The 72,089-nt window shown below is 40.6% G+C and overlaps 1 protein-coding gene and 1 pseudogene across 2 annotated transcripts; both read right to left on the bottom strand.

Moving 5' to 3' along the window:
* Positions 1–13,213: 13,213 nt before the first annotated feature.
* On the bottom strand, positions 13,214–57,642 carry LOC147860587 (uncharacterized). Of its 2 annotated transcripts, none has more exons than XM_087324475.1 (3): positions 57,044–57,642; positions 14,200–14,932; positions 13,214–13,757 (listed from the first exon to the last, which is right to left on the bottom strand). In XM_087324475.1, the coding sequence occupies exons 1-3, from the start codon at positions 57,577–57,579 to the stop codon at positions 13,581–13,583; spliced, it is 1,446 nt and encodes a 481-aa protein (XP_087180601.1). In that variant the 5' UTR covers positions 57,580–57,642; the 3' UTR covers positions 13,214–13,580. The 2 variants fall into 2 exon arrangements, with proteins under 2 accessions (XP_087180601.1, XP_087180600.1); XM_087324474.1 differs by lacking the exon at positions 57,044–57,642 and adding an exon at positions 15,068–15,520.
* A 7,159-nt stretch (positions 57,643–64,801) lies between these two features.
* Positions 64,802–68,128, bottom strand: LOC147860586 (pentatricopeptide repeat-containing protein At3g09040, mitochondrial-like; annotated as a pseudogene).
* Between the last annotated feature and the right edge of the window lie 3,961 nt (positions 68,129–72,089).

Here is a 72,089-nt window from a genome sequence, read left to right as displayed (position 1 = left end):
CGGCAAGGAGGAAAACGGCATACCGGCAAGGAGGAAAAACGGCATACCGGCAAGGAGGAAAACGGCATACCGGCAAGGAAGAAAACGGCATACCGGCAAGGAAGAGCCGGATAAAGAGACATAAATGTAAAAAAGAAGGAAATATTCACTATTGCGCAGGGCGTGATTCAAACTCTGCACCTCCACGTTGACAAACCTCAACCTTACCATTACATTAATTTATCTTAAGTGTTTTAAATATAGATTTAATATGTATAAGACCTTTATTTATGCATACCTTTATTAAAAGGTAGATCGTGTATTTCTTTAATATATGAAAAAGAAAAAACACGAGACACTAAAAATAACTCATGCACATCTAGCGTGCATGAGCCCTATACTTAGGAAATAAAAACGCATCACATGCACATTTTTAGGGGACATGAACACTTTTTGTAAAAAAAAAAAGCATGAAGCCATGCTTAGCTTTTTTTCCTTATATAAGGAGGAGAGAAATATGTAAAGGGTTGTTGATTTTTTTTTTGGATTAAGAATTAATCAATACAAAAATTATTCGTGGGATTCACGATTTATACATCTACTTCTCTCTTAACACCCTAAGTACCAATTAATATAGTATACTCGTGTGATTCACGAGTTTCTTATCTTTCTCTTTGCTATTTACTCATAATTAATCTCTATCTCACGAACTCCTTTCTCCTAGTCCAAGACCTCTGTGGTTCCCACCCGACTCACGCAACGATCCGGAGCCGAAAGGCACGACAACGTAATGTGGACCATCAAATTGAACTCATCCCCGGTGTTGCTCCTGTGAGCATTCCACCTTACCGACTTAGTCGATTAGAAGAGGATGAGATCGCTAAACATCTTAAGGAATACTTCAGTATGGGCCACATTAGGTATAGTAAATCACCTTGGGGTGCGCCAACTCTATTAGTTAAGAAGAATAAAATGACAATTAAAAAAGCATATCCGTTACCTTGTGCCGATGATTTGATTGATCATTTGCATGGGGCTCGATATTTTACGAAAATTGACTTACGAACAGGTTATCATCAGATTTGCATTGCCGAGGATGATATTCCTAAAACCACTTTTCGTACATGCTATGGCCATTATGAGTTTTTAGTCACGCTTTTCGGGTTGACTAATGCTCCAGCCATATTCCAACAAGTGATGAATGATGTTTTCCAAGATCAACTCGGTGATTTTGTTGTCGTCTTCTTGGATGATATTTTGATATATAGCCGTACCTTACCAGATCATGTTCAACATGTTCGATTTGTTTTGCAAAAGTTGCGTGACAACTCTTTCTATGCAAAACATTCAAAATGTGATTTTTTCCAAAAATCTATTGTGTACCTAGGTCATTTAATTATGGAAAATGGCGTTGAAATTGAACCGTCTCGTATTGAAAAGGTTAAACTTTGGCCCATTCCCCGTCATATTCGTGAACTATCTCTATGGAAATAAATTTGTGGTTACAACAGACCATCAATCATTGAAGTATTTTTGTGACCAGCCAGATCTTGTTGGTTGTAAAGGCCGTTGGGCCGACCTTATGCAAGATGTTGATTTTTCCATAGGGTATCACAAGGGTTCTATGAACATTGTTGCGAATTCTCTTAGTTATTTGTCGCGGATTCAATTTGTTGCGGATTCAATTTGTTGATGAGTTATTTCGCTTTTATGGATTACCGATGGATATTGTTAGTGATTGAGATTCCAAGTTTACTAGTGACTTTTGGACTCAGGTATTTAAGAACCTAGAAAATACGTTGAGCATGAGTTCCGCAAATCATCCTCAATCTGATGGGCAAACTGAACGAGTTAATCAAATTATTGAGGACATGCTTCGAGCTTATGTAGCAAAAACCCCTTCTAAGTGGGAGCAATACCTTCCTATCTTAGAATTTGCCTATAATAGCTCTAAACATACATCCACTGGATATAGTCCTTTTATGTTGATGTATGGTTTTCAGCCATGTGCCCTAGTTGATGTCACGATTCATCGTGATACATTAGATAGTACACACAATTTTTTGCAAGACATGAACCAAATGTTGCATATTGCCAAAGAGAATGTCAAGACGGCTCAATATCGTGCTCGATTTTATGCTAATCAAGATAAACATCCCCGTGCATTTACTAGTGGTCAAAAACTTTTTTTGTGTGTCCCTAATGACTCTACGTCATTGTCTACAGGCAAGTGCGCTAAGTTAGCCCCACAATATTGTAGCCCATTTGAAATCCTTAAGCAGGTTGGGTCATCTGGTTATCACCTTGCCTTACCCCGTAACGTTGGTATTTATCCTGTTTTTCACGTCAGTCGTCTAAAACCATTTTTAGGCTCTGGTGATAACACCTGATAACACCATTACAATCCAAGATCTTGTAATATTAGAGGATTTTTCTTACAAACCTCATGTTCATGAACAAATTCTTGATTCTCGTACTTAATGTTTACATTCTAAAGAGATTAGGCTATTCAAGATCAAATGGATGGATAAACCTATTGATGATGCCACATGGGAACGCGAGCATACTCTTAAGGCACAATTTCCTCACTTTATATTGCAAGAGTGCAATCTTTTGAAGTGGGGGAGTATGTTATGTACACATAACGTTGGTGAGGGTAGGTCACTAATATTTACATTAGTGAAGGGACTAATGATTGGATAGATGGAATGATAGGTGCATGCACTATCATGATTTGGACAACCAATGAATGGAGAGCCTTTAAGAAAGGCACATCTATTCAAGGGGCCTAGGAAAAGGTATAAATATGAGGTTTAGCTACCCTCATAAGGACATTACGTCGGAAGGTTGTTATCTTAGACACTGGTGGTGCGGGCTAGGCTTTCGTCTCGATGATCGTGTTTATCTCTTCCAAGGTATTAGTCATCCTAATATTCAGCGGTATGGGACGTCGATGGTAGGTTGGCTATGTCTAGATCATAGCTCGGGGGTGGTTGGGTGGAACATGTTCTTCTATCCAATCTATTTTCCTTCTTTTACTTTACTTTGGTCTATTCATTAGTAATAGACTCTTAACAGTGTGGACTACTGCGTGTAAGGGGGTCGCGAAATCAGCGAGGTATCGGAGCATACCGCTAGGCCATCGTATTTGACCTAAAAATCAGCTAAGTGCTTTGGCTGTGGCTGGGGCTGGCGCATTCAAGATGGCTTGAACTTTGTCAAGGTCCATGGAAATGCCATCCTGACTGACAATGTGACCGAGTAAAGCACTGTTTGTAACGTGGAAAGCACATTTTGCCGGATTTAGGTTGAGTCGTGCCTACCGACATCTTTCAAGGCACAATCGTAAATGCGCAAGGTCCTCCATTTGCTGCCCATACACCGCGAAATCATGAAGGAAGACTTGCATGAAAGCCGGAATGAAGTCCTCGAAGTCGGAGATGATTCGTTGAAATGTGGCGGGTGTCGTTTTTAATCCAAACATCATGACTACGACTATGAACACACCCCATTCCGTTACGAATGCTGTCTTTTCTTGATCATTCGGGTGCATACGAATTTGATTGTAACCACTGAACCCGTCTAGAAAAACTATAACAGTCATGTTCGGCAACCGTATTGAGGATGCTGTCAGTGAACGATGTCGTGCCTTTCGGCGCCAGATCGTTGCGTGAGTTGGGTGGGAACCACTGAGGTTTTGCACTACGAGAAAGAAGAATTTGAGACAAGTTTGGTTATGAATAGATTATAAGAATATGAATTTCGATTAAAAGAGAGATATTAAAAACTTGTGAATCCCACAAGTATAGATGATCATATTTATTAATATTTAGAATCCTAATGACAATTTATCATAGATTGGAAGAGAGAGATTATATAATACTTCATGAATCCCACGATTATATTTTATTAATTGGTGTTTTAGGAAATAAATCCAATTTCCAAATATTCCACATCCATTACATTGTGCTCCTCATCCTTATATAGTGATAAGAGAGTCTTAACAATGCATGCTTTTTCTATAGATAAACTCTATGCTTTCTCTAACATGCTTTTTCTAAAGCGATCCTACTTTTTCTAACTTGATGCGTTTTTATCGATTATGGTGTTCATGCACGCTACATGTGCATGCGTAGCCTTTTCTTTTATCATGCGTTTTCTTCTAACTGAAGTTTATCCTAGCGTGACCTTACCTTTCTATGTGGGACGTTTACTTTTTTAACACTAATGATATGTTAGTGTAATGGTAAGGCTTTACATTATAAACATGGAGGTGCAAGGTTTGAATCTTGGCCTATGCGTGTAATCTATGTATATTTATACTTTCTTTTATTTACAAATATGTCTCTTCATCCAGTGAGAGACTCTCATCGGCCTTCTTCATCCGGTTCTCACCTGTTCTCCTTATCGGGTCTGGTCCTTACCGGTTCCTCCTTCTGGTTCTCACCGAGTACTCCATGTCCTATCCGGAGAGACCAAAAATGCAATTTTTTACGTAGTGTGCGAATTACAGTACGACACTCGCCCCCTCCGAACCCGCACATCCTCCGGTATGTGCCGAAGCTATCGGTGATTGTTAGTCTTGTCCGTCTGGTCTCCGCCCGGTTGGTTTCGTCGCCGGTCGTTCTTGGTTGCCGGCTCTGTCTTCGGCATACTCTTTCAACTTCAGCCCAATCCTCAATGGAACCATTCGCACCGTCATCGTCTTCGAGTTCGATCCCGATGTCCATCCATTCTTTTCGATTGATTGATCTTACGAACATTAGGACTTTATCCACCCCCACTGATCTTTGTTCCCGCTCTGAGCGTTGAGCAAAATGATACTCAAACTCTAAGAATGCTAGTGTCACAGTTCGGTGAGTCTTTGTCGATGCCACCCACTGGACAAACTCGTGTTGATCTCGTCCCATCGATCTCTCGTAGTCATACTTCTCCAATAGTGCTTTCTCAAAGGACACCCACGTTGTGTTCTGTTGTCGTATCTCGTCCGAGGCCACCACACTAAAGGATATCACTTGCAATCCTTCTGGTATCCGACATCGCATCATCTCCGTCTTATAGTCACGTAGATAGCGTGACACATCATTTCCATTGAATTGCCCGTTTTGTTGCACAAGCCGCTCTACTGCCGACATCGCACGTTGCTCTTGTTGCATCCACTCAATCATCATCATCATTATCCTCATCGCCTCTTGTTGATTCTCCATCTCCTTGCCGCCCGCCTTCACGTCGGGTTCACCACTTGTCTCATGCCTTTTGGCGCCAGATCGTTGCGTGAGTCGGGTGGGAACCACTGAGGTTTTGCACTACGAGAAAGAAGAATTTGAGACAAGTTTGGTTATGAATAGATTATAAGAATATGAATTTCGATTAAAAGAGAGATATTAAAAACTTGTGAATCCCACAAGAATAGATTATCAGATTTACTAATACTTGAACCTTGTAATTCATACTTGAAAACCTCAACCATTAAGATAGCTTATTGTTATATGAAACAATAAAAGCTACTTCTTGTATTACATTGATTATTATAAAAACTCTAGATTATTCTAGAATGTTCTAGAATGTCCTAGAGCATTCTAGGTCTAGAACATTCTAGAACATTCTAGAAATCTCTAAGCTATTCTATAGGAACCTATAAATAAGCGCATACATGTATTCTCAAATCAATTCGAATCAACACCAGTCTTTAGCTCTCATTACATATCTTGTATCCATTCTCTTTCTTTCTCTATCCTTCTTCCATCACTCTATCTTTTATCCTTGGTTCTGACAGTTTGATTCGAATTCTCTCTCTCTCTCTCTCTCTCTCTCTCTCTCTCTCTCTCTCTTATCCTCCTTTGTAACTATCTTGAAACCATGGCTGCCATTAACTCAGAAGAATATCTCACCCTTGTTGCAGAAATGGAGAACCTTAAATCCAAGTTCGCATCTCTTGAAGTAGAGAATCAACGTCTACTTGGGGATCTACAAAAGGTTACTATAGAGAAGCAACAACAACAAGAGGAGTTCACGCGACGAGTGCAACAGTTAGAGTCGACAATCGGCGTGTTACAACAACAAAGGGTTGAAGGTCAGGGACTTATCAAGGAGCCCAAAATTAGCCTCCCAGCTAAATTTGATGGGTCGAGGGCGCATTTCCGAGGTTTTTTGAATCAAGTACGGTTGGTGATTCAAATGCATCCCGCACGTTATCCAACAGATGCATCACGAGTCGGGCTAGTGGGCACTTTATTGACTGGCATAGCGTTGTCGTGGTTTGCTCCATTGCTAGAGACCAATTCTCCTCTACTGAATAATTTCGAGGAATTTATCAAGGAATTTAAGGCTTGTTTCGGAGATACTGATGGGGCGAGAACAGCTATCAACAAGATTCGTACACTTCGTCAAGGTGATCAACCAGCTTCAACATATGTTGTCAATTTCCGTCTCATCGCAAGCGATATTCCTTGGGATGAACAAGCCCTAATGGAGCAATTCCGTTCAGGCCTTCGTAGTGATGTCAAAGACTTACTTCTTACCTTCCCCGAGGATCCAAGGTCACTTACAGAAGCTATTAGTCGAGCAATACGGTGTGATAATCGCCTTTTTGAGCGTCGATGTGAGCGACAACAACAAATAACAAGATCTAGATTCACACCAACTTATGCATCAGTAACGGCGCAATCATCCCCAAGGCAAATGTATAGCCCTGCTCCAACTCCAAGGCAAACACGTAGTCCAGTCCCAATGGATAGTCCTACACCCATGGAGATCGATATGACTCAACGACGAGGACCGTTGTCAAACGAAGAGAAGCAACGTCGTCGAGCGAACCATCTGTGCTTATATTGTGGAGGTCCAGGACATATAGCCATTCATTGCTCCCGTAGGCCGAGACGTCAGGTAAATCAAATTCACTATGACAATAAAAATGAGTCCAACATTTTAGAAGTAGTTAGTGAATCTAATATTATGAATAATCCACCCTTGTCCAATAAATTTGAAGTCCTAAGCCAATTAGAAGAGGAGTCAAACGAATAAGTCCGGCCAAAATAGGAGCCATTTGGTTGGACAACCCTAGATATGTACAACCTAGTGGGGGTTCCATTTCTTCCAAGCATGTTAGTAGAGTCTTCTCAGCCCTAGTACAAGTTAGGACACCCAGTTGTCAACTTCAAGTCCAAGCCCTCTTAGATACTAGAGCCAATTCTTGTTTCATGGATAGAGATTTTGCCCAAAAACACCAAATATCCTTGCACACACTTCCTTGTCCAGTTTCCATAGTAGTGATTGATGGACGCCCCATAGCTTCCGGGAAGATATTTGAAGAGTCTGAGCCAATACACATACTCTTGGGTGATTTAGGATGTGTAGTTTCCTTTAACATAATCCGTAGTCCTGAGCATCCAATTGTCCTCGGTTTGCCATGGTTCGAGCTACATAACCCTAGAATTGATTGGAGGAAGCGAGAAATTAGGTGCCCTTTACCAGAAAATATCATTGTCAAGGATCGAACTCGGGATTATCCTCCCAAAGTATATAGTTCTACCGATGCACCATATCCTTCTCATCAAATTTCAGCCATCACATTGCAACAATTGCACCAAGTGGGAGGCAAGGAGGACCTTTTCTTATTTGCAGTATCAGTGACACCTTCTAGTGTCACTCAAGGGAATTCAGACGTCCAAATTCCCAAAAAATATCAAGACTATGCTGATGTTTTCGACAAAGTCAAAGCTAGTGTTCTTCCAAAGCATCGGTCGTGCGACTGTCCTATTGATCTCCAACCAGAAAAAGAGCCTCCATGGGGTCCGATTTACAATTTATCAACCATTGAGCTTGAGGTTCTTCGAGAATACATCGAGGAAAATCTTGCACATGGGTTTATTCGACATTCAAAGTCTCCAGCTGGTGCTCCTATCTTTTTTGTGAAGAAAAAGGACGGCTCCCTTCGTTTGGTCGTGGACTATCGAGGCTTAAATAAAGTCACCATAAGGAATAGGTATGCTTTACCTTTAATCTCCAATCTCTTAGAACGCATTGGTGGGGCAAAGCATTTTACCAAATTTGATCTAAGGGGTGCATATAATCTTGTTCGAATTCGGCCAGGAGATGAGTGGAAAACAACATTTCGTACTCGGTATGGTCATTTCGAGTATACAGTCATGCCTTTCGGGCTCACAAATGCACCTGCCGTATTCCAACATATGGCAAATGACATCTTCCGGGATTTCTTGGATATTTTTCTAATCATCTACCTAGATGATCTATTGATTTACTCTAAAACACAGGGGGAGCATGATATACATGTGCGGCAAGTACTTGAACGCCTAAGGAAGTATGGTCTTTACGCCAAACTTGAGAAATGCAGTTTTGATTGCAAACAAGTCGAATTTTTGGGATACACTATTTCATCCCAGGGTGTTTTCATGGACCCGGCAAAAGTCCAAACAATATTGGAATGGAAACCCCCATGCTCAGTTCGGGATGTCCAGTGTTTCCTCGGATTTGCGAACTTCTATCGCAAATTCATACATAATTATTCAAGCATTTCATGGATCTTCCTGAGGTGTCACGAAACCCTAGTGCGGCGCATCACCTCCACCGACTACAACAAATCCAGTTCGAGTTATCGTCACATCTTCAGAAAGCGCAAGCACACCATAAGACCAATGCCGATCGACATCGTCTTAAGTCTCTGTTTAAGGTTGGTGACCGTGTATGGTTGCTTCGTCGTCACATCAAGACTACCTGACCGTGTGCTAAGCTTGACTATCAACGCTTAGGTCCTTTTGTCATCACGGCGCAGATTAATGATGCAACATTTCGTCTTAACCTTCCTGCACATATGCGGCTTCACCCTGTCTTTCATAGCTCTCTTTTGGAACCTTGCCACACCTCTTTAATTCCTGATCGTGTCGTGCCACCACCGCCTTCTGTACAACTTGTGGACGGCCCCGAATACGAGGTAGCTGCTATTCTCGATTATAAGATTGTGCGCAATAAGCTTTATTATCTAGTTGATTGGCTTGGTTATCCTCCGAGTGATCGCACTTGGGAACCCATCGATAACGTTTGTAATGCTAAAGCTCTGGTCAACGACTTCCATCGTCACTATCCAAACAAGCCCGGCCCAACAATGTTAACGCCGACTTCCACTCGGCATTCTCGAAGGAGGGATAGTGTCATGAACACATGACACTTATGGCGTCACCCGGACTTGAACCTCGAACCTTGTAATTCATACTTGAAAACCTCAACCATTAAGATAGCTTATTGTTATATGAAACAATAAAAGCTACTTCTTGTATTACATTGATTATTGTAAAAACTCTAGATTATTCTAGAATGTTCTAGAATGTCCTAGAGCATTCTAGGTCTAGAACATTCTAGAACATTCTAGAAATCTCTAAGCTATTCTATAGGAACCTATAAATAAGCGCATACATGTATTCTCAAATCAATTCGAATCAACACCAGTCTTTAGCTCTCATTACATATCTTGTATCCATTCTCTTTCTTTCTCTATCTTATACATCCATTCTTCTCTATCCTTCTTCCATCACTGTATCTTTTATCCTTGGTTCTGACATATGTAAGTATGTACAACAGTGAGTTCACTGAGGCACCGACCTCGTGCTCACGGATCTTCGCCACAGGCGGCGGTTACAACAGAGGCAGCGACCTCTTTCTCTCTCTCTCTCTCTCTGTACAGTTACGCACACTCTCTATACTTACACCAACAAGAATGACAACAACGATCTAAAAGTTTGCCCTAAGTCATATTTATACTAATATGACTTTTCGGCTATTTACAAATGTAGCCGCAATGGACTATCAGAAACATATTTACTAATATGTCTCTTCATCCGGTTCATGCCGGGTCTGTACCATCCGGCTCTTTGTAGCCGGGTACTCTTCATCCGGTTCACACTGGGTCTGCACCATCCGGCTCTCCGTAGCCGGGTACTCCTCTTCCGGTTTCGGCCTCAGCCTATCGGTCCGTAGCCGGGTACTCTTCATCTGGTTCACACCGGGTCTGCACCATCCGACTCTCTGTAGCCGGGACTCCTCTTCCGGTTTCGGCCTCGGCCGAGATTGTTCGTCGGCACTGTTCTTCTCCCTTCCCATCCGGAGGGACCTGTCTCCCAACACGGACCTCCTGGAACGTTGTAAACTCTCCAGGATCGTACCACCGTGCAGCGGGGCCGTCGAGGGAGAGAGTGAATTTGGTGATTTTGAAGGCGTCAACCTCCGTGGCAATGAGTTACTGTGTCGAATGGTTGGCTTGCCATGTGTTCAGAAAGGAACAGATGTGGATGTCGGCGTCCGGGCCATCCGTGTAGTGGCCATAGGGGTGGTATGACATTGTGTCAAGCTTTGAATCTCCCGGTAGGGCCGGGAAAGGGTTGAGCTTTGGTTGTGGTGAGACTTCGGGAGGACTCTGAGGGGTAGCAAGGTCAGGACTGATCTACGACAGTGTGTCCAGGATTACGAGTGGTGAAGATTTTGATCCTAGGACAAGTGTTGTGTAAGCATAGAATCGACCTTGTCCTCGGCGGGCTTTGTGCTGCGGGGAGGTGGCCGAGAGCGAGTAATTCTATTTGGCGCCGTAATGGCGACTGGGATGACCACTGATGTGAGTTCGTTGTGCTGGACAACGTGAACCGGGTGGGCCAAATTGTGTTACCTTCCTACCCAAAGGCGACACCTTCGATTTCTAGCCGAAATAGGACCAAGAGTTGTGGTACGTGGTGGTCAAGGCGATACCAGTAAACGGGATTTCTAATACATTACGTAAGGGAGGTCTCTTCCTTCTAAGTTAGTACGTAGAGAATACCTCACCACATCAATTGCATTAAGGAACAACAATCACATAATCCCAACACAAGAAATAAACCCAATGTCGGGAACCCAACGATCGTTCCTTATGCGCAACGCTCGGCCACAACCGAGCTTAGATTGACACACAGAAAACGGAAAATAGAACACGACACAAAAGAAGAGGAAGATACACAACAATACACAGGAGGTTTACGTGGAAAATCCCAAACTAGGGGGAAAAACCACGGCAGCCCTCAGGCTGCAAACTGTCACTATGTAAGAATGTACAGACAGTGAGTTCACGGAGGCAACGACCTCGTGCTCACGATCTTCGCCACAGGCGGCGGTTACGACAGAGGCAACGACCTCGTTCTCTCTCTCTCTCTCTATACAGTTACGCGCTCTCCCTTCTTCTTGCACCAACAAGAAAATCACAACAACTGTTTTCAAAAAAGTTTGCCCTAAGTCATATTTATACTAATATGACTTTTCGGCTATTTACAAATATAGCCTCGATGGACTATCAGAAACATATTTACGAATATGTCTCTTCATCCGGTTCTCCGTAGCCGGGTACTCCTCATCCGGTCTTCACCGGGTCTGCATCATCTGGCTCTCCATAGCCAGGTACTCCTCATCCGGTTCATACCAGGTCTGCACTATCCGGCTCTCCGTAGCCGGGTACTCCTCATCCGGTCTTCACCGGGTCTGTATCATCCGGCTCTCCGTAGCCAAGTGCTCCTCATCCGGTTCATACCAGGTCTGTATCATCCGGCTCTCCGTAGCCGGGTTTTCCTCATCCGGTTCATACCGGGTCTGTATCATCCGGCTCTCCATAGCCGGGTTCCCCTCATACCGTTTCGGCCTCGGCCGAGTTTGTTCGTCGGCACTGTTCTTCTCCCTTCCCATCCGGAGGGACCTGTCTCCCAACACCCAAAACTATAATATTATGAGTACAGATACACGGCCCACGACCGAAAATAATAGCAAAGTACTAGTGTGTCCTAGACCCTTTCTTAGGTTGTTCACCTACTTTGACCTACTTCCTATTACATTTCTTAGAATTACAGATTTGGCCCATGGACAAAACCACGTATGTTGAAAGCATTCACACCTTCGAAGATGTCATCGATGTTCTCGACCGGGGGCATAGCAATGCCATCGATGCATGTGTCCTTGCTCGTGCATGTGAAGAGGACACAAGATTTGGCCTTCGTGCATTGCACTTCCACCTTGGCCTACAACCAAAACCCACCCAAATACTTAAAACAAAAAAGAACAAACATCGTCAAGGAGCATGCACGTGGCAGAATGAAGTTACCTTTGTCAAATATTCGAGAAGGTTTAAGTATGGCGTTTAGAACATTCTAGAAGGATTGACTATGGCGTCTAAAACATTCTAGGAATATTCTATGGTGCCTAGAACAAACATTGTCAAAGAGCATGGACACCTTGGAATGAAGTTGCCCTCGTAGAGTTCTAGAATATTCTAGAAAGATTAAATATGGCCTCTAGAAACATTGTGCCTAGAACATTCTAGAAGGATGAAATATGGCCTTCAGCCGTTCCAGAAGGATTGAATATGGCATCTAGAACATTCTAGAAGGATTTGGGGAAAAGGAGAGGAACAGAAAGAAGGCATTTTAAGTTTTTTTCACCTCGGTTCAAGGTGGGAAACCTTGGACGGTATAGGTGCTCTGGAATGTGAGAGAATTGGATATGGTAGCGTCCATCTCTGTGGCGATGGTTCTTTCTGAAATGATATACACTTAAGACATAAACAACAACTGTGCTGAGACACAAAATTGAAAACAAGCGACACACACTTCTTTATTTTCCGCATGATCTTTCATGAATTCATTATCCTCACTTCGCATCTTCTCGGCCATTTTTTTTTTTTATCCCTTTAACTCAAAGCTTTACGTATATCTTACAAAAGACCGTTTGAAGAGTCCTTATAAACCGGTTTTCGCTTGGTTCCAAGCTATGGTGATGGTCTATTTGCCATCCATTAGATTAGCCTAGCTCATTCCTTTTCTTTTCATTTTTCTATATTAGAGTCTAAATCTATAACTAGAATTTGTTTGCTTTTCATGAGAGGGGGTCTAACATCATATCCTCTTTTTATTTGATAGTTTGTCAAGAAGGTTTTCCTCGCTTTATTACCTTAGATATAAACCCTCGATCTTTTCATTCCAATGGATACCTCTTACCATCTGAAGTACCTTAAGTGTTTTTTTGCGCTTTCTTTTATATTTTTATTACTCACCTCTTGATCAATTATCTAACTAGCCACTATTGCCATTTTCGTACAATCCATCGTATCACACAATGTACAAACTCTACATACTACATATCATTGTATTTCTTCTAACCATAGAGCTTGCTCATATTTTTCTATTTATGAGAAATTCTCACAGAGAATGAATTGGCAAAGAACTCAAGTGATATTTATTTTAGTCAATTCCATGTAGTCAATACAAATACGACATAAATTATAAAGCACTATATGAGTGGCAATGAGATTCAAATGAAATGAAGAAGAAATTACAAACATAAGAACGAGCATTAGTAACATACGTTTGGCAACATGTTATTCTAGGGTTGTGGCTAGAACAACACAACAAAAGTTGCAACATAGAAATTTGAAGTAGAAAGGTTTCTATTATTTGATTGATGCCACGTCGCAAAGGAAGTTGGTGTCATTAAGGCTGAGAAGTTATGCGAGAATCTACAAAGCATTGTTAGATTCAGAGTGATAATGGTAAGATGCTTGTCCTGCCTCAATTGGTTGTCTAATTTTTCTTGACCGTTGTAACAACGCCACGTATGTTGAAAGCATTCACGCCTTCGAAGATGCCATCAATGTTGTCGACTGCGGGCATATCAATGCCATCGATGCGCGTGTCCTTGCTCGTGTATGTGAAGGGGACACGACATTTGGCAGTAGTGCATTGCACTTCCACCTTGGCCTACGCCCATCAAAACCCACCCAAATGCTTAAAACAAAAATTTAAGAAAAACAAACGTCATTAAGGAGCATGGACTCGAGAGAGTGGAGTTACCCTTGTAGTGTGTTTCTAGAACATTCTATAAGGAATTAAAATGGTCACTAGAATATTCTAGAAATATTGTGTCTAGATCATTCTAGAAATATTGCGCTCAGTTCTCCAAGGTATGGCGTGTCTCTTCTAGAAGGATTGAATTCTAGACGAATTGAAAATGGCATCTAGAACATTCTAGAAGGAGTGAATAATGGTGGTGGTGTTTAGAACATTCTAGATGGATTAAAGTGTTGCGTCTAGAACATTCTAGAGAGATTAAAGTATTGCGTCTAGAACATTCTAGAAGAATTTGGGGGAAAGAAAGGATAGGAACAGAAAGAAGGGCGTTTAGAGATTATTTTTTGTTCACCTCGGTTCGGGGTGGGACGTCCTTGACGGTGTAGGTGGTCTGGAATGTGAGAGAATTGGATATGGTGGTGCCCATCTCTGTGGAGATGGTTCTTTCGGTGCTTATAGTGATGCTGGCATTGGCGGCGACCACCTCCGGGATGCCAGCGGTTAAGCCCACAGTGAAGGAGGTGCTGAAGGTGCTCGATGTGGACCACGTCTGCGAATTGGACACGGATTGAGTGAGAGTAACTTGGACCTGCAAATCTGTGGTGAGATCGGTGTCATTGAACAAGGATCCCGATCCGACAAGAACTGGCGTGATGTCGCTGACCTCCGCCAGATTCAGCAGGTACTTTATGTTGAAGAGCTTGCGGCTGACCGCGGCTTCCTTCACAATGAGGCGAGTAGTCTTATCGTTGATGCTGCTGCCAATGGCACACAGCATGCTCTCCCAGTAATCGGTGTATCTTTTGAGTATGAGATTGTTGGCGAGAGAGCGGAAGGCGAGCAGGGTGCTGCTGAGCTTGAGGATATCGAAATGGCAATTGATGTTATTGAGAGCATTGGACGGCTTGTCCACGTCCGCCCAAATCCAGTTGGGGCTGCGCCTCCAGAACTTCTGGACGTTAATGTTAAGCACCACGACATTGCCGTCGAGAAGAGGGATGACCTCGTGAGTAGCAGCCAAGCGCGGGGTGTCCTTGTTGAACTTGAGCCAATTTGTCTCACGTTCATAGTGGTCCCCCACATACCTTATACACCGGTGTCAATGAATGAATGAATTATGTAGGAATTTAAAGTAGTAAGTGGCGTGTGTGCCTTAAGTTAAAAACCTGGCTAGAAAGGCAGTTTAAACCTGGCTCGAAAGACAACTAAGATAAACTTACATGCCATTGTCGCCCAAGAACATGACGTAGCGCGGAAGGACCACGGCAAAATCGACGGCCGATGTGTCTTTGATCGCGGCATTGAGATCCAAGATGCCGGATGCGGACACATGTAACGAATTGGGGATGGAATTGATGCTGACCCACTTGAGGTACTTGCTATCGAGCATGGATTGGAAGAGAAGGTGTCCGGTGGCATTGCGGAAGATCTTGAAGTAGCACGCGGGGTCGGAAGTGGGGCTCGAGGGTGTGGTCTCGCGATCGGCCAATATGTGGTTGGACGAGTTGCGTTGCCAGAAGCGACCATTGGGAGCGCGGAGCATGACCACGCCCGCCTCGTTCGCATTGTAGAGCACCTCATGGGCGACCATGCGCGACTTCGTCCCGGCCGAGAAGGTGAGGTACGGTACCCCGTTTCGCACTTCAACCACCAAGTAGAAACCCGCCAGCCCATACACCGCCTGGAGTGCTATGAAGCGTGGAAGGCTAGCACCCGACACCAATTTAGGGGAAGTTGGTAATGCGTTAGTCGCCATTGATGGGATTTAGGGTCTAGGGTTTGGGATTTAGGGTTTAGGGTTGTCAATGAATGAAGCTGCTGCTGCTGCTGATGATGATGATGGAAGGGCCATGACATTTATATAGGATCATCGGCCTATTGAAACCCTACATGGAATTCATTGGCTCCCTCTGTCATTTTCTTCGTCGGATAAGAGAGAAAGAGAGAGAGAGAGAGAGACGTGGTCGCTCTCTCTCTTATCCGATAATCACACTCGCACCCCAAGTGTGTTGGTGAAGATATATACCTTTACCATTCCATATGAACAATTAATCCTAATGCACCGAGTCAATATATTTGGTGGTTTCATGAACAACTAGATTCCATGCTAGATAAATAAAAGATGTAATTTGGTATCTCAAATATGTCTATTATAAATGAAGCGAAGAGGGATTGGAATCATATTAAATTGAACAATTGAAAATTGGTATTATTGTTGGCATCGCTTTAAAGGCGAAAAAATACCATGAGAATAAATTAGATGATCAACATAATGTAAATTGAACTAACAACACATGCTACTAAGCTTGCAAGCTTAAGAGTGAAATTAAACTTTTTCTATTGCATCAATATAAATGACACTATGGTCGTACCCAGAGTATAGGTTGCCGACTGCGTAGATAGACCTTCTGGCGAAGGCCTCCATGAACTCATTGATTGTCGGCCCGATTCCTGCATTTTGAATCTTCACTTTGTTGATAGGTTGCTGGTCTTGGATAAAGTGCAATGTGGTGTTCTTCTTCGGCACTGTGAAACACGGTGTGAAAAATCGTATGGAATGGACAAAATCGACAAGGTGCAATGTGCACGTGTGAAAGGGTTGATGGTCACACGAGTATGCTAGCATGTTGTAAATAGGACGGAAATGAGAATCGTAAAAAGAAGGCTACATGTAAGGTTTTTTATAAATATAAAAATAAGACTAAAACCTAGTAATATTTGAGTGCATATAGAGGGTCCACAATAGGAGACAAATTGGCGTACCACTAAAGCTACTAGTGAGTGCTTTAGCTTTTGTATATTTTCTTTTCATATTTAGTATTCCATGAGAAACAGTTGAGAATCAAGCTCAACCTAGCATTTTGTGTGAATACACCCATTGAGAATCTATGAGCACTCAAAGGTCAAAAGTCACACCCACTACTCTCTACACATTAATTATGTGTCATAGAATCATATTGTGAAATGCTCAAGATGTGAAATGCTCTCAAGAATAGCCTCCTTTTCATTATGTCTCAAGTTACATTTTATAGACTCTCTCTTAGCGTGGAGGGTGTTCTCCCGCTCTAATTAGCTCTACTAATTATGGGGCTTGGTGGGGGCCTAGTTTGGGTGTGGTGCATGAGGTTTGGTAGGGGCCTAATTTGGGTGTGGTCTATGTGTGGTGCATGGGGCTTGGTAGGGGCCTAATCTTGGTAGGGTCCACAATAGGAGACAAATTGATGTACCACTAAAGCTACTAGTGAGTGCTTTAGATTTTGTACATTTTCTTTTCATATTTAGTATTCCATGGGAAACTGTTGAGAATCAAGCTCAACCGCATTTTGTGTGAACACAGCCTTTGAGAATCTATGAGCCCTCAAAAGGTCAATAGTCACACCCACTACTCTCTATACATTAATTATGTGTCATAGAATCACATTCTATGACACATAACTAATGAGTTTCGTATTACCCATGAATAATGGTCTTTGTTAATCCCTAGGGCCGAACAATAGCCTAACACAGGGTGTCTACAGGAGACACTTCACCAAAGGGTGTTACGACAGGGCAACTTAGACTAACGATTGATCATACCTTAATCGGCTACTTAAGCAACATGTCATTAATCTTAATACACGCGTAAGATAGAAAGTAATTAGCATCGAACGGTAATCAATACACAGAGATAAGACAATAAGGCTTCATTAATTATCCGTCAAGATTTACAATGTAACTGACCCTTTTTATACGTCACCGGCTCTACATACAAAACGGTGCCAACCGGCACATTGATATGAACTGGTTCGGATCCGATTTTGGTCCGTTTGTTCACTTCTCAAAATAGCAATAGATACTTAATTAAAAATAGCAGCTTCTAGTTAATATTCTACCTTTTTTACATTTTGGTCTCGTCTGTCTTCTATGCCTTGCCGGTCAACTAACACATGGCACGTCCATGGGACAGTACCTTGTACGTCGTATCCCACTATCCGGCCTTCAGTCCTCGTCCAAAATGTCCAGAATGCTTTGATCTAGGGGTTCCAGTGGTTCCTCGAGAATTTGCTTCGTCTACTGCTCTTCCTGTTGCTGTTGCTCCATTGGCTGTTGTTGTTGCTCCGGCTCCTCTGGTCATTGCTCCTCCTGAGTTAAATCCGGCTGCCTTGTCCCAGCCTCGACTCTGACCGACCTTTGCTCTGATGATGGCTCTTCATCACTGAGATTAATTGTCGTCGCGCTCTTCGTTGCTTCTTGCCGTAGCCTCTCTTTTTCGTATCTTTCAAACCGGACTTGGTTATCCAACTGGTCATCGTCTAGCTGGGCCACGAGTTGCCGGACCACCGCTATCTGTTCCTCTGCCAATTCATCTTTTACGGCAGCGAAGTCTTCCTTATCCAGCTTATAGAACTCATCGCCTTCCTTTTTTCCGGTTTTCGGCATCCGCCCTCAGCAACTGTAGCTCGGCTACATGCTTCGCCCATTTTGACCACCATTGTACTGAGATGTCTTCAATCAAGTGCTTCGTTCGATGCCTCCATGCCTAAACAATGAACCGAATCCGCTCTAGCCCCATCTTAGCTTTGTCTTCTGCGGCCTACCATTCGTCTTTTAATTGTTTGATCAGGTTCACCGTGACCACCTCCTGATCTTTGTAGTGCAACAATTGATTTTGATATGTTGTCTACACCCTTTGTAAAGTCATGGTGGCTCGTTCTGTTTGCTCGTAATGTTGCGCTTGGAGGTCCCGTCGTTCGTGCACTGCTTTCGTTGTCGTAGTGTAACTCACACACTACGTGGAAATTGCATTTTGTCCATCCGAATAGAGAATGAAATACCCGGTGAGAACCGGACGAAGAGGAATCGGCAAGGAGGAATCGGCATGGAGGAATCGGCAAGAAAGAGCCGGATGTAGAAGGCCGGTGAGAGTCTCTTACGGGATGAAGAGACACAATTGTAAATAAAAGAAACATTAAAATTTCTATTATGTGCATAGGGTTGGTTATTGGTTGTTGGTTATTTTGGATTAAGTATTGATCAATATAAAAATTATTCGTGGGATTCACAATTTATGCATCTACTTCTCTCTTAACAACCTAAGTACCAATTAATATAGTATACTCGTGTGATTCATGAGTTTCTTATCTTTATCTTTGCTATCTACTTGTAATTAATCTCTATCTCACGATCTCCTTTCTCCTAGTCCAAAACCCCAGCAGTTCCCACCCGACTCACGTAACGATCCGGCGCCGAGAGGCACAACACAAGTGGTGAACCCGACGTGAAGACGGGTGGCAAGGAGATGGACAATCAACAAGCTAACAATATGATGGCGATGTTCGAGCAGATGCTACAAGAACAACATGCGATGTCGGAGATTTCGGCAGCAGTAGAGCGGCTCGTGCAACGCAACGGGCAATTCAACGGTAAGGATCTGTCGCGATATTTGTAGGACTACAAGGTAGAGATGCTCCGGTGCCAGATTTCAGAAGGACTGCAAGTGACATCCTTCAACCGGGTGGCGACCAACGGGCTTCAAGGGAGTATCCATGGGTTACAACAGCAAAATCCGGCATGGGAAGCATTTGAAGAATCGTTAAAGACCACGTTCGCCATCGAGGACTCCTCCAAGGCAACGCCGAGGGGATTCGAAGATTGGGTGGAAACGCCAAGTAAGGGGCTGAAGGTCCTCGAAGTGTTTTCGTCATTCGAAAGTCGGTTCGGGGGGTTGTCCGCGAGAGATCAAACTATTCTTGCACCAGACAAAGTCATAATGTTTTTGCGAGTTGTGGACGTCCGGGACTGCAAAGATCTCGGAGTGCTTCTGGAGGACACGACCACTGAAAGCGGCCTCACCGAAACGTGGGAAAGCGTGCAGGATATCGTCGCGCGATACACGAAGAGGGGGCAGTGGCTTGCTAATGAAGAGAAGAGGGTTTCGGAACCGATTCCGAAACCGAGATCCGGATTGGAGGACCATCAACTGCGGGCTCGAGAGACTACGACCGAGACGGGGATTGACGCAACCATGGTGGAGCAGTTGCTGAAAGATATGGAGAATCTGAAAATCGCGATGGTGAAGAAGTCGGGAGACCGTCCCACAAACTCCAAGTATATGGAACGTCGATGTATATGGTGTGATAGCACCGAACACGATCGGAGGGATTGCGACGAAGGAAATCAGATTCATTCGATGGACTCTCGGAAGCCACTCCGACCGAACTTCCGAAAAGGCAGCATGAAGAAGGTTCTAGAGGAGGAAATAACGGCAAAAGGTAATTATGCGACAACCGCGGGAATAAGTGTGGGTGAGTCGTCGGGAGCAAAGGCGTCTTTTTGGCCGGATATGCTAGAAAACCCCGAGAAAACCGACTCCAATGAGATCCGAAGCACCGCGGAAGGCATCCGTGAAGCTACAGGATGGGAGTGCCCTGTGGATAAGAATAGCGTGTTTGCTTTATGCCAATTGCATGAAGTGTATGTAGATGAGAAGCGACGGCGCACGGATGAGGCGGCCGGTCCATCGAAGACATCGGAAAGCTGGAACTCCGGAGGTAAGGGAAACGAAAAGATGATTCCGGCATTCAAGCTTGCCTCGGACATCGAACAACAAACGGACTTGAAAAAGGTGTTCGAGGAGAGAATCCTCAATAGCCGGGTAGATTTTTCGCTTCGAGAATTACTCGGAATAGCGAAGGAGTTCCACGATCTTCTTGTGGATCTCGTGAAGAGAAAAAGGCAAAGTACGGAGGAGAATGCTCCAAGGGTGAATGCAAATACCGTTCTAATGAATGACACCGAATTCGAAGACGAAATACCGAATTCTCACTAAACACATTCGCATTCACAAGTGGAAGGATCGCGCATAAATGGAAGGATAAGGGAAATTTTAGGGGTTTTTCAATGATTTTACAAAACACATTGATACCAGTATCATACATGTTCAAACATACTATGAAAAAGCTTAAAAATCCACTATTTTCGTGATTTAGAAGTAACTAAAAAAAGACGAATTTCAAAAACATACATTCTCAATTTATATCACAAACTTTACAACCAATGTTATTTTATAAGAAATGATTTTTTAGAAATCATAAGAATTCAAAACACATGATTTTATATTACTCGATTTGTTACAAGCGGAATGTAGTTACACTTAATAGCCAAATATACATTCATGATCACTCCTTTACGGAGAATCACTACTATAACTAATATACAATGACGATTCCTCCTCATCATCCTCGGATGTACCAATCAGTGCATTATCTTCGTCATAAACCAAATGGTTTGACTCTAGATTATATGTAGCAGATCTCGTTTGCCTTTGACTCGAGCCACCTTGTAGACCTGGTAATTTTTCTTTTATTATATCTATTGTTGACTTCCTTAATCGTCCGGCTTTTGTAAGTGTGAAGTCGTACACGATGATATCCACATCAGAGATATCAAGGGTCGAGATGTTACGAATGTTTCGCTTCCTCTTCCTACCTCCCCTTCTTGTTTGGCATTCAATCATCTCCAATGTATACTTACCTATAAAAGCATTTGCACTTCTAGTGTTGTACCAATGAACATTTATAGACTTGATCGTGTTTTCTATTTCATGCATTAGCACTTCTAGAATTTTACCAACCCAAAATTGGTGGCCATGTGAGTTCTCATCAGTCGGCGTTGCAATCAACATCCCCGCGGTGAGCTCTTGCAAATTTCCTTGCCATCTAGCTTCGGCTGCTTTGGTCATCCTTGGTCCCACATAAATGTCTCTTTGTTGTGGATGGACCAAGCTGTCATTAATCGCATTTACTAGTTGCTCCGGACTTCTATTTACGCGATCATGTTGCAGCGACCATGTGAATGGCGTTTCCAAATTCCAATTATCAACAGATACACAATTGTCTATAATTTCTTTTTGATCACTATAAAATACATCCCACCATGACGTGTCTTGTTGTGCGGCATATTTCTTGGCGGCCTCAATATGTTTTCTTTTTTCTTCTAAGGCTTGGAGCCATGACCGTTTTTGTTCTAATACAAAGTCGCTCTGCAACTATCTTTTCTTCTCAATTGGCATTTGCTTAGCTCCATGGACAATTGTACTCGGCATACAAAGTAATAACTGGCAACCACCTTCAGGTTCCCATGTTGTAGAAGATGAATATTGTTTAGCATACAAAAGTGTAGAACCACTTATTCCATTTTTCTTTATCAAAAAAATGTGATTGAAACTTATATTGTTTAACTCAGCAAGCACTTTAACATTCCCACCACCCCCATCTAATATATATCTCTTAAAGTCATATACCTCCTTCAAGTGTAACACTTTTGGGCGTGGTGTATATGCATCACAAATGACATCAAATAGTTTAGGTAAAGTGAAAGCATCATGCCGAGACAACTGTCTGGAGAATGTGCTAAACATCTGATCTATATGGTCATGTGTGTGGCCAACCAAAAGGAAATTGACTTTCACTTTCCTAAACAATTCTAGGTTGACCAACATACTTAGATAGCCAAATACAGTTGAATTTTTGTTCTCTCTAGCAGTATTGTCCAATTGAATGTATAGAACAGGGGGGAAAGGTTGTCCCCAAGACATCAAAACTCGGTGAATCACTGTAACTGTTAGGTTAGGGTCATTGTGAACATTGGGGTAAGTAATGAAGACGTGAGGTCGAACAGACCTATTATAAGCCAAGCATCCCACCAAGTGCATTTGAACAAGGCACTCATCATTGACATCTTTGGGGAGCCTCCGCATATGCAGCAAGCATGTCTTCTTCTTGTCCATGCCATCTATCATTAAGCACATGTATTGTTCGGGCCTCTTCAAACACTTCTCTCTATGATGCATCGCCTTCCTTCGTTCTAAGGATTGTGCCTCACGATGCTCTTGTAGTAACTTCTTACTTGTATCCTTTTCCATTGATGTCTTTGCACCTTTAGCCAAACTTGTAAGATTTGCACAAATGGAGCAATACCCCATACGTACTTTACGAGGAATAATAACATTTGAAAACCGAGCTCTCCATAATCTGGTGAATTGGCTATAGGTGATAGACTTATTACGTGAGCCCAGCATATCAGATCGATAGACATCATAAAATTCCCGACGTGTATAATTATCAGAAAGATGCATCCTACCTGTAGTGGGCATTACTTCACAATTTAACTGAAAGTAAGTTTTCATCCAGCCAATAGCTAGTCTTCCAATTGCACCTTTCATACTTGGAACCTCTTTACAATTGAGCATCTGATCCCCGCTAAGTAGACATTGTTGTACTCTATGTAGCCGCATGTTACTAACACATAACGCAATTTTGAATGCAACTCTACATATCTGTTGCGCATGGAAGATATAATACTCGAATGATACTTTGATCCCCGTACATTTGTCAGATACTAGTTGCATATGTGACCCGAGGTAAGTGTCTTGCTCATCACGGGTCATCGAAAAATAGTATCGCCTTAATTCTCGCAACTTTGATTTTCCAATCATAGACATACAACCACGGGCACAACATATTTTGTTGACATCAAATCCAATCTGTTTATCTGATGTCACCAAGCTAAATCTAGCTAGACGAATTCTTCGTGGGATTCTTCTAATATGCATAGGGCTCCCAGATTTCTCTTCCTGCATAGAGGTTGGTGTAACCTTGTTACAGTCTAATTCTCTGTTATGACCATCGCCAATGTTATTCAATGTTTCCTGGGCACTTCCTTCATTCTCGGTATCTTTATTAATATCGTATTCTTCAATAGAGAACTCTTCACATGTGTCATTATTTACATTCCCTGTAGATGAGCTCAGACAATATTCTTCGATAGAATATGGTGAGTCGGTCGACAGACAATATTCTTCAATCGAATATGGTGACTCTGCTGACAAACAATACTCTTCAGTAGAAAACGATGGGTCTGATGACAAACAATATTCTTCAATCGAGAATGGTGAATCTTCACTCATGGCTTAAGGTCTAGATAGGGCTCTCTAAGTTATGTGCTTAGGGTAAGGAAAAAAACTAATAAGCTCCTCTCTAAACATATACTCCTCTCTAAACATAAACTTCTCTCTAAACAAAAGCCAAATCAATAGAATGTAACACGTTCGCGTTCACAAGTGGAAGGATTGCGCATTCCACTTGTAGAATCTTCTTAAAACGAAGCAAATACACCCTCTCTACAAAAATTGGATGCACTAGTATCACATGTTCCTCAACTTGATGAGAATTTGCAAATATAAAAATACATGATAGATCTACGAGTGGAGATCATTAGAAATCATGCAAGTTTAGACATGTTGATAAGTTAATGTAGGCATAATAAAGTTCAACTATGGCTCAATATGGCACTATTGTGCGACAAGGGAAACACTAACTTAAAGACTTATATTAATTAGGTAGGTTTTACAAAAATATGAGGTGTACTTGTATCCATACTAATAAAATGAGATATAATTTATACTTTGACCCATACGTGCATGTACGTAATTGTGGAAAATGTAGGATAGTGCACATTAGGATAAGTGATTGGAATAACTAACTTATTAAAGTATTCAATACTTGTATTTAAAGTTGATCTAATCTATTCCTCAGTTTGTTCATATGGGATCCAACCATACATTGTGTATATAATTGTGCACAATGTAAGGCAGTGAACTTTAGGATAATGTCGTGGAAATAACAAACCTATTAGGCTTTCATACCTGTATTTAAAATTGATCTACTCTATTGCTTAGGTGATTCACACAAGATCAAACTCCGAACGATAACGCAACTGGAACCATTATCAACACACTACACAATCTAAGCAGCAATGGAATAGAAACATAATAGTTTTAACAATAGAAGACAAAGATCCATAATAACAACATGGACAGTCCTAGCAACAATTATAGGGCCATGTTCTGTTAAGGTTAGCTTGGACCAAAATCAGCCTCCATTTAAGCTAGTTCATGTTTCTCCATAAGTTTGGTAGTCAGCTATGCACGCGGTGAAACCAATATCATAAATCTACTAATCAAGTATATAAAAATAAAATTGAAACATATAGATGATTATAAAGAATAGAATCCACTAGGTAAAACCCAAAATTTGTATTAATAATGTGAAATCTTAACAAATCGTCAGTGTCATATTCTTTATAGAGTCTATTACATAGCAATCAATTCATCAACGTCATTTTCTTCATCATCTTGTGTAGAACTCTCTTCGGCTATACGTGCATTGGTTTCCCCTGTTAGCCGAGCCAACGAAATATCTTCTATAAGCTCATCATCAAGCTCTATTAGCTCCCCCGGTTCGCCGGCTAACGGAGGAATAGGCTCTCGTGAAGCAGGTTGAAACCTTTCTGTATTGGCGAGGTTCTTTGCACCGACCTCCTCATCCTGGTCTGGGCACTCCCACAAAGCCTTAATCCGCATATTAATAAATATAACTTGGTCCTCGTCCTTCTCCAATGCAACTGTATTTCTAAACAGCTTCAATGCACATGCTGACGTAGTTCCTATGATGTAAGTAACAAGAAGATTTAGTTGTCAAACGAAAAAAAAGTGATTGGTTATCTCAAGATCGTTACCCTAGTTCGAGGAATACCTGTGCCAGAAAAGAGATCTAATATCCAGTCTCCTTCGACAGAAAACATCTCGATCAAGCGCATCATAAGTCGTTGAGGTTTTTGGTATGGGTTGACAAGTCCCCGTTCTGTCGTGGTGACATGTCACAATTTCCGAGTCACTGCTGGATATACCAACAGATTTGAACCTCCCACTTCATTAGAATGCTCTTTGATTCTCTGTTTCTTAATGTCATCGAAGTAGCCAACCGTTATGTATTCAATGGCATTAACGAACCGAAAAGTTGGACCTCTATTTACATTGGTCTTGATCCTATAAAAAATAATTCATCGAGTTAAGAATAGATTCAACAACCTTAAGAATTGCAATATAATGAAAGACACCTATAAATAATCCTTACCATGCAAGGTTCTCGATGCCATGGCAACGAGATCTCAAAGCTTGAGCTACCGAGTACCCTTGGTCCATACTATGAAAGACAACTATTCGCCACAAGGATGCGGTCGTTAGCTCAGCGAAATCCTTGACCATCTTCTCCAATTGTTTAAACCTAAACGGTTCATCGTCGTATGATGACCCAGCCATTCGAAATCCGTAAGGAATATCCGCAATCATTAGCGTATATTCCTTCTTTGGCACCTTCTGGATCAAGTCGATGACATCACCGCAAACCACATTGTAGTAAAGATCTCTCGTAATATCTTTTTTGTGGCTAAATTTTTTTAACGAGCCATCTTCCTCCATTTCGTACGCCTTGACTAAGCGACGATCCTTTTCTTTTCTGGCTCGCTCGAGATGTGCAAGGAAGGATGTAGGGAAATCGTGTATATCCTTAACTTCTCCTTGTTTCTTGCCTCGACACGGTTTCTAATAGAAGCAATAGAACATCAGGTATTATTATACAAGCTCTACATATGATGAAAGGGTAATGAAAAAACATGAATACTAACCCAATCCTTGAATGCAATAAAATACTCTGATAACGCCTTATACGAAGACGTTAGAGGATAATCCTCGGTCACTTGTTCCCAAGTTATACATCCAAGTTGTTTCATCATAACTTCTTGGATCTTCATGTACACCTTATGACTGTAAAATTAGAAATCAAGATTAGAACTTTGAATTACACCAGATAGACTACAATTTCAGTATTTGAAAGACTTACTTATTGAACTCGGTGACCATTTCTTCAAGGCTTAAATCTTTCGCCACAACCCTTGACAAAACCGACACAAGAAGCTGCTCGTCCTTAATACCTTGCATCGCTCTCCATAGAGACAGCTTCATGTTGTCTGCCGCTTCTTCAATTGTCAAGTCAAATTTCTTGGCGGCTTGTGACTTTAATTCTAGTTGAGGGTCAACCCTACATTTCTTTTGTCGTTGACCCTTTACCTCCTTATTCTCCCACATTGAGAATATTTGATCTTGGAGGTCCCATACTTCTCCATCTCTAAACGCCAATTGAAACCAAGACTCATACTTTCGAAGACCATCGGACCTAACATTATCATCTACCACAATGCCGACTTCATGCAGACATTGACGTCGAAGGCCTGGATGTAACTTCACACCAAACTTTTGTTTCACATCTAAATACTCGTGGTGGAAGAACCGTATACGCTCAATAGACGACATTTTCTGCCGATAGTCATTATCATTATTATGGTCCCATGCCAACAGCTTAGCCTCTTCGGTTGTGAGCCCAACATAAATTTTGCACTCAGCATACTTGAAGAAGAAAGTGGTTGGATGTTCTCTCACAAGTTGCCGACGTGCCTCTGCTGAATGCGATCCACCAATGACAAAATAATTATATTGATCATGCTTTCTGATATCAAAATCTTCAATGGTTTCACATTCTTCAGGATCCACCATAACAATAAAAGGCACCACAGTGGCATGAGGATTAATTTTCATTTTTTTCTTGAGATTTTGAACATGCATGCGATGAGGCTCTCTAATCTCAAGTGGTCTTCAACCTGTTTTTTCATCAATAGGGGGCCGATGGATGTGTGTTATAGGCAAATTAAATACTTGCCCTTTCCTGACCAGCTTCCGTTGCATTAACTCTCTCCTTATTTTATTCTGCTCGGATGACAAGACACCCGAGGCCAGCTCGGCTCCTGGCGTCCCCTTATTATCCTCTTCTTCATTTTCACTTGTTGAATCCGTATCCGACATTTTCGTTGTCTTCTTCTTGACTGGTCTTGACTGGACTTTGGATAAACACGTTCGCGTTCACAAGTGGAAGGATCGCGCATAAATGGAAGGAGAAGGGAAATTTTAGGGGTTTTTCAATGATTTTACAAAACACATTGATACCAGTATCATACAAGTTCAAACATACTATGAAAAAGCTTAAAAATCCACTATTTTCGTGATTTAGAAGTAACTAAAAAAAGACGAATTTCAAAAACATACATTCTCAATTTATATCACAAACTTTACAACCAATGTTATTTTATAAGAAACGATTTTTGGGAAATCATAAGAATTCAAAACACATGATTTTATATTACTCGATTTGTTACAAGCGGAATGTAGTTACACTTAATAGCCAAATATACATTCATGATCACTCCTTTACGGAGAATCACTACTATAACTAATATACAATGACGATTCCTCCTCATCATCCTCGGATGTACCAATCAGTGCATTATCTTCGTCATAAACCAAATGGTTTGACTCTAGATTATACGTAGCAGATCTCGTTTGCCTTTGACTCGAGCCACCTTGTAGACCTGGTAATTTTTCTTTTATTATATCTATTGTTGACTTCCTTAATCGTCCGGCTTTTGTAAGTGTGAAGTCGTACACGATGATATCCACATCAGAGATATCAAGGGTCGAGGTGTTACGAATGTTTCGCTTCCTCTTCCTACCTCCCCTTCTTGTTTGGCATTCAATCATCTCCAATGTATACTTACCTGTAAAAGCATTTACACTTCTAGTGTTGTACCAATGAACATTTATAGACTTGATCGTGTTTTCTATTTCATGCATTAGCACTTCTAGAATTTTACCAACCCAAAATTGGTGGCCATGTGAGTTCTCATCAGCCGGCGTTGCAATCAACATCCCCGCGGTGAGCTCTTGCAAATTTCCTTGCCATCTAGCTTCGGTTGCTTTGGTCATCCTTGGTCCCACATAAATGTCTCTTTGTTGTGGATGGACCAAGCTGTCATTAATCGCATTTACTAGTTGCTCCGGACTTCTATTTACGCGATCATGTTGCAGCGACCATGTGAATGGCGTTTCCAAATTCCAATTATCAACAGATACACAATTGTCTATAATTTCTTTTTGATCACTATAAAATACATCCCACCATGACGTGTCTTGTTGTGCGGCATATTTCTTGGCGGCCTCAATATGTTTTCTTTTTTCTTCTAAGGCTTGGAGCCATGACCGTTTTTGTTCTAATACCAAGTCGCTCTGCAACTATCTTTTCTTCTCAATTGGCATTTGCTTAGCTCCATGGACAATTGTACTCGGCATACAAAGTAATAACTGGCAACCACCTTCAGGTTCCCATGTTGTAGAAGATGAATATTGTTTAGCATACAAAAGTGTAGAACCACTTATTCCATTTTTCTTTATCAAAAAAATGTGATTGAAACTTATATTGTTTAACTCAGCAAGCACTTTAACATTCCCACCACCCCCATCTAATATATATCTCTTAAAGTCATATACCTCCTTCAAGTGTAACACTTTTGGGCGTGGTGTATATGCATCACAAATGACATCAAATAGTTTAGGTAAAGTGAAAGCATCATGCCGAGACAACTGTCTGGAGAATGTGCTAAACATCTGATCTATATGGTCATGTGTGTGGCCAACCAAAAGGAAATTGACTTTCACTTTCCTAAACAATTCTAGGTTGACCAACATACTTAGATAGCCAAATACAGTTGAATTTTTGTTCTCTCTAGCAGTATTGTCCAATTGAATGTATAGAACAGGGGGGAAAGGTTGTCCCCAAGACATCAAAACTCGGTGAATCACTGTAACTGTTAGGTTAGGGTCATTGTGAACATTGGGGTAAGTAATGAAGACGTGAGGTCGAACATACCTATTATAAGCCAAGCATCCCACCAAGTGCATTTGAACAAGGCACTCATCATTGACATCTTTGGGGAGCCTCCGCATATGCAGCAAGCATGTCTTCTTCTGGTCCATGCCATCTATCATTAAGCACATGTATTGTTCAGGCCTCTTCAAACACTTCTCTCTATGATGCATCGCCTTCCTTCGTTCTAAGGATTGTGCCTCACGATGCTCTTGTAGTAACTTCTTACTCGTATCCTTTTCCATTGATGTCTTTGCACCTTTAGCCAAACTTTTAAGATTTGCACAAATGGAGCAATAACCCATACGTACTTTACGAGGAATAATAACATTTGAAAACCGAGCTCTCCATAATCTTGTGAATTGGCTATAGGTGATAGACTTATTACGTGAGCCCAGCATTTCAGATCGATAGACATCATAAACTTCCCGACGGGTATAATTATCAGAAAGATGCATCCTACCTGTAGTGGGCATTACTTCACAATTTAACTGAAAGTAAGTTTTCATCCAGCCAATAGCTAGTCTTCCAATTGCACCTTTCATACTTGGAACCTCTTTACAATTGAGCATCTGATCCCCGCTAAGTAGACGTTGTTGTACTCTATGTAGCCGCATGTTACTAACACATAACACAATTTTGAATGCAACTCTACATATCTGTTGCGCATGGAAGATATAATACTCGAATGATACTTTGATCCCCGTACATTTGTCAGATACTAGTTGCATATGTGATCCGAGGTAAGTGTCTTGCTCATCACCGGTCATCGAAAAATAGTATCGCCTTAATTCTCGCAACTTTGATTTTCCAATCATAGACATACAACTACGGGCACAACATATTTTGTTGACATCAAATCCAATCTGTTTATCTGATGTCACCAAGCTAAATCTAGCCAGACGAATTCTTCGTGGGATTCTTCTAATATGCATAGGGCTCCCAGATTTCTCTTCCTGGATAGAGGTTGCTGTAACCATGTTACAGTCTAATTCTCTGTTCTGACCATCGCCAATGTTTTTCAATGTTTCCTGGGCACTTCCTTCATTCCCGGTATCTTTATTAATATCGTAATCTTCAATAGAGAACTCTTCACATGTGTCATTATTTGCATTCCCTGTAGATGAGCTCAGACAATATTCTTCGATAGAATATGGTGAGTCGGTCGAAAGACAATATTCTTCAATCGAATATGGTGACTCTGTTGATAAACAATACTCTTCAGTAGAAAACGATGGGTCTGATGACAAACAATATTCTTCAATCGAGAACGGTGAATCTTCACTCATGGCTTAAGGTCTAGATAGGGCTCTCTAAGTTATACTCCTCTCTAACCATATACTCCTCCCTAAACATAAACTTCTCTCTAAACAAAAGCCAAATCAATAGAATGTTAAATTATCAATCATTATATAAACTAGATCTAAATGATGTTAAATCAAGTAAAATATAAAACTAATCATTAACAAGCCTTGAATATGTTGGATTAATGTTAAAATCATTGGCTAATTAATGACACCCATTTTGATATAGAACGTCTCACTCATTGATTCTTTAATGCTCACCATTTTAAATATTAGACTTATCAATCATTGGTTAATTCATGCCCACATCTTTAATACATAACTATTGAGAGTCATAAAAAAATTTGCTTTTAGTAATCAATCATTGGTACATTCATGAACCTCTGTCATTGTCTCCTTCATAACCTTTGAAGTGATTGTAGGTTGTTATGAGTATAAAAGATTGATCAATATGTTAGTTTGACTTTGTAATCATTAATACAATCATAAGTTACTATAGTTAATGTGACTATGGTTACAAACTAACTATCCTCAAAGTTACCAACATTGGTTAAGATGACTATGGTTACTTTAACCATGGGTTCAATCCCTATAAATAGGAAGACCTCATCATATTTCACTCACCAGAGCGTACAGAGTGTACAGAGCACTCAGAGCACACAGAGCACACAGAGCACTCAAGGCACAAAGCACGAAAGCGCGATCTCCGCCTCCACACAACACGATCAACCATGTCTTCCAAGAGAGTCGAGCGCGAGGAGTCCAGGTAGGCCTCTAACACTGTGGACATTTTTGTAAATATGTTTCGTTTCCCAAGAACTCGATACGGCGTATCAAGTTCATGTATACAATACAAATATTTATACACGAACTCGATACGGCGTATCGAGTTCGTGTGTAAATATTTGTATTGTATACATGAACTCGATACGCCGTATCGAGTTCGTGTTTAAAGTATAGGTTTTAAACATGAACTCGATACGGCGTATCCAGTTCGTGTTCATAGTGTAGGTTTTAAACACGAACTCGATACGCCGTATCGAGTTCGTGTTTAAAACTTACCTTTTAAACACGAACTCGATACGGCGTATCGAGTTCGTGTTTAAAGTATAGGTTTTAAACACGAACTCGATACGGCGTATCGAGTTCGTGTTTAAAGTAAAGGTTTTAAACACGAACTCGATACGACGTAACGAGTTCGTGTTTAAAGTATAGGTTTTAAACACGAACTCGATACGCCGTATCGAGTTCGTGTTTAAAGTTTGAATTTTAAACATGAACTCGATACGCCGTATCGAGTTCGTGTTTAAAACCTATACTTTAAACACGAACTCGATACGCCGTATCGAGTTCGTGTTTAAAATTCAAACTTTAAACACGAACTCGATACGCCGTATCGAGTTCGTGTTTAAAGTGTAGCCTTTGAGAGACAAAAATCGTTTACGGGGTAGAAATGTTATCAAATTGTCTGTCAAAATAAGTCTTTTTATGTTGAGTTTACTTACTTCTAAACAAATACATGCTCTAATTATAGGTGTTTTTTGACCTACTTTAGCTTAAAATAGTAGAGAATGATCTACAAATTGCATTCACTATGGCAAATTCTCATCAATATAGGTTTAGAATCTATATAAGTCATACCTACTATTTAAAAGAATATATAACCCGTTTTACTTATTACGATATATATTTTTTAGGTTGAATAGCCCTGACTAGAATAGATTTTTGAATATGTTACTGCTCCTAGAAACTGTTCTTCATTATAATAACAACTTCAATCTACGTAACTATCTAACTTATGTTTTTGCATATACTTTCTTAAATAGGTCGTTTGCGAATCTGTCAGACCGACCCGTGAAGAAAATTAAGCTTCGCATACAAGGTTCTCCAATCGAAGCCCAGACCAAGGTAACTCCGGAGACCATGAAGAGAGGAAAAAAGCTTCTCTTTAACGAAGAGACAAAATCTCAGCCCCATAGTGATGTTAGCCACTACTGGAGGCGAAGACCTTCCTGACCGAGATCTAACGGACAACGAATGGTGTATGCAATATGTCGACTCAAAGAAAAAAGTCGTATTGTATACAACAAAGAAGAAGGGTGAGGGGCAGCTTGGAAAAGAAACCCCATTTATGTATGGCCGTATTCTACGATTTGACTACGAAGATGCAGATTCGGCGAAACTTTTGTTTCACATCTAAATACTCGTGGTGGAAGAACCGGATACGCGTATCGAGTTCCGGTTTAAAGTGTAGGTTTTAAACACGAACTCGATACGCCGTATCGAGTTCGTGTATAAATATTTTTATTGTATACATGAACTCGATACGCCGTATCGAGTTCTTGAGAAACGAAACATATTTACAAAAATGTCGACAGTGTCAGAGGCCTACCTGGAGTCCTCGCGCTCGATTCTCTTTGAAGACATGGTTGATCGTGTTGAAGTGGAGGCGGAGATCGCGCTTTCGTGCTTTGTGCTCTGAGTGCTTTGTGTGCTTTGTGTGCTCTTTGCGTTCTGTGTGCTCTGTACGCTCTGTACGCTCTGGTGAGTGAAATATGATGAGGTCTTCCTATTTATAGGGATTGAACCCATGGTTAAAGTAACCATAGTCACCTTAACCAATGTTGGTAACTTTGAGGATAGTTAGTTGGTAACCATAGTCACATTAACTAGAGTAACTTATGATTGTATTAATGATTACAAAGTCAAACTAACATATTGATCAATCTTTTATAGTCATAACAACCTACAATCACTTCAAAGGTTATGAAGGAGACAATGATAGAGGTTCATGAATGTACCAATGATTGATTACTAAAAGCAACAATTTTTATGACTCTCAAATGTTATGTATTAAAGATGTGGGCATGAATTAACCAATGATTGATAAGTCTAATATTTAAAATGGTGAGCATTAAAGAACCAATGAGTGAGACGTTCTATATCAAAATGGGTGTCATTAATTAGCCAATGATTTTAACATTAATCCAACATATTCAAGGCTTGTTAATGATTAGTTTTATATTTTACTTGATTTAACATCATTTAGATCTAGTTTATATAATGATTGATAATTTAAGTTAAATTACTTTATTAAAAATAATTTTTAGATGTATTGTATTAATAGAATATCACATAATATAGACATTCTATTGATTTGGCTTTTGTTTAGAGAGAAGTTTATGTTTAGGGAGGAGTATATGGTTAGAGAGGAGTATAACTTAGAGAGCCCTATCTAGACCTTAAGCCATGAGTGAAGATTCACCGTTCTCGATTGAAGAATATTGTTTGTCATCAGACCCATCGTTTTTTACTGAAGAGTATTGTTTGTCAACAGAGTCACCATATTCGATTGAACAATATTGTCTTTCGACCGACTCACCATATTCTATCGAAGAATATTGTTTGAGCTCATCTACAGGGAATGTAAATAATGACACATGTGAAGAGTTCTCTATTGAAGAATACGATATTAATAAAGATACCGAGAATGAAGGAAGTGCCCAGGAAACATTGAATAACATTGGCGATGGTCAGAACAGAGAATTAGACTTTAACAAGGTTACAGCAACCTCTATGTAGGAAGAGAAATCTGGGAGCCCTATGCATATTAGAAGAATCCCACGAAGAATTCGTCTGGCTAGATTTAGCTTGGTGACATCAGATAAACAGATTGGATTTGATGTCAACAAAATATGTTGTGCCCGTGGTTGTATGTCTATGATTGGAAAATCAAAGTTGCGAGAATTAAGGCGATACTATTTTTCGATGACCGGTGATGAGCAAGACACTTACCTCGGATCACATATGCAACTAGTATCTGACAAATGTACGGGGATCAAAGTATCATTCGAGTATTATATCTTCCATGCGCAACAGATATGTAGAGTTGCATTCAAAATTGCGTTATGTGTTAGTAACATGCGGCTACATAGAGTACAACAACGTCTACTTAGCGGGGATCAGATGCTCAATTGTAAAGAGGTTCCAAGTATGAAAGGTGCAATTGGAAGACTAGCTATTGGCTGGATGAAAACTTACTTTCAGTTAAATTGTGAAGTAATGCCCACTACAGGTAGGATGCATCTTTCTGATAATTATACCCGTCGGGAAGTTTATGATGTCTATCGATCTGAAATGCTACGCTCACGTAATAAGTCTATCACCTATAGCCAATTCACAAGATTATGGAGAGCTCGGTTTTCAAATGTTATTATTCCTCGTAAAGTACGTATGGGGTATTGCTCCATTTGTGCAAATCTTAAAAGTTTGGCTAAAGGTGCAAAGACATCAATGGAAAAGGATACGAGTAAGAAGTTACTACAAGAGCATCGTGAGGCACAATCCTTAGAACGAAGGAAGGCGATGCATCATAGAGAGAAGTGTTTGAAGAGGCCTGAACAATACATGTGCTTAATGATAGATGGCATGGACCAGAAGAAGACATGCTTGCCGCATATGCGGAGGCTCCCCAAAGATGTCAATGATGAGTGCCTTGTTCAAATGCACTTGGTGGGATGCTTGGCTTATAATAGGTCTGTTCGACCTCACGTCTTCATTACTTACCCCAATGTTCACAATGACCCTAACCTAACAGTTACAGTGATTCACCGAGTTTTGATGTCTTGGGGACAACCTTTCCCCCCTGTTCTATACATTCAATTGGACAATACTGCTAGAGAGAACAAAAATTCAACTGTATTTGGCTATCTAAGTATGTTGGTCAACCTAGAATTGTTTAGGAAAGTGAAAGTCAATTTCCTTTTGGTTGGCCACACACATGACCATATAGATCAGATGTTTAGCACATTCTCCAGACAGTTGTCTCGGCATGATGCTTTCACTTTACCTAAACTATTTGATGTCATTTGTGATGCATATACACCACGCCCAAAAGTGTTACACTTGAAGGAGGTATATGACTTTAAGAGATATATATTAGATGGGGGTGGTGGGAATGTTAAAGTGCTTGCTCAGTTAAACAATATAAGTTTCAATCACATTTTTTTGATAAAGAAAAATGGAATAAGTGGTTCTACACTTTTGTATGCTAAACAATATTCATCTTCTACAACATGGGAACCTGAAGGTGGTTGCCAATTATTACTTTGTATGCCGAGTACAATTGTCCATGGAGCTAAGCAAATGCCAATTGAGAAGAAAGGACAGTTGCAGAGCGACTTGGTATCAGAACAAAAACGGTCATGGCTCCAAGCCTTAGAAGAAAAAAGAAAGCATATTGAGGCCGCCAAGAAATATGCCGCACAACAAGACACGTCATGGTGGGATGTATTTTATAGTGATCAGAAAGAAATTATAGACAATTGTGTATCTGTTGATAATTGGAATTTGGAAACGCCATTCACATGGTCGCTGCAACATGATCGCGTAAATAGAAGTCCGGAGCGACTAGTAAATGCGATTAATGACAGCTTGGTCCATCCACAACAAAGAGACATTTATGTGGGACCAAGGATGACCAAAGCAGCCGAAGCTAGATGGCAAGGAAATTTGCAAGAGCTCACCGCGGGGATGTTGATTGCAACGCCGGCTGATGAGAACTCACATGGCCACCAATTTTGGGTTGGTAAAATTCTAGAAGTGCTAATGCATGAAATAGAAAACACGATCAAGTCTATAAATGTTCATTGGTACAACACTAGAAGTGCAAATGCTTTTACAGGTAAGTATACATTGGAGATGATTGAATGCCAAACAAGAAGGGGAGGTAGGAAGAGGAAGCGAAACATTCGTAACACCTCGACCCTTGATATCTCTGATGTGGATATCATCGTGTACGACTTCACACTTACAAAAGCCGGACGATTAAGTCAACAATAGATATAATAAAAGAAAAATTACCAGGTCTACAAGGTGGCTCGAGTCAAAGGCAAACGAGATCTGCTACATATAATCTAGAGTCAAACCATTTGCTTTATGACGAAGATAATGCACTGATTGGTACATCCGAGGATGATGAGGAGGAATCGTCATTGTATATTAGTTATATTAGAAATATTGAGAATCGAGTAGATAGGTATATAGAGTTACAACTGCAGAGATGGAAATATGAAAACAGAATTTCTATTACATATGAGAGTAGTTCAAAATAGTAGTTTTCCCATGCGCTCACACCTTAGAGCTTGGATAGGATATGGACCGGCTCACTACAAAATTAGTGGGGACTGATGATCAATCTGACCACTGTGTGAGAAAAATGACTTATAATCTATGTTTGGTCTTAGTATAAATGTGCAAGTCAGTTGACAGTAGTGGAGATATTCCTTTTCTGTCAACTGACTTGTCATTTAATATGACCCAACTCCCTAGGTACAGGCTAGTGCTAGATAATACTTATCTTGAAGTCAATGACGCATACTTCAAGACTAAGTACATCGTAACTTGCCCACAAAATATTCTAGCTGACTTGATTAGCCAATCCTTTTATCTATTTCTCTCTTTCCTAAATATATTGTGTCCTACGCATCTACGGTTTCCTAGATTAACACCTTATCGACCCATATGGTCGAGTTGCACACTAGCCGCTCCTCATTTGGGGCGCTATCACAAAATGTGCACTCTAAGAGCACATATGGGGATAGATTTACAACTTGGGGCTGATCATTGATTATATCTAACACGCCCCCTCAATGATCAACCCATTGAGTTCACTTGGAATTGGGCCAACACCTAGTCGTCGAAGGTGTTGTTGCAACTGTTCTGCTCCAAGCGCCTTTGTGAAGATATCTGCAGCATTTTCTGATGTTGGACAGTACTCAAGCTCCACAATCTCATCATTTATTAGCTCCCGCACATAGTGATACTGAATCTCTATGTGTTTAGTACGTGCATGAAATACGGGGTTCTTGGCAATGGCCATGCAACTCTGATTGTCACACCTCAATATCGTTGCCGTCCTTATTGGGACTGCCACATCCATAAGGATTCTTCTTAGCCAAACTACCTCGCATGCCGCTATGCATGCTGCTTTGTATTCTGCCTCCGTTGAAGATAGTGCCACTGTTGGTTGTTTTTTACTACTCCATGAAACAGCTCTAGATCCTATTGAAAAACAATATCCAGAAACTGATTTTCTGGAATCACTATCTCCAGCCCAATCGGAGTCGCAATATCCACTAAGTTGGTCAATTGTTGGCTTGTAGAAGATTCCATAATTTAAAGTACCCACAATGTACTTTAATACACGTAGAGCAGCTTTCCAATGAGTCTCCTTCGACTTGTTGCTGAATCGACTCACCACATTGACTACAAAACAAATATCCGGCCTAGTGTTGCATAGGAAAATTAGACTTCCTACTAGTTGTCTATACTTCCTTATGTCAACCATTGGTGATGAGTCTTCTTGGGATAGCTTGCAGTTTGACTCCATTGGAGTCGACTTCGACTTGCTGTCCATCATCCCGAAGGTCTTCAAGATCTCTGTTGCATACTTTCTTTGTGACATGAAGATGCCGACCGAGGTTTGCCAAACCTCAATTCCAAGGAAGTAGTGTAGAATCCCCAAGTCTGTCATTTCAAACTCAGTTTTCAAACACTCTTGTGTTTGGCCAATGCACTCTTCATGGTCACCAGTAAGTACTAGATCATCCACGTAAATGATAATGATGACTTGTTTCCCGTCCTTCATTTTGACATACATACTTGCATCCGAAGCACATTGCTTAAAGTCGATTGATCGTAAGAAGCTGTCTATCCTCTTGTTCCAAGCTCTTGGTGCTTGCTTTAGACCATATAGTGCCTTCTTCAGCTTGCAAACTTTGTTTTCTGAATTCGGTATCTCAAACCCCGGTGGTTGTGTCACATATACCTCCTCCTTGAGATGCCCATTCAGAAATGCTGATTTGACATCCATTTGATAAATCGGCCATCCTCTTGAAGCAGCCAACGCTATGACCATTCGAATTGTTGTCATGCGAGCTGTCGGGGCAAATGTTTCTTGTACATCGAACCCTTCAATTTGGGAGTATCCTTGCGCTACTAGCCTGGCCTTGAATTTCTCCAAAGAGCCATCAGCTTTATACTTTACTTTCCATACCCACTTCGTGCCTATCACCTTCTTCTTTGTTGGCCTCTCTACCAACTCCCATGTGTCATTTTTCATGATGCTATCATATTCTGATATCATCGCCTCTTTCCACTTCGGGTCGGCCATAGCTTCCTCCACCGAGGTCGGCTCACTCACTGAGCCTATGATGTCCACCATCAGAGCCATGTTGACAATGTGGTCAGAGGTTCTTCCTTGCTCCTGTATTCTTCTTGATCTTCGTAATCCATCAGTTGAAGTTTCAGGAAACTCAACTTTAGGAGTATGATCATTGAAGAGTTGTTGAGCCCACTTAGGTATTTTCTTTACATGTGGGACTGGCATAGGCTGAACTAGTGAACCATTACCATCAGATGGTTCAGCTTCCTTTTTTTGGATAATGGGTCGGGATTGGGTAAAATACTTCTTCAGTTGATGAGATAACTTGAGAATCGTTGTTCTCAGCTAGTTGTGGTTGTTCCTCATCGAACACCACATCGCGGCTTGTCAATATCTTTCTTGCCTCTGGATCGTAGAGTCGATAGGCCTTTGACTCTTCACTATATCCGAGAAAGATACACTTTTTGCTTTTAGCATCCAACTTCTTTCTGCTCACATCTGGAATATGTGCGTAGCACATACACCCAAAGGTTCTGAAGTGCAGCACTGAAGGTTTCTTGCCTGAATAAGCTTCTTGGGGTGTTTTCCCTTGAAGTGCCTTCGTGTAGCTCCGATTGAGGATGTAAACTGCTGTGTTCACTGCTTCAGCCCAGAATGGGTCGGGCAGCGCTTGTGCCTTCAACATACACCTAGCCATCTCGACAACTGTTCGATTTTGACGTTCGACAATGCCATTTTGTTGTGGGGTGTAGGCAGTTGTAAGTTGGCGCTTAATTCCATGCTCTTTGCAATACTCACAGAATTCTATTGATAAGAATTCTCCACCTCGATCAGAGCGTAGCTCCTTCACTAACTTTCCAGACTCTCGCTCGACAAACTTATGCCATCTTTTGAAGATTTTAAAAGCTTCAGCCTTCTCCCGAAGGAAGTAAACCCACATCTTTCTGCTGAAGTCGTCGACTATTAGCATATAGTAGAGAGATCCACCCATTGCAGGAGTCACCATTTTTCCAGAGAGGTCAATGTGTATTAGCTGTAGAGGAGTCTTTGCCCGATTTTGACTCTCTTTTGGAATGGCTGATCTTTGATGCTTGCCCATCATACAAGCATCACAAACATGACTTAAGTCAGATAGGGTTGGCAACCCAACTACCATATTCGACTTCTTCATCTCCTTCAACACAGCAACGTTGAGATGCCCAAATCTCTCATGCCATTGCTTTGTGTTGGTACTTGTGCTGTGGTCAGTAGAAATGGTAAACGCGCTCAGCTCATAGAGATTGTTGCGCCTCACCCCTATTCCTACAACCTTGCCAGCAGAATCTGTTATTTCTGCACCCGACTTCTTGAATCGAACATCAAGACCCTTGTCAGTCAGTGCAGAAATGGACAGTAGATTCTTCTTCAGATCTGGCACGTACAACACTTGAGAGAGATGCTTTGTCCCACCGGTCGTTGCTTTGAGGGAGACGGTTCCGGTTCCTTTGGCCGGACATCGAGCATTGTTCCCGACCACAACATTGATGGGCTCTTGTAGAGGTGTCCAAGAACTGTACCAATCACGATTACTGGTCATATGTCGGGATGCTCCACTATCGAGAATCCAAGACTCATCAACAACTTGAGTGTCAACTGAAGAACACACTTCTTCAGTTGCGACCCATAACTCTAGTTCATCTACGACATTGTTAGCGGACTCGGGCTCTCTCCAAGAAGTCTTATTAGAACCATTCTTCTCATCCGCCATCTTCTTTCGACAATCCTTGATTGTGTGACCCTTCTTGTCACAGTAGAAACACGATCCATTGAACTTCTTCTTCTTCGGTATCCTATTCGCATTGTTTGAATTGGATGCCCCTTCACCCTTAGTCCTAGAGACAAATGCTGAATCTTCCCTTTCTTCTCTTGTCTTCAGCCGAAGCTCCTCTTCAAGCAGCATTGCACTTAGTTCATCAAATTTTAAAGGAGTGGGTCGAACCTGAGTGTTCAATGCTGTCACAATGCCATCATACTTGAAAGGAAGTACTCGAATGCACCGACGAGCCATATCCTCTTGAGAGACGATTACTCCAACAGCCGCCAGCTGATCTTGAAGATCCTTAATCCTTTTTACAAAGGATTCTACTTTCTCTCCATCAGCGAGCTTCTCTGCAGCAAGCTGATTTTCGAGGTTTTGTATCCTTGTATAGTTTCTGGTCTCATACTGGCTGGCCAATATGCTCCAAGCTTCATGTGCCCTAGTTGTATGTTGCACTAGTGTTAGTACGGAGTCACATACACCAGTGACTATGGTACATAGCGCATCAGCATTCCTTCTCTTCCAGGCTCGAAGTAGATCAGCATTTGGAGGAATTGATGTGGTAGGGTGTGCAGGGTCAAAGGTTGCCATGGGCTCAGGGTCTCCCCCTGTGGGTCCCATGATTGTTTCCAACAACTCGTAGGAATCCAAAATGGCAGACATTTTGAACTTCCATAGAGTGTAGTTGGTTCCATCTAGCTTTCCATCAGACAATGGAGGTGGGCGAATGCGCAATGGAGCAGCTGCAACATTCGTGGACAAGGCCATTGATACTCTGTCTCTCTCTCTCTCTCTCTCTCTCTCTCTATTTCTCTCTGTTTCTAGACAGCAACTACCCGTATATACCTAATCTAGATCAACCTCTTCGCTCTGATACCATATTAGAAATATTGAGAATCGAGTAGATAGGTATATAGAGTTACAACTGCAGAGATGGAAATATGAAAACAGAATTTCTATTACATATGAGAGTAGTTCAAAATGGTAGTTTTCCCATGCGCTCACACCTTAGAGCTTGGATAGGATATGGACCGGCTCACTACAAAATTAGTGGGGACTGATGATCAATCTGACCACTGTGTGAGAAAAATGACTTATAATCTATGTTTGGTCTTAGTATAAATGTGCAAGTCAGTTGACAGTAGTGGAGATATTCCTTTTCTGTCAACTGACTTGTCATTTAATATGACCCAACTCCCTAGGTACAGGCTAGTGCTAGATAATACTTATCTTGAAGTCAATGACGCATACTTCAAGACTAAGTACATCGTAACTTGCCCACAAAATATTCTAGCTGACTTGATTAGCCAATCCTTTTATCTATTTCTCTCTTTCCTAAATATATTTTGTCCTACGCATCTACGGTTTCCTAGATTAACACCTTATCGACCCATATGGTCGAGTTGCACACTAGCCGCTCCTCATTTGGGGCGCTATCACAAAATGTGCACTCTAAGAGCACATATGGGGATAGATTTACAACTTGGGGCTGATCATTGATTATATCTAACAGTTATAGTAGTGATTCTCCGTAAAGGAGTGATCATGAATGTATATTTGGCTATTAAGTGTAACTACATTCCGCTTGTAACAAATCGAGTAATATAAAATCATGTGTTTTGAATTCTTATGATTTCCCAAAAATCGTTTCTTATAAAATAACATTGGTTGTAAAGTTTGTGATATAAATTGAGAATGTATGTTTTTGAAATTCGTCTTTTTTTAGTTACTTCTAAATCACGAAAATAGTGGATTTTTAACCATTTTCATAGTATGTTTGAACTTGTATGATACTGGTATCAATGTGTTTTGTAAAATCATTGAAAAACCCCTAAAATTTCCCTTATCCTTCCATTTATGCGCGATCCTTCCACTTGTGAATGCGAACGTGTTATGTCTATATTATGTAATATTCTATTAATACAATACATCAAAAAATTATTTTTAATAAAGTAATTGTACTTAAAATATCAATTATTATATAAACTAGATCTATATGAAGTTAAATCAAGTAAAATATAAAACTAATCATTAACAAGCCATGAATATGTTGGATTAATGTTAAAATCATTGGCTAATTAATGGCACCCATTTTGATATAGAACATCTCACTCATTGGTTCTTTAATGCTCACCATTTTAAATATTAGACTTATCAATCATTGGTTAATTCATGCCAACATCTTTAATACATAGCATTTGAGAGTCATAAAATTTGTTGCTTTTAGTAATCAATCATTGGTACATTCATGAACCTCTATCATTATCTCCTTCATAACCTTTGAAGTCATTGTAGGTTGTTATGACTATAAAAGATTGATCAATATGTTAGTTTGACTTTATAATCATTAATACAATCATAAGTTACTCTAGTTAATGTGACTATGGTTACCAACTAACTATCCTCAAAGTTACCAACCTTGGTTAAGGTGACTATGGTTACTTTAACCAATGTGTTCAATCCCTATAAATAGGAAGACCTCATCATATTTCACTCACCAGAGCGTACAGAGCGTACAGAGCACACAGAACATAGAGAGCACACAAAGCACACAAAGCACACAAAGCACAAAGCACGAAAGCGCGATCTCCGCCTCCACTTCCACACGATCAACCATGTCTTCAAAGAGAATCGAGCGCGAGGACTCCAGGTAGGCCTCTGACACTGTGGACATTTTTGTAAATATGTTTCGTTTCTCAAGAATTCGATACGCCGTATCGAGTTCATGTATACAATACAAACTTTATACATGAACTCGATACGGCGTATCGAGTTCATAATTTGTTTTTGCTTTTTATACAGGACCTCGATACGGTGTATCGAGTTCCTGTTTAAAACCTACACTTTAAACATGAACTCGATACGCCGTATCGAGTTCGTGTTTAAAGTTTGAATTTTAAACAGGAACTCGATACGCCGTATCGAGTTCCTGTATATAAGAAGGCTTTGAGAGAGAAAAATTGTGTTTTTGGGGTAACAAATAATTATGGGGTGGAAAAGATATCAAATTGTCTGGCAAAATCAGTCTTTTTTATGTTGACTTTCCTTACTTTAAAAAAAAAACCAATTCTAATTATAGGTGTTTTATGACCTACTTTAGCTTAAAATAGTAGAAAATGATCCACAAACTGCCTTTACGATAGCAAATTCTCCTCAATATAGGTTTGGAATCTACATAAGTCATACCTACTATTTAAAAGAATATATAACCCTGTTTACTTATTACGATATATATTTTCTAGGTTGAATAGCCCTGCCTATAATAGACTTTTGAATATAGGACTGCTACTGGGAACTGTTCTTCATGTTAATATACAACCTTAATCTACGTGACTACCTAACTTATGTTTTTGCATATACTTTCTTAAATAGGTCGTTTGAGAACCTGTCGGACCGACCCATGAAGAAAATAAAGCTTCGTATACAAGGTTCTCCAATCGAAGCCCAGACCAAGGTAGCTCCTGAGACCATGAAGAGAGGAAAAAAGCTTCTCCTTAACGAAGAGACAAAATCTCAGCCACATAGTGATGTTAGCCAAAAGAAACTTGTCGCCGCTACTGGAGGTGAAGACCTTCCTGACCGAGATCTAACGGACAAGGAATGGTGTATGCAATATGTCGACTCAAAGAAAAAAGTTGTATTGTATACAGCAAAAAAGAAGGGTGAGGGGCAGCTTGGAAAGGAAACCCCATTTATGTATGGCCGTATTCTACGATTTGACTACGAAGATGCAGATTCGGCCAACATACTGGTAATGATAGAGTGCTCCAAGGGGGTACGTAAAGTGTTCCTTTCAGAAGACCTTTTAGTAAAGGAATCTTGCGGGCCAGAAGCGTTCAAAAAAGCACTTGATAGTTCACAAAACCTTATTGTTACCTTGAGGCCTTATATACAAGGCAATGTAACTCTAAGAGATGAAGTGCCCTCCCCATTGAAGGCCACAAAAAAGGTATCCAAAGTCCAGTCAAGACCAGCAAAGAAGAAGACAACGAAAATGTCGGATACGGATTCAACAAGTGAAAATGAAGAGGAGGATAATAAGGGGACGACAGGAGCTGAGCTGGTCTCGGGTGTTTTGTCATCCGAGCAGAATAAAATAAGGAGAGAGTTAATGCAACGGAAACTGGTCAGGAAAGGGCAAGTGTTTAATTTGCCTGTAACACACATCCATCGGCCCCCTATTGATGAAAAAACAGGTCGAAGACCACTTGAGATTAGAGAGCCTCACCGCATGCATGTTCAAAATCTCAAGAAAAAAATGAAAATTAATCCTCATGCCACTGTGGTGCCTTTTATTGTTATGGTAGATCCTGAAGAATGTGAAACCATTGAAGATTTTGATATTAAAAAGCATGATCAATATAATTATTTTGTCATTGGTGGATCGCATTCAGCAGAGGCACGTCGGCAACTTGTGAGAGAACATCCAACCACTTTCTTCTTCAAGTATGCCGAGTGCAAAATTTATGTTGGGCTCACAACCTGGTTGGGTCATCATACGACGATGAACCGTTTAGGTTTAAACAATTGGAGAAGATGGTCAAGGATTTCGCTGAGCTAACGACCACATCCTTGTGGCGAATAGTTGTCTTTCATAGTATGGACCAAGGGTACTCGGTAGCTCAAGCTTTGAGATCTCGTTGCCATGGCATCGAGAACCTTGCATGGTAAGGATTATTTATAGGTGTCTTTCACTATATTGCATTTCTTAAGGTTGTTGAATCTATTCTTAACTCGATGAATTATTTTTTATAGGATCAAGACCAATGCAAATAGAGTGCCAACTTTTCGGTTCGTTAATGCCATTGCATACATAACGGTTGGCTACTTCGATGACATTAAGAAACAGAGAATCAAAGAGCATTCTAATGAAGTGGGAGGTTCAAATCTGTTGGTATATCCAGCAGTGACACGGAAATTGTGAGATGTCACCACGACAGAACGGGGACTTGTCAACCCATACCAAAAACCTCAACGACTTATGATGCGCTTGATCGAGATGTTTTCTGTCGAAGGAGACTGGATATTAGATCTCTTTTCTGGCACAGGTATTCCTCGAACTAGGGTAACGATCTTGAGATAACCAATCACTTTTTTTTCGTTTGACAACTAAATCTTCTTGTTACTTACATCACAGGAACTACGTCAGCATGTGCATTGAAGCTGTTTAGAAATACAGTTGCATTGGAGAAGGATGAGGACCAAGTTATATTTATTAATATGCGGATTAAGGCTTTGTGGGAGTGCCCAGACCAGGATGAGGAGGTCGGTGCAAAGAACCTCGCCAATACAGAAAGGTTTCAACCTGCTTCGCGAGAGCCTATTCCTCCGTTAGCCGGCGAACCGGGGGAGCTAATAGAGCTTGATGATGAGCTTATAGAAGATATTTCGTTGGCTCGGCTAACAGGGGAAACCAATGCACGTATAGCCGAAGACAGTTCTACACAAGATGATGAAGAAAATGACGTTGATGAATTGATTGCTATGTAATAGACTCTATGAAGAATATGACACTGACGATTTGTTAAGATTTCACATTATTAATACAAATTTTGGGTTTTACCTAGTGGATTCTATTCTTTATAATCTTCTATATGTTTCAATTTTATTTTTATATACTTGATTAGTAGATTTATGGCATTGGTTTCACCGCGTGCATAGCTGAGTACCAAACTTATGGAGAAACATGAACTAGTTTAAATGGAGGCTGATTTTGGTCCAAGCTAACCTTAACAGAACATGGCCCTATAATTGTTGCCATGACTGTCCATGTTGTTATTATGGATCTTTGTCTTCTATTGTTAAAACTATTATGTTTCTATTCCATTGCTGCTTAGATTGTGTAGTGTGTTGATAATGGTTCCAGTTGCATTATCGTTCGGAGTTTGATCTTGTGTGAATCACCTAAGCAATAGAGTAGATCAATTTTAAATACAAGTATGAAAGCCTAATAGGTTTGTTATTTCCACGACATTATCCTAAAGTTCACTGCCTTACATTGTCCACAATTATAAACATATGGTTTGATCCCATATGAACAAACTGAGGAATAGATTAGATCAACTTTAAATACAAGTATTGAATACTTTAATAAGTTAGTTATTCCAATCACTTATCCTAATGTGCACTATCCTACATTTTCCACAATTACGTACATGCACGTATGGGTCAAAGTATAAATTATATCTCATTTTATTAGTATGGATACAAGTACACCTCATATTTTTGTAAAACTTACCTAATTAATATAAGTCTTTAAGTTAGTGTTTCCCTTGTCACACAGTAGTGACATATTGAGCCATAGTTGAACTTTATAATGCCTACATTAACTTATCAACATGTCTAAACTTGCATGATTTCTAAAGATCTCCACTCGTAGATCTATCATGTATTTTTATATTTGCAAATTCTCATCAAGTTGAGGAACATGTGATACTAGTGCATCCAATTTTTGTAGAGAGGGTGTATTTGCTTCGTTTTAAGAAGATTCTACAAGTGGAATGCGCAATCCTTCCACTTGTGAACGCGAACGTGTTACTACACAAAGCCACACTGGGCACACGCAACTACGAAGACTCCGGTCCGAATCGGTAACATCAAAGAGCCCGTGCTAGCATTGATTGATCATGGATTGGAGATCAACTTGATGTCCAAGGAGTTCTACCGGAAGGGTAAGTGGCCTATTAACACGAATCATGGGTGGAAGATCCGAGCAGCAACTAAAGCAACGGAAGAACTATTTGCGGCTTGTCCGGATGTGATGGTGAAGATAGGGGATGTGGAGATAGACCAAAATTTCTTCGTGCAAGATGAGGTCTCACACTCCGTGATCCTCGGGCAACCCTTTATTACGGCTTCACGGATGGAAACAAAGGTGCTCGATAGCGGTGCGACTTTTGCACGAATTTGGAGCCAAAACGGAGGGAAATCCGTCCAATTCCTAACTGTGCCGGCAAATCATGAAAGGAACAAGAGGGAGTTCTTGTCCCAAACGAAGATGGATTTTTAGATCGGACTGTTGCGGAGTGGGGAAGTGATAGTCTGAGAAGCCCTGATACCCCACACAGGAAGAAGACTCTCGAAGCAAAACAAGTACCAATCGGTCCAGATGGGGCATCAACATACGCAGCCGTAGCCGGAGGAATGAAGAAAGAATATCGAAAGGTAGAGAGTAAGTTACAGTCGGCATCAATAATAAAAGACGATGAAGAAATCGTGGGGGTAGTCGAAGAAGTGTTCTATGGGATCACGCTACAACGGCTTGAAGAGCTTGTGGAGGGTAAAAACCAAGAAGACCAGGTAGTCCCGGTGGAATCGGTCGAGATGTACGAGATCATTGCGAAAATGGGGCCAGATGTGTTCCGCAAAGAAGAAGTAATGGTAAGTACGAAATACAAGACCGTGGAGAAGAAAGTGAAACCGGCCGATAGCGAACAAAAGAGGAAAGAAGTCTCGGGAGATCCAACACTTCGAAAGTCCGTGGATATCGGACATGCCTTCTCGGATGAGACCCGGAAGAAACTTCGAATCGGTGGAGGTGGTTTCCTCTCACAAAAAGAAGAAGAACGGTTTCGTGAGATGCTGGAACAACATGGAAAAGTATTTGCATTCACATTGAAGGAGATATGGTGCGTTGATCCGAAGATAGTGGAGCCAATGCTGATCTTCACGATTGACCATGTGCCATGGAGCCTGAAGCCGATTCTGGTGCCGCGGGCGCATATTCCGAAAGCCATCGACTTGCTCAAGGAAAAGGTGGCAATGGGGACTCTAGAGCCATCAAACGCTCCATACTCAAATCGATGGTTTCCGGTTCCGAAGAAGAATGGGTCACTCCGATTTATCCAAGACTTGCAACCGGTGAACAAGGTCACGATCCGGAATTCCGGAGTCGGTCCGATAGTGGATGAATTTGCGGAAGCATTTGCCGGTCGCACGATATACTCCATCGGAGACCTATACTCCGGATATGACCAATTCCAACTAGCTGTGGAGAGCCGAGACATCACTACCATGCGGACACCAATAGGATTAGTCCGGATGTGTACGCTACCACAAGGCGCGACGAACTCTGTCGCACATATGATGAATGCGATGAACAAGGTGCTCCGGGATTGCATACCGGAGAAAACGATGCCGTTCCTAGATGACATTCCGAAGAAAGGGTGTGCGGTGGAAGAAAAAGATGAAGCTATGGATGAACGGGGATGTCGAAGGTTCGTAGTCAACCATATCCATGATTGTGAGAAAGTGTTACGGAAGTTAGAAGATGTGCATCTAACACTTTCCGGAGAGAAATCGGCATTCGGACAAGAAGAAATATTGGTAGTCGGACATCTATGTGGGCCCTACGGCCGAAGACTGTCACCAACCAAGATCGATGTGATTCAAGCTATGAAAGAAGTATGCGAGTCATAATCCGAAGTCCGAAGGTTTCTTGGAGCATGTGCATTCTATCACATATGGATTCCGCACTACGCACATATTGCGGACCCGCTCTATCACTTGTTGCGGAAGGGGAAGAAGTTCGAATGGAGACCGGAACACACCGAAACCATGAGGAAGCTCAAGAAAACACTACGGAGGGCTGAAGCTCTAAAGAAGCCGAACTATGACCGACCGGTTATAGTAACGGTTGATACAAGTCCAACCGGAATCGGATGGGTCATCAATCAACTCGACTCGGATGGTTTGCAATATCCGATCCAATTCGGAGCAAAGGTTCTCAACGAAAGGCAACGCGGGTATGCGCAAGTCAAAAGAGAATTATGGGGAGTCGTGTCGGCAATCAATTTGGATCGAGATTATTTGATCAGAGCCGAAGTAGTGATCAAAACGGATTGTCTTCCGATACTTGGGATGATGCGGTGTTGTACTATACTAGATGTGCCTATGCTAAGGTGGATTGCATATGTTAAGTCACCTAATCCGGAGGTAAGACACATCTCCGGAAAAGACAACGTTGTAGCGGATATGCTATCAAGGGCGCGGTTCGGAGATGACATAACCGAATCCGATAATGAAGAAGTTTCCGAAGACTACTTTGCTTCGGAGCACATATGCCGGGTGGACGTAATCCAAGAATTCCGGGAAGAAGAATACGAGGGAGAAAGCTTGTTGATCGGGAAAATGCTACAAGAAATCGAGGAATCATTGGAAAATAAAGAGAAGAGAGTCGGGATCCGAAGTAAGAAACGGCAAGTCCAAAAGTTCTTCTTGAAAAATGGATTTTTATGGAGGGAGCCGAAAAGACCGGGTGGCATACCACTTCAAGTAGTCGGGACAAAAGAGCAACGAAACCAGGTAATGTCCGAATTTCACGAATCTGATTGGGTTGGACATCGGGGAACATGGGCAACATTTGGGAAGATCAAGCAAAGATATTGGTGGAAGAATATTTACAAAGATGTCGCGGAGTTCATGGAAAGCTGCAAGAAGTGTCAAATCTACTCCGGAGTTGGACACTGAGATGAGTTACATCCGACATTCTCACCGACAATCAACTTCAAATGGATGGTCGACATTGTAGCCATGCCAACCGGGATCGGACAAAAGAAGTACTTGGTGTTAGCTCAGGAAGATCTCACAAATCAAGTAGAAGGTCGGGCGCTACGAAGAAAAACGTGTTCTACGGTATGTCAATTTCTTTTGGAAGAAGTGTTTTGCAGGTACGGGTGCGTAGGACAAGTGATTGCGGATCGGGGAGAACTTGACTCTGATAAAGCTAGGGGATTCTTCGCCAAACATGGAGTTCGGTTAACACTAACAACGGCATACAATCCGGAAGCCAACGGGAAGGTCGAGTGAGGACATCGTCCGATCTTCAAAGCACTTGCCAAAGCATGTGACGGAAGGGTGATGGATTGGCCGCAGATGCTCCCGTATGCACTATCGGTGGATCGGACGACGCATAGCTCCGTAACCGGTTATATGCCGGCAGAACCTATGACCGGACTAGCACCGGTAATGCCGATGGAAACCGCAATCGCGACATGGACAATGCTACCGTGGAAGGAAGAGATGAGCTAGGAAGAACTACTAGCGATCCGGATACGACAACTGGAGGGAAGACCGGAAGATGTAGCGGAAGCGTCACGCCGACAACAAGAAGCGCGACTCCGGAACAAAAGCTGGTTCGACACCAAGCACCGACTATGACCACAGAAGATTGAAGAAGGAGATTCGGTGATTGTCTATGACAGTAGTTTGGATCATCAACATACAACGGTACGGAAGTTCGCAAAAAGGTGGTTCGACCCATATGAGGTTCGGAAAGTTTTCGACAATGGAACTTACCGACTAAGTGAGTTGGATGGAACGATACTACGAGTGCCTATAGCAGGGAAACGGGTGAAGATCTTCAAGAAGTGGACTAACAACGAACCTTATGTAGCCATAGACGAGACCGACAATGAGGAGCAACCGGACAAAGATCGCGGTGATGCGGATAGCGAAGAAAGTGGACTTCAACTCATAGTCGACATAAGGGAAGATTCGGAGAGCGATACGGATGGAGGCGAATATGGAACTTCGGGAACTTCGGCACATACCGGAGGATGTGCGGGTTTAGAGGGGGTGAGTGTCGTAGTGTAATTCACACACTACGTGGAAATTGCATTTTGTCCATCCGAATAGAGAATGAAATACCCGGTGTCGTAGTGTATTTCGTACACTACGTGAAAAAGTAAAAATAATATAACCGATTTAATTACATATAAATAAATAAAATAAGAATATTAAGATATTTATCACCAATAAATAAAATAAGAATATCAAGATATTTATCACGTGCATAGGGCAGGATTCAAACCCTGTACCTCCACGTAGCCAAACCTCAACTTTACCATTATGCTACCTTATCTTTAGTGTTCTATAAATAGATTTAATAACTATAAGTGCTTTATTTGCGCCTACCTTTATTAAAAAGGTAAATCATGCATTTTTAGAGTGCGTGAATATTTTATAGAAAAACGCAAGCAACTAAAAAGTGACTCATGCACATCTAGCGTGCATGAGCACTATATTTAGCAAATAAAAGCAAGGATTAAAAAAGCATGTAGTTATGCTTAGTCTCTCCCATCACTACAATGTAATAGGTGTGTGAAATATTTGGAAATTGGATATATTTCCGAAAACACCAACCGATTAATATAATCGTGGGATTCACGAAAATAATATAATCTATACTTGTGGGATTCACAAGTTTCTTATATCTTTCTTTCAATCTAAATACATATTCTTATCTAAATATTGATTAATCGAATACAATACACTCGTGGGATTCACGAAATTTCTATCTCTCTTTCTAATAATCTATTCATTACTAGCCTCATCTCATATTCTTCTTTCTCCTAGTCCAAAACCCCGGTGGTTCCCACCCGACTCACGCAAACGATCCGGAGCGGAAAGGCACGACACCGGTGAGAACCGGACGAAGAGGAACCGGCAAGGAGGAATCGGCAAGAAAGAGCCGGATGAAGAAGGCCGGTGAGAGTCTCTTACGGGATGAAGAGACACAATTGTAAATAAAAGAAACATTAAAATTTCCATTATGTGCATAAGGCAAGATTCGAACCTTGCAACTCCACGCAATCAAACTCCAACCTTACCATTATACTAACTTATTCTAAGTGTTTCAAATATAGATTTAATACGTATAAAACCTTTATTTTCGCCTACCTTTATTAAAAGGTAAGTCATGCATTTTTAGAATGCATGAAAACTTTATTTATATGTACACTAATAAAATTACGCATGCACATTTAGAGGGCATGAACACTTTAGAAAAGCAAGAAGTTGTGCTTAGCCTCTTCCGTCCTTATATAAGGAGGAGAGAAAGATGTATAAGGTTGTTGGTTATTTTGAATTAAGTATTGATCAATATAAAAATTATTCGTGGGATTCACGATTTATGCATCTACTTCTTTCTTAACAACCTAAGTACCAATTAATATAGTATACTCGTGTGATTCACGAGTTTCTTATCTTTCTCTTTGCTATCTACTTGTAATTAATCTCTATCTCACGATCTCCTTTCTCCTAGTCCAAAACCCCAGCGGTTCCCACCTGACTCACGTAACGATCCGGCGCCGAGAGGCACGACACCGTTAATATTTTTTCCTTCTCAGACCGTTCCTCCGCTAATGCCGTCTCTGCCAGTTGCACTTCGTTCCGGAGCTCGATCATCCTTTCTTGTTGTCGATCGCTTTCGGTGATGAGCCTCTTGTACTCTGTATCTACATGTTTAAAATCCCGGTGCAGGCGGTCAAAATCTTCTGTCTTTTGCTTCAGCTTCTAGTTGATTTGGCAGCGAGCGCGGTCTTCCTTGTCCTTTTGTTGCCGAAGCTCTTCTTTGAGCCTTTCTATCTCTGTTTCCGCCATCCTTTGGAGTTTGTCCTTCTGTTGCAGCAATTTTTCTTTCTCCTCCTTAAGCCGGTCATATGCTTGGTGTCCCTTTCGCAGGTTCTCTTCTGCCCGGCGGAGGTTGTCAACAGTCTTCTGTTGTTCTTCCTCCACTGCTCTTTTCAAGTCTCGTTCTCTGGCCCTTAAGGCTTCCTGTGCGGCCAATTCTTCTTTTAATACGGCAAGCTCTTGTGCTTGCGTCGTAACTGTATCTAGAACTCTTTTCGTCACCGGGGTCTTATTTATATGTACAGTTGTCGATGTTTCATTATTCTGTACATTTACCGGAGCCACCGGTTCTGATTGCTGGGGTCCTGTTATGACCATCTTAACCAATTCTTCCCTGGCTATTTCCAATTCTTGTTCCAAGCTCCGGATCCTTGACCGGGCCTTCTCTAGTTCTCCGGTTGTGGCTAGCAACCGGTCCAATTGTGCTCTCTCTTCTGCCTCCATATAATGGACCACTCGGGCTATTTGTTCACCGATCCACCGTAGCCATTGGTTGTCGGTGCCTTGTTGCTGTGTCCGCGCAGAGGGTTGGCTGGTTTCTGCACTTGCTAGTGGCAGGTCTTGTCTGGTTACGTCGATTTGCAACTTTGGCTCCGGTTGGTTACCACTTGGCAGCTCTGGCTCTGGTTGGTCCTGGTGTGCTGGTGATGTAGACAACTGAATCACCGGTTCCTGGATTGCCATGTCCTGTCCCGCCGGTATAGCCTGTTGCGCAGGGAGTTCGGAACCGGTTCTGTTCGAGAGTGGTTAAGTCAGTTGTGACTCTTTGTAATGCTACGTTTTGCATTTCACATTCTCCTTGTTAATATAAACCTTCTTGAGTACTTCATTTCTTTTTATCAATCTATCTGTGGCACTTGTCAAGGTGCCAACCAATCTTCCCCCTTGATGCTTTGCCTCATCCACCTCTTCCATGACCTCTAAATTGATCTCCTCGCCTCTCTCTTTTCCATTTTATCTAGCAATAAAGTGGTTCAATGACTTGTATGTTGCTTTCATGTAGGGGCAAATAGTCTTGACATGTGTATTGGCAAATACTCTTCATAGTTAAGTGCTTCAATGATTGTATCGCTTTCATGTGGGGGACAATTGTCTTGTGTGTATGGTTTGCAAATGCTAGGTTTATGTTAGCCCCTTCTTTATTTTCTTCATGATCTTTCATGACTCGTTATCCTCTCTTCACTTCTCCTCAGCCATAATTTATGTTTTCTCCCTTTAACTCAAAGCTTTAAATATATATTGCGGAATACCCTTTGAAGTGTCCTTATACACAAGTTTTGACTTGGTTCCAAAGCTATGGTGATGGTCTTTTTGCCATCCATTAGATTATCCAAGCTCATTCCTTTTCATTTCATTTATCTACGAGTCTAAATCTATAAATAGAATTTGTTTGCTTTTCATGAGAGGGGGTCTAACGTGATATCCTCTCTTTATTTGATTGTTTGTCAAAAAGGTTTTCTTCACTTTATTGTAACCTTAGATTCAAACCCTTGACCTTTTTACTCCCATGGATACCTCTTACCATTTAAAGTAACTGAAGTGATTTTTTTTGCTTTTAAATATTATATTTTTATTATTCACCTCTTGATCCATTATCGAACTACACACTATTGCCATTTTCGTGCAATCCGTTGTATTGCACAATGTACAAACTCTACATACTACATATCATTGTACTTCTTCTAACAATGGAGACTGCTCATATTTTTCTATCACTTTGAGAAATTCTCATGGAGAATAAATTTGCAACAAGCTCATGTGAAATTTATTTTAGTCAATCCAATGTAGTCAACACACAAATGGGATAAATTATAATGCACTATATCAATGCCGATCACATTCAACTCAAATGAAGAAGAAATTACAAACATAAGAACAAGCATTAAACACATAAGTTTGGCAACATATTATTAAATGTTGTGGCTAAAACAACACCACAAAGGTTGCAACATAGAAATCTAAAGTAGAAAGGTTTTTATTATTTGGCCGACGCTACCTCGCGAAGGAAGCTAGTGTCATTAGGGTTGAGAAGTTATTCGAGAATCTACCATCATTGTTACATTCAGAGTAATAATTGTAAGATTCTTGTTGTGCCTTCATTGGGTTTCTCATTTGGCTTGACCGTCGTAACAATGCCACGTATGTTGAAAGCATTCACGCCTTCGAAGATGCCATCAATGTTGTCGACTGTAGGCATATCAATGCCATCGATGCGCGTGTCCTTGCTCGTGTATGTGAAGGGGACACGACATTTGGCAGTAGTGCATTGCACTTCCACCTTGGCCTACACCCATCAAAACCCACCCAAATGCTTAAAATAGAAATGAAAAACAAACGTAGTTAAGGAGCATGGAGTCGGGAGAGTGGAGTTACCCTTGTAGTGTGTTTCTAGAACATTCGATAGGGATTAAAAATGGTGTCTAGAACATTCTATAAGGAATTAAAGTGACATCTAGAACTTTCGAGAAATATTGTGTCTAGAACATTCTAGAAATATTATGATCTCAAAGGTATGGCGGCTCGTCTAGAAGGATTGAATTCTAGATGAATTGAGTATGGCATCTAAAACACTTCCTAGACTAGAAGGAATGAATATGGCGGTGGTGTTTTGAACATTGTAGATGGATTAAGAAGTGTTGTGTCTAGAACATTCTAGAAGTATTGCAAGAAAGGAAGGTATTTTAAGTTTATTTTTGTTAGAATATTCTAGAGAATTGCAACAGAAAGGAAGGTGTTTTAAGTTTGTTTTAAGTTCACCTCGGTTCGGGGTGGCACGTCCTTGACGGTGTAGGTGCTCTGGAATGTGAGAGAATTGGATATGGTGGAACCTATCTCTGTGGAGATGGTTCTTTGGGTGCCCACGGAGATGCTGGCATTGATGGAGACCACCTCCGGGATGCCGGCGCTGAAGCCCACAGAGAAGAAGGTGCTGAAGGTGTTCGATGTGGACCACATCTGCGAATTGGACACGGATTGAGTGAGAGTAACTTGGACCTGCAAATCTGTAGTGAGATCGGTGTCATTGAACATGGATCCCGATCCTACAAGAACCGGCGTGATCTCGCTGACCTCCGCCAGATTGAGCAGGTACTTTATGTTCAAGAGCTTGCGATTTAGCACGGCTTCCTTCACGATGAGGCGAGTAGTCCTATCGTTGATACTGCCGCCATTGGCACACAGCATGTCCTCCCAATACTCGGTGTATCTCCTGAGTATGAGATTGTTGGCGAGAGAGCGGAAGGCGAGCATGGTGCTGCTGAGCTTGAGGATATCGAAATGGCAATCTTTGTTATTGAGAGCATCGGAGATTTTATCCACGTCCGCCCAAATCCAGTTGGGGCTGCGTCACCAGAACTTATTGATGTTTATGTTACGCACTGCGACATTGCCGTCGAGAAGACGGATGATCTCGTGAGTAGACCCCAATTGGGGGCTGTCCCTCTTGAACTTGAGCCAGTTCTCCTCACGTTCATAGTGGTTTTCCACATACCTTATACATCGGTCTCAATAAATGAATTATGTTGGAATTTAACAAAGCACTAACAATTTTGTATATATATTAATTCGATGACAAAAAGAGAGACTAAATTATAATAATAAAGAGAGACTACATTTTATAGGTAGAAGAGCTCGTAGGGATGTTTGTAGTGTTAACCAATCTCTTTCGCATCAAAAGAATACTTGGTACAATACTATATGTGGTTACATTAATTTTTCTTCGTTTTATTTTATATTCGACAAGTTTGTTATTTATATTTAACGGTCATTATTTCTAATGTTTAAAATATTGTGACAAAATTTATTAATATGCATCATCATGATATTCATTTTCAGGTGCCGTGTGCGCCTTAACTTAAACCTTGCTACAAAGACGGATAAGATAAACTTACATGCCATTGTCGCCCAAGAACATGATGTAGCGAGGAAGGACCACGGCAAAGTCGACGGCCGAGGTGTCTTGGATCGCGGCATCGAGATCGGAGATGCCGGACGCGGACGCATGGAACGAACTCAGGACGGAATTGAGGTTGAGCCATTTGAGGTACGTGTCATCGAGCATGGATTGGAAGAGAAGGTGTCCGGTGGCATTGCGGAAGAGCTTGAAGTAGCACGCGGGGTCGGAAGTGGGGCTCGAGGGTGTGGTCTCGCGATCCGCCACAATGTAGCCGGACGAGTTGCGTTGCCAGAAGCGGCCATTGGGAGCACGGACCATTGCCACGCCTGTCTCGTCCGCATTGTAGAGCACCTCATGGGCGACCATACGGGACTTCGTCCTGGCCGTGAAGGTGAGGTACGGTACCCCGCCTCGCACTTCCACCACCAAGTAGAAACCCGCCAGCCCATACACCGACTGGAGTGCTATGAAGCGCGGAAAGCTAGCACCCGACACCAATGTAAGGGAAGTTGTCAATGCGATAGTCGCCATTGATGGGGGGAGACAAGGGTCTAGGAGCTAGGGTTTGGGATTTAGGGTTTAGGGTTTAGGGTTGTCAATGAATGAAGCTGCTGCGGCTGATGGAAAGGCCATGAGATTTATATAGGGTCATGGGTGTATAGAAACCCTACACGTGATTCGTGGCTCCCTCCGTCGTCTTCTTCTTCGGATAACAGAGATAGAAAGAGAGAGACCACAAAGAAAAAGACATGGTCGGTTTCTCTTATCCGAAAAAAAAAAGACGTGTGGCCTGTGTATAATAGTAACAAAAAACAGGTACGTTTTGACTGTTTATCTCTCTGTATGGACGGTAAGAGAAAATAAATATCTATAACTTAATTTATGACACCCATATATATAGATATATATATATATATATATATATATATATATATATATCTAACTTACTCTATCTGGAATGTACATTACCATCCCACATTATTATTTATGTAGCATCTTTACCCATATTATGCTATGTACATACATATGCCTTGGCCATTAAAGGTTGGCATGTGATTTCCCTCACCCATTCATTATAGGTTTGACTCGACAAGAGTTCCTTTGCTAATGACAACTCATATAATCACACTACCAAACTGCCCACAGATTATCAGCAAGAGAGTGTGTCAATTCTTACGTGCATGCATGTTTGTGATGTAAATGTGGATGAGAAGGAGATAGACCTCACTTCTATTGAATTGAGCATACGTGAAAAGACAGTTTCAAAAAGCAGATTTAAGAATCAAGAGTCGTGTCCTTAGACATGATATTAGTTTCGATATAAATCTTTTTAGTGCACCCTTTGTTGGTTTCTATCTCAAACAATCTAATTTTTTAGCTGGCGCTTCAGTGATGAAATGAGTAACAAATAATAATAATATTTCGACTATGTGTTGTACTTTTCACTAACGCTTTTCGATGAAGCGGTTAATCGTGGCATGACTCGTGTCACAACAATATTGTTGCAACTATGCATGGTCATGAAGGGTTGGGGTATGTTCACATACACAATTAATGGCAAACTTGATTTCTCAACAGTCACATTCCTATTTCAATTGTAGCATGTAGTTTAATTGACAAACTTGAATCCTGTGTGCTCAATTCAAACTTTGGCATGTGGTTCTATTTGTCTGCTCCAAGTGTGTTGGTGAAGATATATGCCTTTGAGATTTAGTATGAACATGTTGTCGTTCCACATCTTTGCCAATGATCAGTTTGCAAACATAAACCTATTGAACCTATGTCTCTCATGTATTCATGAACAACTAGATTGCATACTAGATAGATGAAACAAAAGGTTTTAGATATCCTGTGTTGTAAACGAAGGGCTTGCTAGGAAAATTGGTGGTTAGGAACTTGCAACCACTTGAAGTACCTTGGAAAATTCTCTAGCAAAGCAGATGGGAGATGTGGTTGCCAAGACACGATGGAAGTTGGCCAAGTGGCGCTTTTTGGGGGTTTGTGCCAGAAATGCGACCCAAATACCGGGGATGTACATAGAGTATATGTGTTGTTGGAATTATGAAGGCATGGCAAGGAATAAGAAAGGGAATTGTTTGTAGGTGGAGAAATAATGCATATGCTCGAATGTACATGCTTATTGTTTGGAACCCACTAATTAGAGATGTGGATGGGCTGATGATAGGACAAAAAGCAAGCTTCAAATTGACCAATTTAATCAATGCCCAAGGGAATACACTGGCAGATTGGAAGAGATTTCTATGTAATGATGTGGGCCTCTCAAAAGGCTAGAATATGGAGGATAAATAGGGGTAAATGCATGCTAATGAGAATTACAGATGCCTTTGCATGCAACAGGCAAATCTTGGAAGATGCAACCGTATGTCCCTTTGAAATGGAATGGACAAGACTTATTGATGCTGAAAATTATGTAATTGGAATTAAGGGAATGAGAGTCGGATCTAATGAGGCATGCGACTACAAAATAGAGCATAGAATGGTAATATGTGAGCAACCAACCTATCAAACTAAAAGGCCAATCTGGTTGCTTGCAAAAAATGGAAAGGATATGATAGTTGACCCCGAGCTGAGTAACCTCAAACCAACGACAATGTGTTAGCCGATAGAAGGGCATTCAAATAAGCTATCATGGGACACCGCGATGTATTTCTGGAGAACTCAAAGTCAAAGTGATGGTGTCAAGTTGGTGCAATTTTTCAAGTACAACACGAAAATCGGGAGGTAAATTATACTAAAACAAGAACACAAATATATATTGTAGCTCATAAATTCTGGATACAAGAGGGCATTAGCGAAAGGAGATTAGCTAAATTCTAGAAAATGATATGGCAAGACAGTGGTGATCGCAAGATAATGATGTGCTCATCGCTTATTGTGCATAGAGCCTTGCCCAATGTAGACCCTAGATGTAGTGCATGTGGACAACTAGAAAGCATTTCCCATTGTCTCTAGGAATGTCATGAGGCTACGATTGTATGAAGAGGGAATTACGATTTCTTTGCCATGCCTCTAGCTCATTTACCCTCAATTGGGGAGTCCATGTTTGTTGGAATTGTCTTGATGATGACATAGAGAAATTTGATAGCACATGTACAACTATGTATAAAGGGGACACTGGAGCTTTTTAATTGATCCCTGGTAACAGTGCACCTACAAGTAATGGCCAGAAGTAGAAAATTGGAGATCTATGGATGTTGCCAGCACCCATTATCATATGGTCCAACATTTGGAGTGCAAGATGTACCAGGGTATTTTCAGCAAACAAACAACCTCCTACAGAACCTATTAAGCTAATATGGCACACATTAATAACTACATTGAGGGCCCAATATCATCGGATTGATGTAACAAATGATGCTTCAAAATTAATGAGGTTGAATTTCAGAAAACAATGGTGTACTACACCGATGGTTGCAAAAATTGGAGTGGATATACAATGGCAGTACGTAGTACCGAGATGGTTGTTTCCTCCTCCCATTAGATGATAGAGGGGCATGGATGAGATGAGAAACATGGAGAACAAACATGTGGGCTATTTAGTGTAAGATAAATAAGTGATGTAGCCCATATAGAAGTAGGTAATGTCTAATGTTGTGTATTGTATGTCATTTTTAACTAATGGAGTATATTCTTTTAAGAAAAAAAAAGGTTTTAAATATCCCAAACTATGTCGCCTATATATGAAGTAAAGATTGACTGGAATCATAAATTAAACAATTGAAAAAAGACATTCTTAGTAGCAGTCATTAAGTAAAAAAGGCCAAACAATAACATGAAAATAAATTGTATGGTTGGCGCAATGTAAATTGGACTCAACTTGGTTTAAGATTCTTGAGTTTGGTGACCATATATATGCCTTTACGATTCAATATGAACAGTTAATCATAATGCACCTCAATATAATTGGTGGGTTCATGGACAACTAGATTCCACGCTAGATAAATAAGAGATGTTAGGTATCTCAAAGTATGTCTATTATAAATGAAGTGAAGAAGGATTGGGATCCTATTATTGAACAATTGAAAAATGGTATTCTTGTTGGCATCACTTTAAAGGCCAAAAAATAGCATGAGAATAATTCAAATGATAAATATAATCTAAAGTGAAATAACAACACATGTTACCAAGCTTGCAAGCTTAAGAGTGAGATTAGACTTTTTCTATTGCATCAATCTAAATGACATTGTGATCGTACCTAGAATATAGGTCACCGACTGAGTAGATAGACCTTCCGGCGAAGGCCTCCATGAATTGAGTAATGCTCCAGTCACATTCCAACAAGCGATGAATGATATTTTCTGAGATCAACTTGGTGATTTTGTTGTCTTCTTCTTGGATGATATTTTGGTATATAGTTGTGCCTTGTGAGATCATGCTCAACATGTTCAATTTGTTTTGCAAAAGTTGAGTGACAACTCTTTCTATGCAAAACATTCAAAAGTTGCGTTGAAATTGAACCTTCTCATATTGAAAAGGTTAAACTTTGGCCCATTCCTCGTAATATTCATGAACTGCGATCATTCTTAGGATTTTTTGTATTTTTAAGAAAATCAATTCGTAACTATTCCAAATTGACTACGACATTAACTAACTTTTTAAAAGGTCATCCACGTAAGTCCGCCAAAACAATTTCATGGAATGAACAACTTGACAAATCATTTGAGACACTCAAAGAGTATGTGGGTCAAGCTCCCTCTCTTCTATTATCGGACCCTTCTAAGCCTTTCTCAATCGAAACCGATGCTAGTGATAATGCTATTGGTGTCATTCTTTATCAAAGCGGCCACCCTATTGCTTTTGAAATTAAGAAGCTTGATGCTACTTAATCTCAGTATTCGGTTTAAGAGAGAGTTGTTTGCGGCAATACATGCACTTAAAACATGGAGGCACTATCTTTATGGAAAAAAATTTGTGGTTACAACAGACCATCAATCATTGAAGTATTTTTGTGACCAACCAGATCTTGTTGGTCATAAAGTTTGTTGGACTGACCTTATGCTAGATTTTGATTTTTCCATACGGTATCGCAAGGGTTCTATGAACACTGTTGTAGATGCTCTTAGTCACATTAAAGAAATTAACATGCTTAGTTTCACGGAAATAAAATCTAATATTTTAGATCGCCTTCGAGGGAAATACCTTGATGATAGTTATTTCTCAAAATATTAAACAAAAACCAAATCTATTTTAGATGCCATTACTAGCACCCTACCCTCGAAGACGACCTTTCACATTACAAGCGATTTGCTCTAGAGTCTAATCATGGACTCTTTCATGACCATTACCATGGAGTAAGCTTCAAAAAAGGACCTACATGATTCGACAAACAAGAAATTAGGTAAGGTAAGATCACATAACCCTTTGACAAACCAACTCACGAGTTTGTCATTTTACATTTTATCTTATGGTTTGCATCAATTATGCATGCTTTTGGCATGCATGATGTAAGCTTACATTGTCTCCCTTGCATTATTTGAGTGATAAGTAGTTGATCAATAGGTTTCACGTAGCACACAATGATAAAACTTCTCCACATAATTGAATTTGTTTAGCATATCACCTTGACGAACCTATAACCACATGTTAGGTTAGTCATCAAGTGTGATCTTGAAGGTCATAAACACATTACATTTGTAATAAGCTCATAAGCTTGAGGATTTCGTTTGAAGTGCTCCATGTGGTTATAAGCATCACCAAACTATGTAAACTTCAAGACCAAATTGCTAATTTGTGCACACTCACAATTGTCATTAATTGGTTTTTAAGAGGGTTGTATGGATTATCTCTCCTTTTCCATTAGGGAGATTAATGCATGTATAGCTTGTATGGCCACCCAAGGTTTTTGTGAGGTGTGGGTATCTTATATGAGTCTCAAGAATTTTGGTTCACTTTAATAGATTGTTGGCTTGTCTCTTATTGGATGTTTTTGTTTTCACTTATAGGTGTTGTGTAATACTTGGTCTAGCATACTTACCTTTGCATGGGAGCCTTTTCCAAAGGTGATCTAGCACATTTGAGTGTTATAAGATCATAATATATAGATTTAGCTTTATTAATAGTTGTATCATTCCAAGGTTCATTCTTGTAATGCTACTTTGATTTTGTGTTGTACTAGTTTGGTTGTATTCCTTTGAGCAATCAATCATATTGGCAATCCATTTCTTGTCCTATTATTCTAATTTCTAGTATTACATCGGCATGTTCATGTTGTAGTTTCTGCCAATGTATTTGGCATGCTAGCTGGCTCACACGTGTCTTGGTTCAAGTTTAGTTATGTTACCCTAGAGATAAACCAACCTCCATGCACATTGTTTTGTTCAGCTAGTACCTCATTCATCATTGATGAGTGATGTATTCGTTGTGTCATCCTTAGTTGATATCAATCTCCCATCAAACCATGAAAGTGCAAAGTTTGTACGAAGGTGTTGAGAATCAAGCTCAACTTGGTCTAGTGTGTGAACTCACCTTGAGAGTGAATAGACACTCCAACGGTCAAGAGTCACCATTATGTCACCATTATGTCACCACTTTGTATTCTAGCATTTAGTATGAGTCATAGAATCATATTCTATGGCACATAACTTATAAGCTTTCACATTCCCCATGCGCCATGAGTCTTATAGTTAATGAAGAGAGAGGGTGACTATATAAAGCACCCTCCTCCCTCCTTGTATAGTGTTGAGTCTTTCTCCTTTGTTAATACAATCTACCTTTCGTATACTTTGTGTGTGTGTCTCTCTCACACACACACATACGCACATAACACACATCTATTCTGCTTCACAAGAATCCATCTTTTGATTCTTTACAGGTAACACTCAATTTTGGCCCTCGCGTTCATCTTGAGTTGCCACATAATGCTCTTTGTGTCGGACCACCCCTCACCTTTTAGTCTCTACCAATGCCCACACTGGTTTGTCAAACATGCCACTTCTTGGGTCTACAATGAAAAAACCTTTGACTTGTACCATTGAGCTTGGCAATTGCATCCAAACACCCATGTTTAACCTCAACATGCCATTCCAAACAAGATACCTATATGGAGCTTCCCTCGAAAATGTCAGTCATAGTCAAATCTCACAATACATTAGAGATTGTGGTTGTTTAGAGGAACAATCACTCGCCATGAACATAATCTCTTTAGACTAAGTAGTAACACCAATGTCCATGAGACACTTAAGTTGTGGTTTCTCCCTTCCCTCTCCTTATCTTGTTGTTTTCAGATCATAGGGTTGCAAACCATAAAATTCATGGGTTCTTGTACATATTTTTTCACTTATTCCTTTTTGTTTTTGTTTCTCTCTCTTATCTCCCTTCTTTCCTTATTTTTTTCTTTTACTTTTGCCATAATACTTTTCCTTTTTACCCCCATTCCTCCATCCCTTGCCACCTTCTTGGTTCATCATCTGCCCCTTGCCTCTTGTCATCGATCACCCCCTCACCCATAGACACATCACTTTCTAACCGAAATGCCCCCACTTCTCACCGTGCTACCTCACCTCAACCTCCACATACACACTCCCTCCAAGATATATATATATATGTACATAGATTGATTCATGCGTAATATTCGTGGTATTCTACATCCGCAATATTCGCTATATTCGAGAATATAAAACGACCCCAAGAATATTATAAAACCATTCGTTTAGATGTATACATACATAGATACATACATACATACATATATGATATATACATACACACATATCACTCAAATCTTCACCAAATCTCCACCAAAAAAGGGTGCACACATATGCGCATGCATTATTTTCACAACAAGGTAATAACCCGTCTTCTTAGCAAGGAGTCACATTCAAGATGATATGTTTATTTGGTACCATAGGTCAAAATTGGCCTCCTCATCGACAATAAATAACTGATTTTATTCTCCATCAGGGATATTGATATTGTATAGAGTTTAGAGATACAAAAAGGTTTTGATTTGAGTAGAGTTGCTCTTGGGGGAGAGAATCTAGGGTGGGTATTTGATCTCACCCTAGGATCCACCCAATCCTTTTTCCTCAAATGGCCATTAGAAATGTTTGAATGTAGGAGGTTTATTTCTCCATCTTCTATAGGCGTTGAAGGGTGCTGCCTGGCCTAATGATGTTTGGCTGTAAACTTTTGTTAGTAAGAGATGTGTGATGCTCCCTTTATTGTTGTTAACTCGTGTTCAATAGAGTCAAACTTCTTTAGGAACTTGTCTCTCACTAAAGTTTGTTTTTCAATTACGATGCTTATTTTCAGACCCTTAGTAACATAGTTTCAGACCTTGTCCCACTAAGTATACAATCCAAATTTCCTACGGCATGTGCATTATTGTTGCAATTCATTAAGTAGTAAGAACCCTTGCAAGGCGGTGCATCAAACATGTCGCTTTCACATCTAACACGGTATGATTGGGTAGTTTTAGGAAATTCAGATCGGTCCTAGAGTTCTAAACTTTGTTCTATGTTACCGTGTTTAAGTGTTATGTCAGAGGAGGTGCTTGTTGAGTCGAACTGGCTGGCATAGTTACCTTGGATAAGGTTTAAATCCCTTTGTATATCTGCATGCATTGTCAACCAACCTCTGCATATTTTGTTTTGTTCAACCGGCCCTTCACTATCGGGCAACATTTGATTTATATTGTCTTAAGTCCTGAGGGTGGGTTTGAATTTAAAGAGTTCCCCATAAGGTGTTCTCCCTGTCGACAATTTTTGTTGCACAACATGGATGTGTTTTTGTTTCATCGGAGAGTTCTTTTCTCGTGAATACATTGTCTCTTGATTGGCTTCCAACTTCCAAGTCCTTGTGGAGAGATGTAAGTGAAAGGGAATAAAAAGTTTATGATGACCTTACAAGGGCATCAAATATTGCATTAGTATGTGTTACTCCAATAATATTCGAGATGGGCTCTGCTCATTCCATAGATCCTGCGAAAATTAAATTAAATATCTGTCTATCCATCTATCTCACTCATATTCTAAGCTTTACATTGCCCCACTTCTGAGCTTTACATTGCCCCACTTCCTACAAGCACCCAACATAGCATGCCACATCACACTGTTCGGATAAAATAGTGTTTCCTCCATTGCTATTATAGCTTTTTCTAACTGACCTGATCGGCCAAAAAGATCTACTAGGCATGTGTGATGCTCGAGTGTAGGAGTGATGCCATAATCTTTAATCATAGCCTCAAAATACATTTGCCCTTCATCCACCAGACCTCCATGATTGCAAGCATTAAGCACACTAACAAATGTAATTGGATCTGGCATATTATGTTGGGTTCTCATTCTATCGAATATGTGAAGAACCTCTTCAAGTTTCCCTACTTGGGCATATCCTGAAATAAGTGAAGTCCACGAGACCACATCATGAATTGAAACACTATCAAAAACTTTCTCTACATTCATTATGAATCCACATTTTGCATACATTTCGAGCAATGCATTAATAAAGCTCAAATCTGAGCCCAAGAGACCCATTTTCACATTTCCGGCATGTATTTGTAAACCTTTATCAGTAGCTCCCATGCTGCCACAGGTTTTCAAGATGCAAGAAAATGTGATATTATCAGGAGAGATGCTCTCGACCTTCATTCGGTTAAAGAGATCAAGTGCTTCCTTGCCATGATCATGCTGAACATACCCACTAATGAGTGTGGTCCAAGTAACAACATCTCTTATTATAAGAGTATCAAACACTTCCTGTGCACTACCGAGCACTTCACATTTTATATACATATCTATAAGCGTGCTTCCAAGTTCTTGATGCTTTTCCAAATACCCTATTGTTACAAGATGATCATGTATTTCTCTGCCCTTATCAATGATCTTCATGCTTCCACATGTTTTTAAGATGCAAGAAAAGGTAATGATATCAGGTGATATGTATTCAAGTTGCATTTTTTCGAAGCACATTAATGCTTCCTCATCATATTCATGATCAGTGTATCCTGTAATGAGTGCATTCCATGAGACGACATCATGACATGGAAGCTTGTCAAATACTTCACGAGCTTTCTCTAGCATCCCACGTTTTGTGTACATATTGACTAATGCATTACTGACAAAAAGATTTGTTCCTAAAACCCATTCCTGGCAATAGCATCATGTATCTCTCTACCCTTATCTAATGTCTGGACATTACCACAAGCCTTTAGGACGCAACAAAAGGTCACAGCATTGGGAGCGATACCCTCGGATTGCATATGTTCAAAGCAATTCAAAGCTTTTTCATTATGGTCCAATTGAACATAACCAGAAATCAATGCATTCCATGTGATCGAATCTCGAACAGGTAGCATCTCAAATACATTCCCTGCTTTTTCAAACATACCCCATTTAGAATACATATTAACCAAGGCATTACCAACATAGAGATTTGATTCAAGAAGCCCTATTCTATCAATGTGACCATGTATTTCAGTCCCTTTATCAACTGCTTGGATGCTTCCACAAGCTTTTAAGAGACAACAGAAGGTAATGGCATTTGGATATATGCCATCAAGCAACATCTTGTCATACAAGCAGAGTGCTTCCTCACCATGACCATGGTGTGAATAGCCCCCTATCAACACAGTCCATGTGACCACATCTCGGTACGGTAGAGTACGAAACACATCTCTGGCTTTATCAAGCATACCACATTTTGCATACATATCGACCAATCCATTTCCAATGAATTGATTCGTTTGCAACAATCCATTTGTGGCGATTTCTGCATGTAAAATACATCCATTTTCTACATCTTTTAGCTTACCACAAGCTTTCAACAAGGCAATAAAAGTAAAGCAACTAGGTTGTATGGAAGCCTCTTGCATGCTTTTGAAGGCATCCAGGGCATCTCTGAGGTTTCCACGTCTGATGCAGCCATGGATGACACTATCCCATGAGCATCTACAGTTAGATGCATGCATTGCAAAGGTAGCAGGAGCAGCATTCTTCATCCAAACCGAGGAATTCCGGATTGGTTCATGAGGTTCTAAACCAGTTTCTCCAATGATTTTTTCATTACGCTTCTCCTTTCACTAATCACGAGCAATTAACTTAACCTAATAGAGATTCGGATGATTAGTTGCTAATTATAATCTCTCTTTATCTTAATGACTGTAACCTAACACATGTTTGGTGTGGTATGTGATAGGGATCGGCAACAGCTCGACTCAAGCCTAAACCGTTTGGCTTAGCCGGCTTGAAAACGGCTTAGCGGCTCGGCTTGGCTCGAGCCTTGCCAAACCGGCTAAACCGTTTATAAACTTTAGAGAGAGGGGGAGAGTGACAACAGACAAGGGGAAAGAGAGAGAGAGGGAGTGAGGGAGACTAAACAGACAATGGGAGAGAGAGAGAGAGTGAGGGAGGGAGAACTACACAGACGTGGAGAGAGAGAGGGAGGGAGACAACATATAAGGAGAGAGAGAAAGAAAGAAAGAAAGATGTATTAACGTCTTCTAAGGCCAAATTTGGCCCATGAGACAATTGGTTTACAACAATAGAGTATTTATCCCGTCATCATAACTAAAAGACGAGGAGAGAGAGAGAGAGAGGGAGGGAGGGAGACAACATATAAGGAAAGAGAGAGAGAGAGAGAGAGTGAATGAGAGAGAGACTACACAAAGGGGAGAGACAGAGAGAGAGAGCCCAGATGGATGTAGCTCAATTGGTAAGGTTGCCCAATGGAGACCCCAGGTTGTCATGGGTTCAACCCCTACATTCCACAGTGGCATCTAGTGAAATAGAGATATATATGAAGTATATAACAGTGAGGTGAGAAAATTGGGTTTCAAACCCAAGACACAATGCTTGTAGTGTTATCGACTTACCACTAGGGTAAGCTAATTACGATAAAAAAAACAAGGAAAGAGAGGAACTACATAGAGGGGAGAGGGAGGGAGGGAGGGAGAGAGTCGAGACCACAGACGTGAGAGAGAGTGGGAGGGAGAGATTGTACAAACCGTTTAGGTTTGAGATCTCGTAAACAGTTTAGGCTTAGCCGGTTTGGCTTGGATCAGGCCAAACCGGCTAAGCCTAAACCGAACCGTTGCCGATCCCTAGTATGTGACCCATATTTACTCATACTCAATACATTTCCTTTGCCACTTCATGTGTTTCTCATGTCATGTAGGCCACACAAGAAGTGTTCCTCCCAACCCATAGTGCCAAGGAAGTGGCACAATTTCCTCTATTGTGTGAAAAGAGCCGAAGAGAACAATGAAGATTTTCATGCGTTGAATTTGATTCTCGGAACATCATAGATGAGAATAACCACAAGATAGCGTGATATGGTGGCTAGGCCTTAACACACATTGGATGGACACTTTTAATGCAAATAGGTGGATGAGTACCCACTCAGAGGCTTAATGCATACTCTAAAAAAGCAAGGATGGGGAGCAAACCCTAAAAGACCAAGATATTATGTACTAAATCACAATGTCCAAGCATTCACATCAAACATATAGGTAGAGGCAACTATTATCTTTATGAGCTTAAGATGTGAGTCCAAGTCTAATGTAATGTGTCTAATATTCGTCGTAAAAATCATTCATGTTTTTTGGGTTCAACATATGGTGGTACACATCATTTTCACTTCAAAAAACTAGTTTTACAAATCCACAAATCCACAACCCCAAGGGGTGAAAACGATGCAATTCAAAGATGATTATACAATGATGTTGATGATGTGCACATATTTTTCTCATAAAAACGCATCTTTACGAAAGCAACTTGTATGTTGAAAATCATGTTATTGGTTGATCTCATGTACATCAACACTATTTTCCTAGCAAAATGACATTACATTATTTGATTGGCTTTGATTATTATTGACTTGCCCTTTTTATTGTGTCCTTTTGGTGCTATAGAAGATGCATTATTTGCATCAATGGATAGATGTATGGATTGTGACATTTGAATATGTTCTTTATTGGATTCATTATAGTCAATGAAATATAATTATTTGAAGGGCTTTCTATAACATAGTACACTAGTGTTTTTTCCACAACGATCCATTTTATAACATTGTTGGGATTTATTTGTTATTAAATTAAAGTAGGACAGAGGCAAAGATGAGTTAGGAAGATTATCCTTCACACCATGCTTGATTGACCACTTTTATGGTAACTTCTTTGCACCACTTTTCTTAATCGGACATGCTTTTCTATTGCAAGCACAATTTATGGAGGATTTTCCATTGTAACATTCTTCAATCAAATATTTCCCATTCCTCTTAAGATAAGAGATCGTACATTGATCAAGCTAGGTTATGTATAGATATGCAAGTCTTGTCATATTCTTGTGGTATATCAGTTAAGGGGAATCCTTAACTAATTGTCCTAATTAAGTTAGCACAATTAGTGAAAGGAGTTGGCACAAATCCATTTATTTGATTTGTTTCAATCTACAAACATTTGAGATCTTTATTTATGATAATCTATTCCCACATATTGAACTAAAATTGGTTGGCAACCAACCCGTTGTAGTTCCCAACTATCCGAAATGGAAATAGGTAGAACTATGAACACATAAATATGTAGAATAAGTGTAAGATATGTTAAACACTTCTTATAATTTAAATTTATTTCAAAAAAAACTTTTTGCAAATGTTAAATACTTATTAAATACGTGGAATACATTGAATACTTAGAATACACAAAATATTCTAAAATGTATTTGATGTATTCTATGTATTTAATAAATATTTCGTGCATTCTAAGTATTCGATGTATTCTACGTATTTAATAAATATTTTGTGCATTCTAGGTATTCAATGTATTCTACGTATTTAATAAATATTTCGTGCATTCTAAGTATTCAATGTATTCTACGTATTTAATAAATATTTCGTGCATTCTAAGTATTCGATGTATTCTACGTATTCAATAAATATTTTGTGCATTCTAAGCATTCGATGTATTCTACGTATTTGTGGCTTATGTCACAACACCGCCGCCACTTGTATCTATTTGTGGCTTATGTCACAAATTACAACCACCATATTGGGATGTATATGTGCATACCTCGCACCATCCATTTATTTGTGACATTTTTTTTTAGTAGGTAACACATGGGTTTTTTGACCCTTGTTTTCGTCATTGCTTGATTCTTATGGGTAGTGCCTTATTTTATTGTTTCTTTCATAACATTTGCTTGTTACTTGCAAGACTAAAATATTACTTGGGAGTGCACTTGTTTTTTCACGTAATACACTTTCTCGACCATATCAATACATGTTGGGTTGGCATCCTAATATAAGGCTAACTAGGAAACTACGTTGATGTTAGAACCATGGTTGAGCCTCGAGGAGCCGCCATGATTATTCAAGATAGAGATCCGAGAAAGACGTCTTAGTTATGTTTTCCCCCATGGTTTTTAAAACAACATAGTGTTACCATAGTTATCGGATCTCAAATCACATCTAATATGTCTAGAGGGGTAAAGATGTGAGATGCTTTCTTGGTAAAGTTCTTACAATCAAAATTTCAAGCATTCATTTTGCTTGTGTATTTTCTAAACCTCCTTATTTATATTGCATACCCACAACTTGCATCATGGAACAAGTTTTGAACGTTGTTGGAGCAATCTCTCCGACCGAGACCTCTAAACTCCAATCCGCATCTTGCACACAAGTTGAGATCACTATTGAGCAATTGCTCACTACTACATTGAATCAATTGGCCGAAATGAGGCAGGCCAATATGGCATTGGAAAAGAAATTCCAAGAATTGACTATTGAGTCTAAGAAAGAAGGTGAGCCTTCTTTCGTAGTAACGCCATTCAAGGGAGATAAGAAAGAAAGAACCGAGGAGGCCATTAGCACTTGGCTTGGTCGTTGGGAGTCTCACTTTGAGCTCCACCCCAAGTTCGATTTAAAAATTAGTTACATCGGTCGTGAGTTAGGTGGCCGAGCTGCTGCTTGGTGGCGCGGCCTAAGGACTGCAAAGAACTTACCCACAACTTGGGAAGGTTTCGTTGATGTTTTTAAGAAACTGTTTTTGTAGCCACCTTCTCAAACTAAACAAGCGCAACACTTGCTCA

The sequence above is a fragment of the Azolla caroliniana genome, unplaced genomic scaffold (genome assembly GCF_043228905.1).
Source record: "Azolla caroliniana isolate FFs.n. ecotype wild unplaced genomic scaffold, voAzoCaro1.0.p SCAF_9, whole genome shotgun sequence".
Taxonomy (NCBI): Eukaryota; Viridiplantae; Streptophyta; class Polypodiopsida; order Salviniales; family Salviniaceae; genus Azolla; species Azolla caroliniana.
This window is presented reverse-complemented; position numbering and strand designations above follow the sequence as displayed.

Bases quoted from the DNA above. Each gene is read 5' to 3' on its own strand.
- LOC147860587 (XM_087324475.1), bottom strand. From the start codon at position 57,579: ATGGCGACTATCGCATTGACAACTTCCCTTACATTGGTGTCGGGTGCT. The intron at 14,933-57,043 runs GTAAGTTTATCT...CCGGTGTATAAG, and splicing joins TTCTTGGGCGACAATGGCAT to GTATGTGGGGGACCACTATG. The intron at 13,758-14,199 runs GTGAACAAAAAA...TGATGGGCGTAG, and splicing joins ACGTCCCACCCCGAACCGAG to GCCAAGGTGGAAGTGCAATG.